This window comes from Miscanthus floridulus, chromosome 7 (assembly GCF_019320115.1).
Source record: "Miscanthus floridulus cultivar M001 chromosome 7, ASM1932011v1, whole genome shotgun sequence".
Taxonomy (NCBI): Eukaryota; Viridiplantae; Streptophyta; class Magnoliopsida; order Poales; family Poaceae; genus Miscanthus; species Miscanthus floridulus.
In genome coordinates this window covers 91,411,029-91,471,225 of record NC_089586.1, presented here as the reverse complement: position 1 = coordinate 91,471,225, position 60,197 = coordinate 91,411,029, and the positions used below count along the sequence as shown (strand labels likewise).

Here is a 60,197-nt window from a genome sequence, read left to right as displayed (position 1 = left end):
ATTCCAATCTGACGAAGCAAACCACGGAAGGATTCCAAACGTGTTAAGAAAATAAATTGGTTAGCGTAAAATAGAAAATCAAGATTTGTAATGAATCCGTGTCTTGTTTGTTGGATTGGATATAACTTTGTTGACCAAACCACAAACATGGAACTTTACAAGAACTTAAAAGAAAAGGATAATTAAATTAACTTCAAATCAATTTTTGTTGGGTTAAAAACAAATAAAAATAAATAGAAAATGTAAATTCGAAGAGTTCCCTTTTTCAGGGGCCCTCAGGTCATGGAATGCTTTTCTTCTCATCTTATTCCATATGAAATATAATAATGAGTTAAAATAAAAAGAAGTAATGAGTTAAAAGAAAATAGGAGAATATTCGATCGCTTGCTCAAAAAGAGGATGAAATCCATCATAAGAGAAATAATCTAGAATAGAAAAAAACCCTTTCCAAAATAAATTCTTTGTTTAGCTTTTATTCTAAAGTTCTCCCAAAAATCCAATTTCATTTTTCAATGGGGCTTGATGAACAAAATGGATAGAGGGGCTAAAGGAGTGACGTCTTCCATTTCAAATTTCCGTTGAACTGACATGCTCTTTTTGAATAAATAATACATTCCTTTTAGGTTTTCTCTTTGTTTTTGACATTAGCTACTCCCTTCGCAATCGATACCGTAATTAGCTACTCCGTATGTTTAAAGTACATCGAGAACCTCCAAGATCAAGGTAAATCTCGAACTTTGTCCGTGCAAAGAGAGTTGCTTCCATAGCTTTTTGACTGAAGATTTTTACCCTAAACACGTGAGACTTTGTTCTAAGAAATTCACAGAGATAGAGCTCGACAGTACTACTATCTCCACAGTAAAAAGCTACATATTCTCTGCACAGTTGAACGCTTTGCTTTCCTTGGCAGTTTCTGGCGACCAAAACCACTTTTTACTAGACCCAAAGGCCTGGTCTCGCTCCTCAATTCCTCATCCTGTGCTCTGGTATGGCAGAGATATTCCAACATCCACGCCGGCGTGACTCACACTGAGCTGGTATTAAAGTCGGCTGAAGTTATTTTGTTGTGAGAGAAAAATACTTTAGATTTTAGCTAATAAGTTCAAGCGAACAGGCCCAATTATGCGACTGAAGCTCAAGTCGGCTGAGAGAAAATACTGTAGATTCTAGCTGATAAGTTAACTGAAGCTGTTTTGTTGTGATGATCATCTGCATGCATATGCGACTATGCGAGATGTCATATGGCTCTGTTCGGCTTACCCTATATCCGACTTGTTCGGCTTCTTTTTTCAGCTGAAACAATATTTTTCTCTCACAATATTTTCAGCCACAACAATGTTTTTAGTCAATTTCAACCAAGATTCAACCAGCCGAACCGGGCCATAACAAGTGAAAAGCGCAAGTCGTAAAATATGAGAGAAATCTGTCGTTCAGGGCGGAACAACCATGATGCTTTCTTGTCGAGAAACATGTCATGGAAGAAACACGTAACAAAATCCACTTGTATTCTCCCAAGAAGATACCACGCCGTATCACTTGAATTTCCGTGCTAGGGATTTTATTCTTGGTGGCGGACCGGCCGCCGTGCTTCAAGAACCCTAAACAAAATATTCTCAACAACTTCCATGCTCTTGAACTCCGTGATGGTTCCACCAGATTTGCTGCTTGTAGTAGCATGTAATGTACGTACCGCTCTCTCTCTCCATACGACAGTGAAGTAGTATGAACCAGCCACGCGAATCCCTCGCTCACGCCTGCACACATCTTGGCTGCATCTCACGCAAGCAAAGGACAACGGCTACTACGCGGCCAAAAAATTCCGATTTGACCGCTCGTCATTTAATCCCGAAAGGCACCGATCGTGCCGGAAAGCGCCTGCCTCCTGCCGCTGCTGGCTGCTGCTGTTGCCGCTCAGCGAGCAACACAGGGACGCTTACGATGCAATAGCGCATCAGCACGTGACTGGCCTGACTGGTCGGGCCGGCAAAGCGGCGTGCACCGGGGGCCGGCGGGCGGGGGAGCAGCAGCACGTCGCCCTGCTTGTGCTTTCGTCCCGTCCGTCCTCGCGCCCCGGGCGCGTCGCGTAGCGCGGGCGTAACTGTGGACACTCGCGTGCCGGACCTGCGCGCCTGGTTACTGGTGAGGGCGGGCCGGTGGGTCGCAGCCTCGCAGGCGTTGCTGTGCGCTACTGCACTTGCTCGTGCCTGTCGAATTGCCGAGCGATCGGGGTGTGGGGTGCCCCGTGGCTGTTGCCTGCCGTGCGCCACCGTCGTTACTGATCACTGCGCGGCGGTGCTGCTGGTGTGCTGGCCTGCTGTGACGGCGGGCGGGACCGCCCGCGGCCCGCGCGTCGGGGCGCGCGGATCGGAGGCGTCTGCGCACGGAACAGTGGCGTCCCTCGGGCAGAACTGCCAGCGAACGGGTACATGGATCCGGTGGAGCGAGCTGGACCTGGGCAGATGGAGATGGGGGGTACCACCACACCACTCCACCGCCGTGCAGTTCGTACTGCTGCTCAACGAGTGGACTGGTTCGTCGCATCTTTCTTTCATCCTTTCCACACAAGAGGAGGTAATCCTGGTTGTGTGACATGGAAATGCGGAGGTGAGAAATGAATAATATATGAAAAAAGTCTACGTAACCCCAAACTATTTAGGGTGGACTATGGCTCCGTTCGACTTGCTGAATCTTAGCTGAAACTGACTGAAAAACACTGTTCTGGCTGAATTATTGTGAGAGAAAAACATTGTTCTGACTAAAAAAACAAGCCGAACAAGCTGGGTTTTGGGTAAGCCGAACAGGGCCTATTTCACCCCTAAACTATAAAACCGAATTTTATACTATCTGAAACCGCTTCGGGGTTATTTGACCGGTTTTAAAAAGTTCAGATAGTAGAAAATCCGATTTTATAGTTTAGAGGTGAAGTAATTCACTCTAAATAGTTTAGGGGTTACGTAGACTTTTCAATAATATATTGACAGTCTGTTTTTACAGCCCAGGCCTTGTTTAGATGCCACCAAAATTCCAAATTTTTTCACTCTCTCTCCATCACATCAATTTTTAGCCGCTTGCATGGAGTATTAAATGTAGGTAAAAAAAATAACTAATTACACAGTTTAGTTGGAAATCACGAGATGAATCTTTTGAGCCTAGTTGGTCCACGATTGGACAATATTTATCAAATAAGACGAAAGTGGTACTATTCATTGGGCTGAAATTTTTTCAGCATCTAAACGAGGCCCCAGTAAAAATGTAAAAGATGCGAACCCAATGCCGTTGCATCCCATCACTTTTTGCAGGTTGGATGCTAGCTCTACCGCATCACCTCCTCGTCTTTGTCTCTCACCTCCACATTCCATTTCAGGCTGTCCAGGTTAAAAGGCGACCTCTAAAAAGCGGTACTCGTACCGTGCCCAAATTAAGACGCTATTAATTATTCTGCAGTCAGTTAAACAAGCAATGATGCAATCTGAATTTGAAACCCGAGACTCAAAATATTCATGTCCTACTTCATGCTCGTAGCAGCTAGAAGCTCTCAGCATTTCTGGTACCGTTAGAAACTCTGTTACTTGCACTTTTGTGCTTTTGAAATCAAATTCGCGTCCAAAACTTTAACAGAGGAAAGCGCTAGAACTCTACCCCGGGACAGAGTAGGTACTGGGTGGGGGACTGTACGGCCAGGGCCCAGGGCCCAGGCATTCCTTAATGAGGAAGGAGAATAATAGTATGCCTATGTTCATGATTTGGTTGATGATTATTAATGAATAGTAACCCCTCTAGTTAAAAGTAAGTGATAAATTGATGTTTTATGATATCGAATGTACTAACTTTGACTATTAATTAAATTTAGGAAAAATGGTGTTCTCGCCCCTTACACAGATGTGCAATTGTGATTTTGTCCTCGTTTTTCTAACTTTATGATTTTGCCCTTAACTGTTCACAAGTCAATGCGATTTTGCCCCTGGTCAACGCGAATTTGCCCCTGTTTTTACCGTTAACCAGGGGCAAAATCGCGTTGACTTGTGAATAGTTAAGGACAAAATCATAAAGTTAGAAAAACGAGGACAAAATCACAATTGCACATCAAAATAGGGGCAAAAACACAAGAGCCCCTTAATTTATTACAGTATAAAGACAAATCCACTCATATCACTTCAAACATTCAAAAATAATAACACGTTTTTAGTCAAAGATACATGAATTGACTCGATGGAAGACCTTCAATTATTTATTAATGGAAGATGTACAATTAAGGTCTATTTGGATCACTGAGAACTAAAATTTAGGTGGACTAAAGTCTAGTTAAGTAAAGTTCAAGTGACTGAAATTTAGTCTAGTGTTGCTTGAATATATAGACTAAAAGCACATAGCTTCCTGAACAAAGACTCATCTGCGTCTTTTAAGTCTATGTTAGTTCACATTTGCCAATCAATAAACTAATTGCTAGCTAGGTTGGAAACTATAAATTATTCTATTTTTAGTCCATTTGTTTAAATACATAGGAGTAAAGCTTAAGTAACTAAAGCTTAGTCCATGATATCCAAACAAACCCATTAGAAGAGGAAGCACAGCCAGGACTAAGGAGTCTCCACGTTCCACATTTATGTCCCTCTTGAATGCGAGAATTTTTTTCTATAAAAATGAATTCATTCCTCAAAAATTCATGTGTTCTAAGGAACTTAAGTCAAATTTGTAAATCTTTTTCTAGGGAACTCACGCCACTTGCGCTAGCTTGACTAAACCCAACTTTTCTTTGACCGGCAGCTCCCCGTCGGTCTTGGTCAGTCGTCACCACCGGTCCCGTACCTGGCCTTCGCGCGTGCACGCGTGCAGCCCACGACGCGTCGCGGGCAAGGGCAACGGCAAAAGCAAACGAAACGCACGCACCCGCGGCTAAGGATGGCAACGGGATGTAACCGTCAGGTATGGTCGGAACGTTTTTTTCCTCGCTACATAGAATTCATCCCATTTCTGTCTCCGTTAACTGTCTCGGGTATAGATTCTTGTCCATCCTCATACCCATTGGGCATCAGTTGGGTAACAGATACCCGACAGGTACTGCATACCCAATAAACAAGGACACTTAGGGTCGCAGCTTTACAATCGAAGATATTTCTTCTTCATCCAAGTATAAGTGTCGGAGTCTCGGAGATGCCGAGGAGAAGGAGCGAGGTTACGAGGAGGACGAACAAATGTGGCAGAAAGACCGAACTGAGAAAGCGAGGGGCACGAGTGCTCGTGAGGCAGACGTGCTTGTGCTGCTGGCAGAGATGGTGAAGAAAATTAAACTAGGGTTCCTAGAACACACAAACTATATATATGATTGTTCAGATTTGGGTCAAAATACCTATGTTGAGCTTCTTTGAGTCTAATACTCGCATGACAGCTCAAAGTCGGGTTCTCCAACGGGTAACGGAGACGGATAAACAAAGAACGTTCCTATACCCGCTATATCCATTGAAGATAGATTCTTATCTATTTAGATACTCACGAATAAAGATATAATTTCATCACATATATCAGATATCAGGGCCTGTTGCCATCTTTACCCGCGGCCGCGGAGGAAACGAAAGGAAACAACAAGAAGCCAAACCAAACGGCTCGCAAAGCACTCGCTACCTAACTGTGCTCCAGCACTCTCCCACTCCCTCGGCCCCTCCCACATAAACCTGCCGCCGCCGCCGCTCCCTCTCCCGGCCGCAACTGGGCTGCGAATGCTCGGCGTCCGCGTCTCGTGAGGTTAGTATCCTGCTCTTATCATCCATAGACTCTCTCCCTCTCTCCCCCGCCCCGCCATCTCTCGCTCTCTCGCTGCGACGTGCCGACGGTGCTTGGTTGCCTGCGGGTGGTTGTGTTCGCTCTCTAGCTGTGGCTTCCGCGGGGTACGACAATCGAGTTTTATGTCGAAATGCCACCTCCCGATTCAATTCGAGTTGTCTCTTGTAGAGTCCGAGCATTTTTGTTTTGTTGCGTATTCGTGGTAGGGATACATGTAGTAATTTCAGGCGAGGTTATGAGTCGGTGCTTTGGTTCTGGGAAGATTAATTAATAAAACATTTCTATGATTTAGTGCTTGGTTGGAAAGATAAATTTTATGATTCAGTAGAAATAAGATAAACCGAGTTAGGATTCAGTGACTGAAATGCAGTACCCATCGATTTGCATATGGCACCTGTTGTGTCATTATTATATCACCTCTCTATGCACTCCTTAATTTTCCAAAAAAGGATAAATAAAAATTCAGACCTGCATATGCTGTTTTTGACACATCTGTGGCTATAATTTCGCATATGGCTATAATTTCGGCCTCTGTAGACTGTAGTTCTTCAGTTTCGTGTATGCTTCAATACGTGTGTTTGAACAGCTTCTCCGATAGAGTTGAATTTGTTTGGAAAAAACGTTTGGCAGAACCGCTCCCCCAAACGGGGGATAGGAGATGAGCCGGTAGAAGCTAGTTTTTTTTTTCCTTCAGAAGTCTAGCACAAAAACAGCTTCAGCTTCGTGCCGGAGGTAATAAGCTGGTTTTGAAGCCCTAACAAAGGGGCCTAATGTGGTACTATAATTTACTAAGGCCTGTTTAGCACAGATTCAAATGGCTCTGGCTTCATACCACAGTGCACGGAGGAGGTAGAGCCGGTGAAGCAAAAAATAATGGCTTCACTATACTAGCCTAGTTTATTTTGAGAGAGATAAAAACTGTTTCTTGCTACAGTGCACGAAGGAGCTAAGAGTCAGGACTCAGGAGTGAGCAAACCAAGACAAAGTTTATGGTTCATGGTGTATTTTAATATGTAGACACTACAGCATTGCTGCATGGGGGAATTGTCTCGGTTTCAGGGTACATGTGGAGACGTACATACCTGTACATCTCGTTATTCTCATTCTTGATTGCATATTTTATTCAACGTAGAGTGCATGCCCTCTACTTTATCACAACATCATTGCCCTTTTCTTTTCCTGGTTTACACTGTCAAAATTCAAGGTGCTGACGAGATTTCCAGAGAAAATCTGGAGCCTTTAGACTGTCTCCAATGGATGTCCCATATGGGCACCCATACATAAAATGGGTCTCGAATGGTACTGTATCAGCCTCCAACAGAGCACCTATATGCGAGACCCATTTTGGGCTACAGCAAAGGCACAATTCAAATATGAGTATCCTCTCTCCTGGAGACTCATTTGTAGAAAGAGTTCTCTTTTGGGTCCTGTTGTTGGAGAAGACTAAAAATAGGTACGGAACCCTTTACCTGTAGCACTACCTAAACGTGAAATGTGTCTTGTATTTTGGGTAATTGTGTTGGAGATAGCCTTAAGGATGGTGTTGTTGCAGACTGCAGAGATTCCTCTGTCACCTGTAAATCTTGGCATTATTTTGGTTGTCCATGGCTCCATAGTTATTTTGTGCCAATTCATTTTTTTAGTTTTCACACTTGTCTGATCTGAGTAAGTGTAAAACATTAGAAATCTGTGCTCTTGATTGGTATTTTTCAGGTCACTCTTATTGCAATTCTGCCTTCTATTACCTGACAAAAATGCAGTTTTTCAGAGACTGTTGTCTTTTCTGCAAGATTCCTTTTGGGAGTACGTACGAACTCGTTAATGTCATGTCCTTATGCGTCCATATCGTTGTTACTTGTGTTCATTGGCTCTGTGGACTTGCTTTTATTTTGTCCTTTTATCCGCCACTCTGCTAGACTGTCACTATTCCATATTGCCAAGTGCTGCTCTGTCCACCTCGAATATTTTAGTTCTCTGTGCTGATTTTCTTTTCATGTAAGTAAAGTTGAACAAGAAGAGGCCATAAACTCTGCTTCCCTTTTGCACCAATCTGGCCTACAAGTGCCTGCAAAATGTTCATGTGTCTCTTGAAGTTTTCCCAACGAGCATCTTTCTGCAGTAATGGCAACAGACTTTTTGTATCTGGTGTCCCTTACATTTAAATCCTAAGGACTTTAGACGCTAAGAGCCTCCTGAAATATATTCATGCAGTTATCCATTCCTCTCGAGTGTTACCATGTTAGTGCTAGCTGGCCATTATTCTACTGAAATTTTCCTGCTCTTAGAGTTTACCTAGTCACCTGACAAGGGCTGTGGTCTGATCGTATGGTTAATTTACCTGGTTTCAGTCATACAACTCATAAGGTTCATGGAGTTTCATATCTTTTTGTTTGCTTTTCAGGATTCCATGTTCCAAATGAATTGTTTTAAGCTGGGTGAGCTACCTTTTATCAGGAGAAATTGATCAATTGGTTTGAATTTTGAACTATGTACAAGAATGTCAGAAGTAAAGCCAGTAATTGATCACACTCGTGGAGATGGTATGTATCACTTACAATCTCTTTTGGGTGCTTCTTGAGTAGGTCCTATATTTATTGTGTTACTTTTGTATTTTTGTGACATTTGGATGTAATAGTGGGGTGTTCATTTTACGAAATAATCATGGGATTAATTGGGAAAAAGACCTGGCAGGATTGCTGTATAAAAATTGTCATCATTCTGCTTTATGTTGGGATAAATCATAGATGATATTGTATTATATTCAACAAGTAGTGGATTGTATTATTATACTTTCTTGTGTTTTTTAGATAATGACAAAACAATTATTTGTTCTGCCATTCCTGTTTTTTTATTGCTTGGGTTATATTTATAAGTCAAGTTTATCCAGGCACTAACCTTTTACTTTGTATCATTTACATCAAAATACCTTATTCAATGTTTCTCCTCTCAGGACTATCAGTTCAAAGAATCATCTCAGAATTGAAGAAAGTTACCAATCCTGTTGAGGGAAAACTTGTGAGTGTCATATACAAAATTTATTTTAGTATTTTCTTTCAAAAAAATATTTTAGAAATTTGTTCCCTCACACTTATACTGGTGATTGTCATTTGACAAGGACTGTAGGGATCTTTCGACATGGTAAAATTTGAAAATAAAAAGAAAGGGAAATATATATCCCTACATGTAAAGATTAGCTATCAGTTAATGCTAATAGAAATATTTATGGTATTATATTTTCCTGAAGGGCCTGAGGAAAAATAATATATACAATTGGTGTTTGTCTTGATTATTGTTTGTGATATTGTGGGTTTATCTACAGGGTGCTGATGACAATTCTTCGAGCAGAAAATCTAATGCAACGTCATTAAAAATGTTATTAGAGAAGGAGATGTCTAAAGAAGCGGAGTCAAAGAGAAGACCTCCAAGTGTCATTGCCAGATTAATGGGTCTTGAGGAGGATTTACCTACTAAAGAACCAATTGTACACCATACCGTAAGTGACTTGAGTAGAGATTTAAATGCCACAAACAGCACCTTACATGGAAAAGAACGCCATCAGTTCATAATGTCGAAGACACAAAATGACCAATCCTATCATGAGAAAATTGAATACAATGATGTTTATGAAGTATCTGAAGGGCAATCAGGAACAGGCTATTTTCATGATCAAACATCACAGAAAGGATGGTCTTCAGAGAACAAGAGTAAGCAATTCGATATTGCACAAGGCAAAATCATGGAACCAGAACACTTTGCTATTGAAGAGAAGCTCCTTTGTACAAAGGAGTTGCCTGAAGCTCTTGTTTTTCCATGTTCAAATAGAGATTTATTTCTTGAATTTCCTGAAGAACATAACCTGACATTCTCAAGACAGTCGAGTGGGCTTCATGCAAACCGAGCACCACCTCAGACAAAACGCATTACAGTACTGAAACCAATTAGATCTGTTGAAATTAATGGCATAAGACGATCCAGAGCAGAAATTGGTAAGCAAAATGTATTGAAGATGAGAAGGTTCCATCAGATTCCTAGTCCAAAGGAAGAGATGCCTTCCCAGCCAAGTAGAATAGTACTTTTGAGGCCTACCCCAGGGAAGCCTGGTATATCAAAGGCAAAGCTGACCTCCAGGGCAACTTCATTTCAGTTGACTAACCGTAACAGTCTCAGTGGATCATTAGATGATAACCAGGCATCCATAGGATCTGCAGGACTGGCGCATGGTATCATGCAGCGCCGGCAAGATGGATGTCACCAAAGAGATGATTCTTTGTTATCTTCTGCATACTCAAATGGATATGGGGGAGATGAAAGCTCATTCAGTGATTCAGAAGTTGATTATACCAGTGGTTCTGAAATCAACTATATTGAAGATGGTGATACCCTCAGTGACTCCGAGGGAGGTAGCCCTCTGTTAAAACATTCATGGAATTACATAAGAAGATATGAAGGTCAATGCTCAAGCTCATCCTTTAGCAAAATCTCCCACTTTTCTGAGTCATCAGTAATCACGGAGGCCAAAAAACAGCTTTCAGAGCGATGGTCAATGGTTACCTGCAATGAGACAAGTCAAGTGCAACTGTCGAGGAGAAAATGCACGTTAGGTGAGATGCTATCCATTAAGGAAGCAAAGAAAGATGAGGCCACCACTGGGATGTTTTCTGTTTCCAGTAACCAGTCATGTGGCCTGGAAAATGAACTGACTACACGTTCTGCAAATGTAACTACTTCTAGAAAGAATGATGACAATGGGGATAGATCTTCTAGGAAATTGCCAAGATCAAAATCTGTTCCAGTGATTTCATCCACGTCTGATAACATGATGGTGAATGTGCAAGCTTCAAATCCTGAGAGCTGCAAACTGAAAGTGGCTGTTGTGTCAAATAAAGAAAAATCAGCTTTGAAGGGAAGAGTTTCGGATTTTTTCTTGTCTAAAAGTAAAAAGCCAAGAAGGCAGATGTCCACTCATCATCCATCTGATTGCTTTGCTGAGAGGCTTGAAGGTTGTATTATTCATAGTAGACAGGATTGCAATCACGAAATGGATGCCATTGAGAAAGCGAGGCATTGTGAGGACAGATTTGATGGTTTTTCGACACGAATATCAACTAGCATATCAGATGTAAGCATTTCTCGAATATCATGAAAGTTTAATACTCCCTCCGTTCCAAATTATAAGACGTTTTGACTTTTATAGATACATTGCTTTTACTATATATCTAGACAATGTATATCTAAGTGTATAGCAAAAGCTACATATCTAGAAAAGTCAAAACATCTTATTATTTGGAACAGATGGAGTACAATGTTATATTCTTCTGTTCTTGCATAAGAAACATACCACATTGTTCGAGTGCCCTTTCTGTTGAGTTTCTTGACTTATCGCTACCTGTTTATTCTTGCATAAGAACTATATCACTGCATTCCAAACTTCTTGGCCTCAAAACAACTGATAAGAAATTGCATTACAGAGAACAACTTCTGGTGCATCTGTATCATTGGACAGTTCAACCAGAAACCTGGATAAACTAGGAGTAAATAAATGCCTAAATAGTAACCGTGATCAACCAAGCCCTACCTCAGTTCTTGATGCACCCTCTGAAGATAGCAGTTGCAATGAACCTGAAACACCTGGAAGAACTACTTCCAAGAATGCGAGTAAGTCTTGTTTTTCTGTATCAAAGCTCTCCATTACTCAATCTGATTTATATATTGATTTCTTCTGCTTTATTATCTGAAGCAGTATCAAGATCTTCAGCAACTGAAACAGTCGCCCGTTTCTTATCATGGGATGACACCGCTTCAGAGTCACAGTCACTTTGTAACCCAAGGCCAAGTTCTCTTCTCCCTGATGTAGATGATGATGAGTCAGAATGCCATGTCCTTGTGCAAAATATAATGTCATCAGCTGGATTAGGCACTTCACAATCATGTATGGTTTTCACCGGTTGGCATTTACCTGATCACCCTCTTGACCCGGTACTGTACAACAAAGTATCAGAGCTGCAGGAGAAAAGTTCATACAGAAGGCTTCTTTTTGACTGCGTGAATGTTGCTCTTATCGAGATCGGCGAGAACACCTTACTGAGTGCATTCCCATGGAGTAAAAGACACTCCAGGACATGGAGAGGCACCTCATCTCCTGATCTGGGTGTAGAAGTCTGGAGTATCCTGAAGGACTGGATATACGGGGCACGGATGTTTGTGGTGAGCAAGAGAGATAATGCTGGGATCATATTGGACAGAATTGTGAAGCAGGAGGTGGAAGCAAGAGGGTGGGTGAAACTGATGATGGCGCAGGTGGTTGACATCACTGAGGAACTCGAAGGGGGAGTAATGGACGAGCTGGTTGAAGAAGCCGTGCTGGACTTTACAGTTTGTTTTCAATGATGAGACATCGATTGTAACTGGTAAAACTTTCCAGGGAGCAGCTGGTTTGTGTATGCTCTTGTTTTGCAGCTACTCCGTATCCCCCTGATTCTCTATGTAGCTGGTTCTGCTTGTTGTGTTACTACGAGGTTCTATAAACTTACATGGTCATTGTGCAGTTCATGAGAAGTTTTGTAGGCAAAATGAAGTGAGCCAAACTTTCCATGGTGGGATCTGCTGTTTCTGCATTTCACATTGTTCGTTCGTTGTTAATGAGCAAGAACAGCAAAAGCTTTGCCAGCTTAAGTGCTGTGGAGCATATATTATCTCATTGAGCATATATTTAGGTGCATTGTAAAAACTAAAAACTACCTATCTAAAAGGACAAAATGACTTACCATTTGGAATGAAGGGAGTACGCATGATGAAGAATATCTGAAGACAATTATTACCAATAATTAGCCAATATCAAGTATTTACAAATCTTTTTTAGCAATGTTTACGAATTATGTATGCATTTATATTTTGCTATATATAACAGATTTGGCATTTGCATGCCCCTGTATCATTGTTTTTGAAAAAAATGGCGTATCAGTATTGGCACATCGCGTAACAGCAGGGATCGAGGGAGGCTTGTCAGTTCTCAATTGTCGCGGTCATCAGCGCTGTACGTGCTGACTGCTGAGCGGGGTGAATCTGTGATCACTGGGCGGTCAGGATTCAGGAATGGGCTGGTTTGCTTCCGGATGCGAGGGCCAATAGTATATAGAATGCTGAGCTATTAGATCAATGAATAATAAATTGGGACGTCTCTGGAATGTAACAACTAGGTGATTCCCGGCGTGTTGCTGCGATATTTTTTTAAGAATTATTTGCTAGCTGGTTTATACATGGGAATAAAAATACAATAAAGACTACTGCTTAATTGCCGATCATAGTTTAGATGACAAACACACTTCTAGCATGAAAAACTATCCAAACCAGCAAGTGCTCCATAGAATATCAATCCAAATGCACAAGAGCAAGCTAAGAGTAATCAGAAGAAAAAGAGAGGCGGCCAGGAAATCAGAGTCAGTACATGCAACCATCTTGAACTCTGCTAGCCTCTAGGTGCTCCCCTGCACAGCTTCATTATTATCAACATGTACATTAATAAAAATCTACCACATGTTGCATGGAGGAGCAAGAGCACCAGTGATCTTCGACAAAGCTCGTCAATTTAACCTGCAGAATGTGGCCATATATAGATGCCGAGATGTGCTGCTGTCACAGGAATAGGAGCAGAGAGTGCACGGAGAACATATCATCTGGCGCCTCACTGTGTACTACTCATGGCTCGTCCATTGCGTCGTCTATATATAGCTTGATTATTAGCAGTCAGCTTTAGAAGAGGAAGAGAGGAAGTCACCTAAAATAAAATACAGAGTGGAACACTGGTGTTTGAAGAGGAAGGGAGAAAGTCACATGATAGAATGCTAGGAGTATGTACGTAGCATAACTGCATACACATATGGAGTAAGTGCATAGTGGAAGGGTAGTGTGATCAAAACGGGGTCTATTATGAACAGTAGAGATTTAGCTAGTCGATGGAATGGAACGAACAATACTAATTAGATGGTGGATGTGTGGGCTAGGAGGGAATGAGAGAAATTGGCTAGTGGGGTTTTGCTTTATAAGAGTATATGATATGATTAGGTAACTACGTTTTTGAGGTAGCTGCCTTTTTTTGGCTTTCACGTTTACTTGATCGGAAACGCTCTAACCCGAGCGTCCGACATCCTGACGCTGCACCCACTCTCTGCGCCACCCGTGCTGTGCCCACCCGCCCTCTGCGCCACCATCGCCCGTGCGACCCCACCCGACCCTCTATGCGTCGCCGCCCAGCTCCGCATTGTCGGCGAGTTCCGTGCTGCCGGCGAGCTCACCAGTGACCTCCACGCGCCACCCACCCGCCCTTTGTGCGCACCGCTGCCCGTGCTGCCCTCACACCCGCCCACTATGCACCGCTGTACAGCTCCACGTTGCCGACGAGCACACCGGTGACCTCCACGCGCCGACGAGCCTCCATTTGCGAAGCAACAAGGAGATGTTTGCGCTGAAAGAGCATATTGCAAACGTATGTTTTAAGTGTTTCAGAGGTATATTGTAAGTGTTTTATATCGATGTTGCAAAAGTAGATCGGGATGTTGCACATGTTGCAATAGCAAATACGCATGTTGCAAGGCTATGTTTCAAGTGTTTCATCTGTTTTAGACATATATTGCAAATATTTCATCTAGATGTTTCAAAAGTACATCCGGTGTTGCACATGTTGCTATGGCTATACACGCATGTTTTAAGCGTTTCATCTGTTTCAGACGTATGTTGCAAATGTTTCATTTGGTTATTTCAAAAGTTGATATTAGGGAAGCACATGCTGCTGCTGCTGCTAATGCGCCGCCGTGGGTCACCGTGCGTGCCTCCTGGTGTTGCTGCGTGCATGCAGGTGTGTGAAACAGAGAGGGCTCGGGGTGGGCCCGTGCATGCATGGGCCCGTGCGGCCTCCGGAGCAGGATTGGTGTGGGGCGAGGGAGCTAGATGCGTCAAGCGCGGGCAGGTGAGCACCGCCGGTAGGCGCTAGCAAGTCCGTTACTTGATCAATATTTGGGATGAAATTAAGTTTCCTTTCTGAAGGTGCTATAGCCCTCATTCCAAACAGTATTGCGACTCACCCAAATGTTAGTGACACACATCTCTTGCTAAACGTCCACACTTTATAGCCCACACAACACCACCATTTTCCCGGTAAACAAAAAAGTCATTATGCGCTCTGATCAGCAGCCGAAACTTGGGTCCAGTTTAGTTCTCTCCCAAAATGCCAAATTTTTCAAGATTCCCCGTCACATCGAATCTTTGGACGCATGCATGAAGTATTAAATATAAATAAAAAATAAAACTAATTACACAGTTTAGACGAAATCCACGAGACGAATCTTTTAAGCCTAATTAGACTATGATTGGACACTAATTGCCAAATAACAACGAAACTGCTACAGTGTCATTTTGCCAAAAATTTCGGCATCTAAACATGCCCTTGGGCGAAATTCATGTCAACCTGAGCGTATTCCTCCATGAAGGTCCTTGGGTCAGGGCAGGTTTAGATCATGTATCCTATGTCATCAACATTGGTACTTCTATTCCAAAATCTACTCTTTTTAGCTTTGAAAATTATTTGGTGAGTTTTGATGACTTCTGGAATTGCAAAGCCGCACTAGAATATTGCTCTGGCTACTATGCTAATGTAGCCTAGGACACATGGACAAATGCAGCCAATATTCACTTTGCAAGGCAACTGAACTTGTAATTGATCAATAATGGGTGCACAAATAGGCTTCCAGTTGACCACTTGGAATGTGTATAACCTAGGTCATTTGAAGAAATGCAGTCCCTTTCAATTTGCATAGATGTACGTAGAGCCCATAATCGTCCAACGAAGAGTCGAAACAGTGCCACTTTGCATGTTCGAGAAAAAGAAACAGTGTCACTTTTTCATACTTACATTACATGAAGGAAATATAAAGCAACCGAAGTCGGAGGTTTCCATGCCGATGGAAGAAATCGTCCCAGATGGCAGGGGCAACAGAAGGCGGCAGCGGCGTTCGGGCCTCTGGGGAGGCTGCAGAAGAGGAGATGAGAAGAACGGCCGCTGGAGAAGAGAAGGAAACGAGGACTAGAGGAGACATCACCCTTTTCTGGATCCCTGCAGGCTTTTGGACCACAACCTGCTGGAGACCTGTGATCTTTGTTTGGGCTGAGCTGAACTGGACTGGTGTTGATACAGGTGTAATGTATTATCTATATACGTTTGGCCAATATTGGCCTATCCCTATCTTAATTAAAAAGAGTCTCCACGTTAATTTTTATGGTCTAAAAATTACTAGATTAATTAGAGAAAATAAAATGAAAGTGTTCCTAAATCTATTGATAAATTGCCTACCACTGGGATTATGCAAAAAGTTAGCTGAAAATACCCTTATACCTATTATGTTATTATTACTCTCTAGTGCCATTAATAAGAAAAATATGAATTCGACCAAATAAAGGAAAAATATAAATCCAACCACATATGTACATCATGCTCTACAACTTTGAAAATAAAATGAATAATATATGATAAAAATGCAAAAAGAGATAAAAATCCAACACAACAGAATAACTCAATGTAAGGTCAAAATGTGTTGACACTTAGGGTACTACACGTTGTGGTGTTAAGTGGTAAATGGCATCAGATTGTGTATCCTAGCAGATGACAAGATGAATACAACAAAACAAAGGCATCCCCATTTGCATTTATTACAATTGATATTGACGAAACCACAATCGAACCGAAGGAGACATGCATTTTGTTTCTGTTCTAGGCTAGCTTGGGCCTATAGCCTAAGGCAAAAAAAAGTAAACCATGCAGCGAGAAGTAGCACACAATATCTAGCGTGATAAGAAATGACAATGAAGGCATCAAGCACCGAGCATAAGATAAGATTGAATAGTAAAGGAGGATATAGGTTGTGGCTCCATATATCGAGGCGTATGCTAATATAAGATCAAGGGATAGCTTGCAAAACGCTAATGATGGAACACCTATACTTCAATTAAAAACATTGATGAAGTCTTGATAGTGAGAGTATATGTTAAGTTGCATTAGGATTGAACACCATGATAGTTGCACAATTTGCACAGGCCACTTTGCTAATTTTAACAAAAGACAATCTTGTAAAGCATAATTGGAGAGACGAGAGTTGTTGTATTTGCAAGAAAGAGAGAGAAACTATTCAGCATTTTTTTTTTCATTTGCCACATAGCAGACTTTGTTTGAAGGGTATTTAAAACTGCTTTTGGTTTACGTCATCTGTCAAGGAACCTTGCTGTTTGTTTTTTGTCCTTGGCTTCAATAAGTAACTCACAATTTGCATTCTCAAGTTTGTGTGAGAGCAAGAATAATCATTAGGTCTACGTCCGGTTGATCCTGACTTGGTTTTTGACAAAAAAAAGATACTATATTCTTATTTATGGTTTTTTAGGGCCACTATATATATATATATATATTACACCTGGGTGCATTCTATATAGAGAATGCACCCAGGCCAAACCGACCGACGCGCGCGCCCATCTGGTCCAGCCCGCACGCGCCCAAGGCCGCCTCGCCCGCACCACCTGGTCCGCACGCCCGCACGCTCCAGCAAACCGCCTCCACTCCCTCTGTTCAGTTTCCGTTGCTCTTTTCCTCGCGAGGAACCGCCGTCGCTCACGCTGCGCCGCCGCTCCGCCGAGAGAAAACCGCCCCCATTGCTCCGCCGAGAAAACCGCCCCCACTCGCCCTTCATTTTTGTCGCTGCTCCCCCACCCCGTACTCCCCCACACCCCCGCGCTCTCCATTTGCCGCTTCGCGTGCTGCGGTTTTCCGCTCTCCATTTGCCGCTCTTCGGATTTCTGGACCTAGGGTTCGAGCGTCGCCGTGTTGAGGCGCTCAAATTCGAATCCGCCGCTTTTTATCCCGATGTAAGTCATCCCCCATTCCCTATCCCTACTTAATTTTGAATTGAATTCGTTTTAACTGGCTATTACGCTCGTTTGTAATCGGCTTTTTTATGGTTTGTTTGCAATTTAGAGGATCCATGGGGCAATTGCAATTGTAACCATATTAGTACTTAATTTTTTAATTTTTGCGATGACTTGTGTAACTAGCCTATTTGTCCTTATGTTTGCAACTGGTAGGGTGTTGTAGTTGTAAATGGTCGACAATTCATCTGAAATTCAACTAATTTTGTAACTGTTGCTGCAACTCACTTAATCTGAAGGTGCATCTCTAGTGTTTTATCGGTTACAATTGGTTGACAATGCTGGTTTGTTCATTTCTGGGTTCTAATATGTAGAGGATACTGTTCGATTTTTGTTTTGTTTTGATCTATGGCTCATGGGCTCAAAACGACACCATTTTTTCATGGGTTCTAATATATGCATGAATTGAGACTTTTTTGTTTTCGATAACCTTATAAGTGTTGATGGACATAGTACATATGTCGGACTCAAAACCTTTCATGTTTTGCTCTTGATGACTTGTGTAACTAGCTTCTAACCTTAGTTGTAACTGGGAGGGTGTTCTAGTTGTAATTTGTTGACAATTCATCTAAAACTAAACTAAAATTGTAACTGTTGCTACATCTGGCTTTTTCAATCTTTTTTGAAGGTGCAAGTGTAGTGTTTTATTGGTTGCAAATGGTTAACAGTGCAATTTTATGTTTTATTCTCTTTTTTTTGTGCAACTGGCTTTTTTTCTGATGTGTATTTTTTTTTCAATGGCAGTGGTTATAATGAATTCGGAAGGGAATGTATCAGGTTCCTAGGGCAGTGACCCTCCCCGGCGTTCCTCCCGTGTTGCTTCGCATGAGCAGAATGTATCAGGTGCTCAGGGCAGTGACCCCCCCGGCGTTCCCCCCGTTTTGCTCCGCTAGAGCCAAAAAGGCTGAATGTATACAAGTCGAAGGGCAGGAAGAAGAGATTAAGGCTCCCCAGTCCACCCCGACCTAATGTTGAGAGTGAAGTGCATGAACGACAGGAAAGAGAGCAAGATCCAGATTTTGATCTTGACACTGATGGTGACGCAGGGAGTGAACAACATGGAGAGGATGATGCCGAGGCTGGCGGCGATGGTGACACTGGTGCTGATGGTGATGGGGATGCAGTGAATGTAGCCAATAAGAAGAAGCCCCACAAGCAGCCTCTTGCAATTCGTTGCTCTCCTTCAAAATTTCATGAACTTCTCAAAGCTCTCCCTGCTGACCTCGAAGATATAGTAAAGGCAAGGGGTTTTGGTGGATTGTTGGGATTCAAACCAACCTGCCTGGATAGGAAGTTGCTCACCTGGCTTATGTTGAGGCTTAACCTAGAAACAATGAAATTAGAGCTTGGTGGTGGTAAAGTGATTGATGTTAATGAGCACACTGTTTGGTGTCTGTTCCAGATACCCAAAGTTGGCGGTGACCCACCTTATATGTCTGACGCTGAAGCTCGTGTTAGGCGAAATGAGTTGGGAGAACAAATCTGTCCCAGTACATACAAAAGGCTAGGTATCAGGATTGCGGATATTGTGGATGGACTGAAGAGCAAGAAGCTCACGGGGGATTTGGGTCTCAGGGCATTTTTTATGGCTGTATTCCAGTCTCTACTTTTCTCAAACACTGATAGTTGCATCAGGCTTGAGGATGTTACATATACTGAGGATCTGGACAACATTGGCAAGAATAATTGGTGCAAAGCAGTAGTGGACAACCTTAGCAAAGCTGCACGTTTGTATAAAAAGGATTTCGCGGTGAAGGGCGTCCATGCACCTCTCAAAGGATGCGGTATTTTTCTTATGGTAAGTTTTTGTTGCATTTACTGGCTGTTGTGACACTAGTAGTTTTCCCCTGGTTGTGTAGTAGTTTCTCCAAAAGCACACATTTTGTTCATGGCAAGAGTTGCAAATGGGGTCATGGCACAGTAGTAATTGTGTTGTAGTTTTGTTGCAATTGGGTCATTTTTCCAGTAGCAATTGGTCTCCTGTTGATATTTTCTTATCTAGCATTCTTTATATTTTTGACTTGTAATTTTCTGCAGTAGTTTTTGTTGCATTTACTGGCTTGTTACACTAGTAGTATTTTTTCTGGCTGTGCATTTAGTTTCTCAAGAGTTGCTAGTGGGGGTCATGACACCATAGCAACTGTGTAGTAGTTTTTGTTGCAATTGGGTCATGTCTCCAGTAGCATTTGGTCTACTGTTGTTTTTTTTTGTCTATCATCCCTTGTATTTTTTACTAGTATTTTTCTGTAGTAGTTTCCGTTGCATTTTTACTGGCTTGTTACACTAGTAGTAATTCTCTGGCTGTGTAGTAGTTTCTCCAAAACACATATTTGTTCACGGGGCAAGAATTTGGAACTGGGGTCATGGCACCAGTATCAACTGTTTAGTAGTTTTCTGTTGCAATTGGTTCATGTCTCTAGTAGTAATTGAATTGTTTATGTCATCAGTAGCAATTGTGTAGTTGTTTTCTGTTGCAATTGGGTCATGTCTTCAGTAGTAATTGGTGTCCTGTGTGTGTTTTTGTTTTGTCTTTTTTTATACATGCAGATGCTATACGTCGATCACTTGCAGCATGGGCTACAGGTAGACTCGTTCGTGCTCCCCCGATGTGCTATTTTGGATAGCAAAATTATCGACAGAATTACAACATTGGATCACAGGGGAGATGTTCCAGAAGATGCTATTGAATATGGCAACCTCAGGGTAAGATGCTGATAATCTGTTTTTTCTTTTTTTTTTTGATTTTTTTTCTTTTTTGCATGTTTTTTTATCCAGTATGTGATTTTACGTTTCGGATAACCAGTTTTATTTTTTTTGTTTTTTAAAAACCTGCAGTTGAGAAGCATCGCCGCCACATGTTATACACCCCCCGCTTTTGTCCCAGCTGCTCCTACTATTGCTGCCCCTCGCCCTGTTCTTGCTCTTGAGGGAGCTTCTTATGCTACTGGTACCTCAGCAGACGTGGCTGGCACACATCATCCCCCTGGCGGGCATGCTGCCATGGAGCTTCAGCCTCCTGTTCTACACCAATACCCGAGCTTCCGTACTGCTTTTGGCCAGAGCATTGCTGATGTAGTTGGAAGAAGTAGGAAGTCAGAGGCGCTTAAGATATTGAAGGCTTTTGATGACAGTACTGCCTAGGCCCAGACCTACGCGACCAAGGCTGCTCATTACATTACTATGGCCAACGATCTAATGGCAAAAAGTCATCACGAGTGCTTCAGTGCTATTCAGAAGCTTCTTGCTGATTCCCATGCTGGTAGGGAAGCTGCTAATGAGCGTAGGAGGGGAAAGAGGAGGAAGAAGAGTAAATCTGGAGCATCAGGTAGTTTGTTGCAGTTTTCAACGTATTCACATTGCAATTACTAACATATATATATGTGTTGCAATTGTGTGTCATACTAGTTTTGAAATTTTTATTATCAATTTGTTTGCAAGACTAACAAATTTTTGGGTATGCAGCAGCAGCTAAATCAGCTGTTGATGAAGATCAACGCAAAGCAGTAGGTGACGAAGATGTTCTAGAAGAAGAAAATGTTGGAGCAAATTCTGGAGGAGGTACTTTTGTTGCATTTTGTCTTTGTTTCATTTTTCAATTACGACATTATCTGTGTTGCAATTGGGGGGCAGGGGGCCAACAAGCTTACGTGGGGTGTCTATTTGTTTGGTATACAGGAGGAGAGACTAGCGGAGGACATATTCCAGATGTTGAACCACCACTAGGTTCTCTTTTTTTTTGTTGCAGTTTTGTCTTTTTGTTTTCATGTTGCAATTACAACCATTATCTGTGTTGCAATTGGGGTGCAGGTGGGCCAACAAGCTTACGTTGGGTGTCTATTTTTTTTGGTATGCAGGAGGAGAAACTAGTGGAGCTGGATTTGGCCAAGATGATTTTCATGAAGAAGAATTCGATGGAGATGGATTTGGCCAAGGACGTGATTCAGACCATGATATTGGCCAAGGACCTGAAGGCGGAGATGGAGATGGCCAAGAAGGTGCTGGAAAAGGACCTGAAGGCGGAGACCGAGATGGCCAAGAAGGTGCTGAAAAAGAATCTGAGAAAGGACCTGAAGGCGGAGACCGAGATGGCCAAGAAGGTGCTGACAAAGAATCTGGTGCAGGAGGAGAGGGCAAAAAAGATGCTGGAGAAGGTGGAAATATTGGAGGTAATCCTCGAATACTTATGTTGGAATGGACGAAATCACCATGTAATTTTTTTGTTATTCTTTTTCATATTTTTTTGTAATCACCACTAGTATTTTTCTTCCTATGTAGTACTGGGTCATGGCACCAGTAGCAACTGTGCCGTAGTTTCTGTTGCAATTGGGTCATGTCTCCAGTAGCAATTTTTGGTCTCCTGTGTTTTGTCTTTTTGTTTTTTATACATGCAGATGCTATACGTCGATCTCTAGCAGCATGGGTACAGTTATAAGTGTTTTTATCTAACATCCTTTGTATTTTTGACTAGTATTTTTTCTGTAGTAGTTTTTTGTTGCATTTTTTTATTGGCTTTTTTTGTTACACTAGTAGTATTTCTTCAAACACACATTTGTTCATGGCAAGAGTTGCAAATATGGGTCATGGCACCAGTAGCAACTTTTGTAGTAGTTTCTGTTACAATTGGGGTCATGGCACCAGTAGCAACTGTGCAGTAGTTTCTGTTGCAATTGGGGTCATGTCTCTAGTAGAATATGCATTTGCAATGTGGTAGGGTCCTACAACCTTAATTATTCCAGCTTATATTTTCCTTTTTTTCAAAGTTACAGATCCTCATTCTCGAATTCGTGAACCAGTTAACACTGAGTCAAGCAGCGATAATGTTGATGCCCAGTCATCTCAGATTAGCCCCCACACACGCCGCCAACACCTAGCAGCAATGTTGATGACCAGGAGAAAGGCATATCAAGTAATTCTTTTATATGAATCTCCCTCTTTTTTTTGGCTATATTCATTATGAGTTTTTTTTCTTCCGTTTTGCCATGTTAATTCTTATATACTTTTCTTTTTCATTTACCCCTAGCACCGCTTCCATTGCGTGGTCCTTCGAAGGGGTTGGAGTCCATAATTAATCAGCTGGAAACATCTATGCTTGGTGATCCCTCCACTGACCAGGTGACATGATGATCACTTCATAGTGTAGTAATTCTTGTAGCATAAATATTGTAATTGGATTGTCTTATTGGTTGCAATTTGTATTCCACATAACATAACCAGTGAGATTGGAGGTGCATCCAGGCAACCACAACCACAGCCTACCAATCCTGAAGTTGAGACACCGAGAAAGGAGGCATCTGATCACATGGAGGATCCCTTGACAACCTCAAGCACCGTCCACAAAGTTAGCAAATTTGCTGTAAGCTATTTATGACAAACACACACACAATTATTTTTTTTATGCAGGCAGCTTTTTTTCTCGTGTCTGTTTGCATATATATAGCTTTTTTTTTCTAATAGTTTGCAGCTCACTATAATTTTCCATTTTTTTCCAAGCCTCTTCGTGGTGGTCATAAGAAAGCGAAAGCTGTTCGGGCACCTGCCGGGAACAAGAGGTCTCTTGCTCGTATGAAGAAAGAGCAGGAAGCGCGCCACGCTCAACATGAGAAATATCTGTGTCAGATGCGCGATGAAGCCAATGTAGAGATTGCCATGTTGAAGAGCAGTGTCGTTGGTGAGGAAGGGCCCAGCGGAGCTGCATCTGATGCATCTTTTCTAGATGATCCAATTGAAGACATAAATTGCTTAACCCCACCTATCCGGTTGTCTCAAGAGGAACGTGAACAAGGATCACAAGACTTCAATCAGTTCCAAAAGATGATCTTCAAACATGTGGGAGAGCGGTTGAAGAAGAAGCCAAGGAAGTACATATCGCCTTTCCTAATTCCCAACAACCGCCCGAAAGTACCATTGGCAAAGGCTCTAGCTCTGAGGATCAAGATCGCGTCTGATGAGAAGCTAAGAGAGTAATCACCCACATATCATTGTTGCAAACGACATACATCAGTGTTGCAATTAGCTTCCTATCTTCTGATTTTTTGATTTTTTTGTAACATATTCTGTTTCTGCCCACTACACAGGATGGCTCTGATTGATTTCAGCATCTTTTGCTCTTTTGACGGCAATGATCTACTTACCAGTTTTGCGGATGACAAAGATGGTGACTCTTCTGTTCTAGATTTCACTGTTCATTGTCTCCGTTATGATGATATTGTCCACAAGGAAAATTCAATCGGATATAGGCTGTTCCTCACCACCGGCTTCTATGTGAGTTTTTACTGAACCCCCATACACACTTTTCTTTTTTGCACATTAGCTGCTGTTTTAATCTTCGCATATTTTGTTTTCTCCAACACCTGGTAAATGGCATTAACAGCGTCTACACAGATGATGGAAAAACTGAGACTCAAGAATTCACTATATTAAGATAGCACCTTGAGAATAAAGTCGAGCATTATCCTGATTTAACCAGAGCAAAGCTGGTTAGTATCTGATTATTTGATTGGTTTTGCTTTTCTCTCTCTTTTTAATGATTTTTGGAACTGGCCACAACTGATGCATCATACTCAACTGATGTGTAATTAACCAGCAAAGTAGTCCCACTGCAAATGTTGATTAACCAGGTTGCAATTGTGTCACATCCCATGTTGCAAACGGTGTACAGTAGGTGTAGAGAACAACTATTTTTTGTTTACTCAACTGATGCATCATACTCAACATACGCATGCAGATATTTATTCCAGTATGTGTTGGGAAGCATTATTTTGTTTACTGCATCAATCAAATTCACAATCGGATCGATATCCTGGACTCAATTGACTATTTTTGGGCGGACACTAGCCCTGCATCACGCCACGAGCCCATTTTTGAGAAGATCCCCATCATAAGTGCTGTATTCCAGAAGGTCAGCAAGAAAAAATTCCCTCAAATTGAGAAATGGAGCAGGCCATTCGTTGAGGTCCCAAAACAAGGCGGGCCCAGTGATTGCATGTTTTTCCTTTGGAAATATATGGAATTTTGGGATGGCGAGAAGCTGAACATTGACATCAATCCAGTGAGCATTTCCTTCTTTTTTGCCCCCACATTTTCTTTGTGTTCAAATGTATATATGATCTGCATGTTCTACTATCATTTTCAGCAGTCTCAAATGTTCTTTTTTTTCTTTCTTCTTCACTGTGTTTTTAGTTCAAGGGCATGATATACAGGGTAGAGCTCATGCACTACTTGGTGTTTCATCCACTGAACCAGGCTGACCTACCTGACGAACTGGATGTTTATAGGATTGGTGGAAGGAAGATACTTTGGGATACCGAGCAATGATGAACTTTCACGACATGTTGTTTTTGTTTTGTGTGTCATTGATGTTTATCAGCATCATGCACATTGTGTTTTTTCAGTACGATGATATCTGTGTATGTTTACACTGTTTGAAAACTATGTGTCATAACTTGCAACTCCTCGAGCACTCGTGTTGTAACTGGTTCAAAGACTTGTTGTAAATTGCAACTCCTCCCTGATGACATCTAAATGATGCAGCAAATTTGTTATTAATAACAAGGTTGCATATGTGTCATAACTTGCAATGCTTTTGTGCATATGTTGTACATAATCGTTATATTTCTTCTTATTTATTTAAGCTGTACTATACCGTGTCCCATCGTTTTGCTTACGAATACATACAACTCGATCAATTAACCAGAAAACTTAGTGGAGGCTGGAATTGGTTGTCATACTAAGATAATTAACCAGGTTGCAATTAACCATGTTGCAATTCGTAATTAACCAGGTTGCAATTGCGTCACATATCATGTTGCAAATGGTGTACAATAGGTGTGAAATTTTGTATTAACCTGAGACTTTTTGCCATCATTCTCATTCTATTTTTTGCTTTTCCCAGAATTGGTTCTTAAACTAAGAATTAACCAGGTTTGTAGTTAATCAGGTTGCAAATGGTAATTACCTAGATTGCAACTGCGTCACACCCATGTTGCAAACGGTGTACAATAGGTGTAGAGAGCAACTATTTTTTGCCAGCATTCTCATTATATTTGATGTTTTCCAGAAACAGCAACTAGCAAGTATTCAAAAACAAACAAGCATGTGTTTCAAAGATGTAATCATATAGTTTTTAATTTATACACATGTAATCTATAATTTGTAGAGGTTATAATCTACACATGCCACACTATGTGTTTTACAGCAAGAAAACACAAAGGACTTTTTTGTTTTTTTTGGTCCAGCACTTTTACTCGTTGTAGTTCACACGCGGAGCTCTCCCCCATGGCCTCTGGTTGCTGAACCTCTTCCTCTTCCAGCCCCTCTGCGCGCAGAGCTGGTTGGTTGTGTTTTAGCAACTTTAGCAACATCTACATCACTTTCTTCATGCAGATCCCTCACTATCTTTGGCTGCCCTCTTTTCCTGGAGGCCCAGCATTTGCTTTAGCACTCTTTTCGTGGAGATGCATTTCTGCTGCCTTGCTTTGATCGGGGTTTATCGGACATGTCGTGACGTAATGTGAACCCCGGACCCCACACCCGCTGCATTCCTTGTTACCATAGTTTTCTTTGTCATATGTGCTGAACGGGATACCATCACGTGGAGGCTCAACTTCATTTTTCCTTTTCTTCCCTTTGCCTTTTGTGCGTGCTACAGGGGGCTCAATCAGCAACAATCCATCATGCAACAGCGCTGATGATGGCTGCGATCCAGCGCTACCATTATCAGGTTGTGTTGTTGTCACCACTGATCCAGTGCCGACGGCCCACTGCCAAGCGACCCATTAGCTGTGGTGTCATCATTAGCAGGGTGTGCTGTTGTCGCCACTGATTCAGTTGCTGACAGCCCACTACCTGGCGACCCATTCTCCATTCTTCTTGGAAACATTTCAATTCCTGGGATGATCTTGTCCAGCTGCCTATTTGTCTCTTGAGAAGCACGATCTGACCTACTTCCTGCCCTTCCGAGCTTCATTAACTTAGGTAGCAAGCTGGACATCCGGGTCTGTTCTTGGCTTGCTGCTGGACCAATTAGCACGCCGTCATGCCTATCCCACGTAACTTCTTGCCTCGCACTACGAGTGTACCTTTTCCGGATGTACTTCTCTGGGATTTTCCTGACCTGCGGGTGGGTGAAGGCTCTTATAATATGCATGCAGAATAGCCCTGTAATTTTTTTAAAAACAACAGATGCACATGTCAGAAGTTGCAATCATTTGTATGATACATGTTGCAACTGTGTGCCCACGAAGTTGCAATTGGAGCTTTTAACAATATTTTTTCAGATCCGCGCATACCTGTGTGTTCCCATTGTTTGCATTCGCATCTATATTCACCATTGTCCTTATCAGCAACCACCTTGAATTCATGTTGTGCCTAGCAGAAGCTCCCTCCCCCTTGTTCAGGCTTCACCAACCACCCATTACTCATCTGTGGGTCTGGATCAGGGCGAATGACAAATGCTGTGCTGTTATTGTACTGCTTTTTGTACTCTTGTATATGGTCTAGTGTACACTCTGCATAGCTGCTCATCAAATTTTGCTTTGCAAGCCCGCACCACCTCAGCCTGCATTTAGCAATCTTTATTTTTTAGTATGTTTGTCTTTTTTTGCAATTAGAATATGGACTGTGTTGTAACTGGGGAACAGTAACCATTGCAAATGCCATGTGATTTTTTTTGTTTTTCTTTTACCTGTGCATAATGTGTCTCTCCTGCGTCCATGTGGTCAGCGTGCTGGAGTGAGTCTAGCATCCTTCTAGCGAACATGTGCAGGCTAGTGCTCTCACTAACATAGCCATCTTTGAGCACCCTGTTCTGGCTCTCCGATCGTTGCGTCGACGTCATCCTACCACAATACATCCCCTTGAAATAAGCAGCTATCCACCTCTCCCTCTTATCCCACAGGGCTCTAATGGCAGGATGATCAGCAATGCCACACTCATCAACTAGCTTCTCCCATTCAACCTCAAATTGTGTCGGGCCCAATGGATAGTTTATCAACGATTCAAGCCTTTCCTTCAAGTTTTTATCCTTGTGCTCGGTGTACAGCTGGTCCAACTCAAACTCCCAAGGCCTTATTATGTGCCAGCGACAGTTTCTGTGTTGAGACTTGAAAAACACCAACTCAATTGCAACTTTCATTGCTGGATCTTCGTCTGATAAAAGACAGAAAACAGGGGGGAAACAGGATCAGCAACACACACAGCGGCATTTTGCTGCAGCAACTATACAATTTTTTTAGGTTGCAATCAGTCTTTTTAGAAAAGAAGATAAGGCTCACCCGTCAGGATAACATGAGGTTCCTGTCCACCCATGCAACTCTTGAACGTCTCAAACAACCATTTGAATGATCCAATCGATTCATCACCAATCAGAGCTTGTCCGAAGGTCACGTTCTTGAGGTTATTGTTGGCTCCAACAAACATCGCCAGCGGCATCTTCTTGCTGTTGGTTTTATGTGTCGTATCAAAGGTGATGGTGTCTCCAAAATCTTTGTATTCAGCTCTCTGGCTTGCATGACTCCAGAATATGTTTTTGATCACTCCAGTCTTTGGATCTGCATCCACATCCCAGTAGAAATATTCGTTGTTCTCCTTGCATTCTCTAAAGAACTGCAACGGCTTGTTAAGATCATCTTCTCTTTCCTCCCTAGCCTTCGCCGCCTTCCTGTGAACATTTAAAAAATATAGGGCAGTTTTGTTAGAAAAAGTTCAGTCACATGTTTTTTTGCAATTCAGATATGTGACATCTTACAATTCAGATATGTGACATGTTGCAATTCAGTGAAAAAAAAATCAGCACGTACATATTCTTTATGTCCTTCTCTGTAAAACCCCACATATGGCGACCATCATACAGATCCACCATCACATTCAATGATGCCTGATGTGGAACTCCGTTCCTTGTCATTATGTTAAATAAGTCACTCATGCCTTCTGCCATGTTCTTGTGCGCGTGCATGTATCTTGTCATCCTGGGAGACGGCTCAAGTTTGTGGTTGTGGGCTTCCTGCACATGGTCAAAGAACCAGAAATTGTGCTTCCCATCCTTCTTAACTTTCACATAAGCCGGGCAGCCGCATCTTCTCGATCCCTTTTCTGTTTTTGCTTCTTCTTCTTTATTTTTGCTCTCATGTTTCCCTTCCCTGTTGCAGACCCAATGATTTGTCTCCTTGCTTGTTCTCGCTGTCCTCAAACTGAACCCAGCCAGCTTTGCATAATCTTTGTAAAATATGTAAGCATCATTTTCTGTAGAGAATTGCTTGCCTCACTCTTGGCACTAACACAGCTGGTATAGTTGATTCCTGACAAAAGAAAACATACAAAACATGTGTGATTTTTTTTTTCAAAATAAAATGATGCAAACTCACTGGAAAATTCTCTGTTGCAATTACTACCATGTCTCTGTTGCAATTTATACCACATCCTAGTTGCAATCAGTTGCATTTTCTTTTTATCAGATCCATGGAAAAGCCAAACACAGGTGATTCAGTTTAAAACTCAAAGCCATGTGTAGCAATTACTACCACATCTCTGTTGCAATTACTACCAAATCTCTGTTGCAATTAGTTGCATTTTTTCCAGATCCATGGGAAAAGTCAGTGACAGGTTATTCAGTTTAATCCCAAAGCTGTGTCGCAATTACTACGAAAGCCGTGTCGCAATTAGTTGCACCCAGCACACAAATCACAGGTGATTCAAGCATTCAACTCACAGGCACAACATAAGGGAGGTCAAGTGCTTTTTTTACCGGGTAGAACAGCTGGTTGGCATCTGGAGTCACCATGTCCCCTGGAGCCAATGTCGCCGGCGGCGTGAGTGTCGTCGTATGGTGGAGGGGATCGCTTGTAGTTGCTGTTATCGGGGGAAGCATGGGTGTCGACGACAGCGGAGGCTCTCTCCGATGTGCTCGAATCAACGCAGCGACCCTCTCCGATGCCGTCGGTGGATCACGCAGGGCGAGCGGCCCAGCCTCGACGAGCGACGGCGGCGTTGGCCCCATCTCGATGCTGAAGGCGGGACGCGGGGAGGCGGCTCGCGCAGCGGCGCAGGGCGAGGAGCGCGGTGGTGCAGGGCGAGGAGCGCGCTCCCCTCAAGGCGCTCCGCCGATGGCGGCGGCGCCTCTACTGCGAGAGAGGGGGGCGTGGGGTGGGATGCGTTTTTTCCTCCTCAGGCGATCCCTTTTTCTGTTTCTGTTGTATTTCTTACTTGCCGTTCAAGACATCTCGTGCACACGCATATATGTTGCAACCAGAATAGAATCGAGGTTGCAATCACAAGACACACGGCGTTGCAATTGGCGCTCGATTCGGACGAATCGGATGCGCGCGGCCCATTTTTTGCGGGGAGGCGAGCGACCCACGTGCCGGCGGCTGCGCGCGGCCCACGCGCGGGTGGATGCGGGACCGCCCAGAATGGGCGTGGTCTGTTTTTGTCGGGCGCGGGGGCGGGAGGTGTTTTTGTGGTCTGTGCAATTGCTATATTAATTGCACCTTGTTGCATTTTAGCCTCGCGCGCGTGTGTGTATATATATATATATATATATATATATATATATATATATATATATATATATATATGGTCCAAGGAATATATGACCGACCCAAGTTAAACTGAGCAAGTCGTACCCTGGAGACCGTAACAATGGAATCTTTGCCAACCATGGGTGGTCGTGGTCTTCTCTAATAAACTTATGTTTAGATTGATGTGTCTTTTTTTTTTTGTATGTTGGAAGCTTTTTGAGAACTTGCTATTATTACTGAAGGCTGAAATTGTAATAAACATTAGTTGAATCCATGACACATGTAGAAACCGGCCAGAATATAACTTACATTTTCTAATAAAAAAGCCAACAAAGGTATTGAGCACGCTGAGCACTTTTATATTAGGGTGAAATGACCATGAGATATTAAATTTTTTCCGCATTACCATCTGGATATATATGAACTCTCAAAATTATCATCTACTAGTCCCTTTAACTTTTCAAGTAGTTCCCAAATCCAGACTTCGAATGAACCACTTGAGAAGTAAAAAAAAAATCTAGATGTTCAATTTGAGAGTTCGTGGATCATATAATAAGAATACGGGAAAAGTTTCACAAGCGAAGATGCATTATTTCAACAAACGTAAAAGCATCCAAACACACCTTATTTGGACCACTGCCACCGGTGAGCCTCGGCAGAACGTCACGACGCGGAGGGATGAACACTAGTGGCAGAACCAGGGGGCCAGCAGGGCGTGCCCCCTCCCAACCCAAACGGTGAAAACGTTTTTAATACCTCTATGAATCTTTTAATTTATAGCACAATATTGTATCTACTCATCCAATTTTTCATAATATTGTGATTTTTTGCTATAAATACTAACTGCATATGTAAGAATATTGAAAAAGTAATTGAGACATACACTAATGTATATATTTATCACACTCAGGGCTTGTTTGGCACAGCTCAACTTCACTGGTGAAACTGTTTTTGTTTTTTTGGGAAAACAGCTTCACAAGCAGTTTTTTTGTGAAGTTGAGCTGTTTTGGAAAAAAGTGTTTGACAAAATAGCTTCACCAACAACTCTTGAGGGAGAGAGCTGGGATAAGCTACTATTTTTAACTTTATCCCAACTCATGTCTTTGTGAGAGGAGAAAAACAGCTTCATGGAAATGAGTGTTTGAAAAAAAAACAGCTAAGCTATTGCGAGCTGTGCCAAATAGACCTTTAGATCATGTGTCATCATATTTGTCCGACCCCTCTTAATTACTGCTGGTTCCGCCACTGATGAGCACCCTGGCCGGAACACACACATACTAGATCTACCAAAGCAAGGTAAAGAGACACCACCATTGTCATTTGTCATGCATGGTACGGTTGTTGCCGGCGGGATCAACCGCAGAACGAACAAAACAACCAGGCCGGACATGCAACGGACACGAGCGCATATGTATGCACCTACTTACCTAACGACACGCAAATCTACACTCCATGAACACATGCAAATTATTGCACATACGACCGACGCAACCGACCCGATCTCCAGCTTTTTTGTGTGTGGCGTCTCATGCGAAGTGGCATATGCCACGTACGTAGTAGCTAGAGTGCGGCCGCCGAGCCCTACCTACCTTCGCATGCAACACCACGTCCGTGACACATGCGACGACGATGCTTTTTGCATGCATGCATGTTCGTCGGCGCCGGTGCTCGCAGGGCACGTACGTCTCCAGCGAGCGTGTGTAGTAGCACGGGATATTGCTATTGGTTCGACACGTCCAAACGACAGCGCCTCCAGCTTGCAAATGTCCCAGAGCGCGCGGCGTGACAGCGACAGGCTGACAAGTCGCGCGTCGTACCGTATGTGTGGCCCCCGGCGGGAGCCCGTAGCACAGCGCGTCATCAGCTGGCATTGACAACACGTCGTATAGAGGTGTGGGCCGGGTTCGATCCCGGCCAATTGAGCTGCATGGCCTGATGTTGTGGAGGCACACATACGAGTGAACCTTGGGTGGGGGTTGTTTGCATTGGGGTCTGATCTCGTTCAATCGTTTACTCCGGCGTTGATCATAGACATAAAAATACATTGAGGCTGTTTGGTTCACAACCATACTCTGCCACGCCACAACCGAGGTGATGCCACAAAAATCGGAGCAGATGTTTAGTTGTTGACGCAAACGAGGCAGCCACAGAAACTTTACTGAAGAAAAGGCGTGGAGTCTCGCCGCAAAGTGCCGTGTCAACAAAGTTCGCCAAACCTGCGGGGAGCCACACTTTGTTGCATCTTGGGCATGGCGAGCAGTGGCTGGCATCCAAACATCTTCATTATTCTGAGCTTAGCAAAGGCCAAATGATCAGTAAGGTATCGAATAATGTACCAGAAATCTGTGTAGTAGTCCTCCCTCCCATCGGAAATGTTGGGACATGGCTGCGTATCATTTGCTAAGCTCACTGCAACTCTAAACCATCAGGACTCTCAGGATCTCTATCGACACTCTTAGGCCTAATTTGGAAGCAAGGGGGAGCCAAACTCAGAGAGAGAAAACCTTCCATAGATAACTAAATGTCTTATTCAAATGACATCCCCATAGTTTGCTCACCCTGGAAAAAGTGAGGGATTCTAAGGGGATTTGAGTTTCCAAACTAGTCCTTATAGAACACTGGTGTCATGCAATAATTCTAATGTAGTAAGCCAGTAATGTTGTCCAAAGTCACTACCATATCCGAAATTTACACAGTTTAAGCAACATGGAAGTATGGAATATGCTTTTACTAAAACCACCAACACAACATTTTTCATAGAATAATGGACGTGGCAGTACAAATGATGGGATGATCTAGATGTGACAGCAACACACGTGCAATGCAAATAGACAACAATCACAACCACAACAACACACGCTAGTGTACACGCATGATGAATAAAAGAGACTAATAGCCAAATGACAGCAAGGGACTCTTGTTTCCTACTGCATGCCGATGTGGATCATCAGTCATGCAGAGTAGCGTACGTCACGTAGCTGGAGTAGTCCCTGACCTTCCTCTCCCCTGGCGCCGCCGCATCCATGGCAGCTGCGGCGGCGCATGTCACCTGGGTGCTCACCGCCGGGCACGTCTTTGGCTGGCTCTGAAACGCCGCGCACTCCGCTGGTCTCCTCTGGTTGGCGAGCCCCGGAATGCAGTTGTTCTTCACGTCCAGCACGCCGTCATTGATGAGCTCCGCGCATGCCGGCCCGACGGAGGTGAAGTAGTTGCCGGACAGTGTGAGATTGGCGAGGCGGCCGGCAGGACCGGCAAGCTTGCACACCGCGTCGGGCACCTGACCGTAGAGATGGTTCTCGGCAAGGTTGAGCTGCTCGACGCTGCTGAGGCACGAGAAGGATGCAGGGATCGGGCCGGTGAGCTGGTTCATGCCGGCATCGATAACGGCAGCCTTGTGGAACATGCCGAGCTCTTGGGGGAGGCAGCCGGATAGCTGGTTGTTGAGGAGGAGCACCTCGAGGAGGGAGTCTTGAAGGTGGCCGAACGATGGTGGGATTGGCCCGGTGAGCTTGTTGTTGGCCAGGGCGAGGTAGCTCAACTTGGAGAAGCCAATGTCTTCCGGCAGTGGTCCTGCTAGGTCGTTGTAGTTGAGAAGTACAGCTCTAGCATTTGTGCCACCAGATGGACTTATGTGCCCCCATCCCTTCTTGAATGGCTTCATAGTGACGTTTATTATGAGAGTAATGGCGCCCTTGATGCATGGTGCATTAAAACGTGTATTCGTATATGCATCGGCCATAGGATGAGCTGGAAGATCGTCAGTGACATTGAGATTGTACATGTATGGCAGAGTATTGAGGCGTGGGATGTCGCTGCCGAAGTAGTTGGAGGCAGCGTGGAAAAATGCGAGATCTGGCAGCTGGTCGATGAAACCCCGCAGCCTAGGTGCACGCAGGCCATAGCCATTCCAAATGATCCCCGTGACTGCGAGATCTTCAGGTTGCCCAGTTGGTGTGGCGCAATAGAAGCCAAGGTACCTTGTTTTGCCGCAGATGTCATGATCAGTCCAAGTGGCTGTGATGTTCTTCGGGTCGGAAGTAATGGTGCTCTTGAACCGCTGGATGACGAGGTAGGCATGGTAGAGACGCTCATTTGGGATGTATGAATATTGGCTTATCTTTTGTGGTTGTACTGGGTGAGCCGCGGGACCTGAAACTATCGCTGGAACATAGGAAAAGAGCACCAAGAGGAGGCATTGGGTTGGCAAACGGAGATTCAGCATTGTCTATGCTGAGATCATTTCTGGAACAGCTGCTTGGTTGGGGAGTTGGCCGCCTCGTTTGAGATAACAAATGGGGAGGCCTATATATATAGACAATACAGAACGTAGCATCTCTAATCAATACTGAGAAACGACCTCCACACTACGGGAAACACGTGATTTGCCGAGTGCAAAAATCTTTGCCGAGTGCCAAATTTCGGGCACTCGGCAAAGACCTGCTTTGCCGAGCGCCGCACTCGGCAAAATATGACACTCGGCAACTCGGCGTGGCACTCGGCAAAGACCTGCACTCGGCAAAGGTAGACACTCGGCAAAGATTGGTAGGGGCTTAACGGCATCCAGCGGCGTCCTCTTTGCCGAGTGCCCCCCGTTTGACACTCGGCAAATATTTTTTTTGCCGAGTGCCAAAACTTGGCACTCGGCAAAATAATTTTTTTTGGTTTTTTGCCACCAATTTTTTTGAAGCTTTAGTACACTACCACAAACAACATGTTTAAATTTGGGACATTTTCATTGCCTTTTGGCATATTTCTATAGTTTATTTTGTTTTGTTGATTTTTCCAGAAAATGTAAGTTTGAACTGCAGGTGCATCGAATAATGGATTACATTCGTTCAAACAATGTTATCCTTGTTTCTTAGTGTAAATTTAGGCTAAATCCAAGAACTGTCTCGAAATTTCGATCAACGTGCTCACGGGGCAACGCCGCCAACTTGCGTGGGAGTGGTTTTTTAATTGTATAAAATGCGAACGAATTCCGAAAATCATGAAACTTGTCGAGTTGTCGCCGTATCGTATGCGTATGCCGTGGAAAAAATTTGAAAAAGTTTCGAGCACGTTGTCACGTACGATGCTCACAAACCAGGACATCTCCACTTGCGGCGGCCCCTTGCCGGCCGGTGCCCCCGGGCCGCCTCCCCGCGCGGGCCCCTGCGCTGCTGCGGCGCGCCCCTCCGGTGGCCACCGCCCCCGCCCGGCCTCCACCGCCCGCGCCGGCCCCCTCGGCGACCACCTCCCCCGCCTGCGCGCCCCCTCGGTGGTCACCTCCCCCGCCGGCGGCCACCGCCCCCGCCGGCGGCCACTGCAGAAGAGAGGAGGAGGAGGCGTGCCATGGCCACCGCCCCCACCCGGCCTCCACCGTCCGCGCCGGCCCCCTTTGGCGGCCACCTCCCCCGCCTGCGCGCCCCCCTCGGCGGCCACCTCCCCCGTTCTTTGGCCACTGCCCCCGCCGGCGACCACTGCAGAAGAGAGGAGGAGGTGGCAGGGGAGAAGAGAGGAGGAGGGGAGAAGAGATGAGGAGAAGGAGAAGGAGAGGAGAAGGAAGGTGTCGGCCTAGGCCCGTCGACCCTCACGCCGCTGCGGTCGTCCCCGCCGTCGTCGCCGACCCTCGTTGTTGCCATTCTCGTCGCGAAGGTATACCCTACACCTGTAGTAGTTAGTAGTAGTACTTAGTAGTGTTAGTAGTAGTTAGTAAGTAGTAGTAGTTAGTAGTTAGTAGTGTTAGTAGTATTGTTAGTAGTAAGTAGTGATAGTAGTAGTGTTAGTAGTAGTAGTGTTAGTGTTAGTAGTAGTTGTAGTGGTAGTAGTACTTGTTGTTGTACTACTTCGATACTTTCATCTGCATGGAATGAGAACTAAAGTACATGGCTCGTCTTGGTATATATATGTTTGTTGGCCTTCGTGCCTATGTTTGGTATATATGTGGTTGTTGGCCATCGCACCTACGTTTCTTGCAGGTTTTGGAAACCTCCCTGTGCAGGGGAGGTGCTGCCAAAATTTTCAATGGATTCTAACCTATTGCCTTTTTATGTAGGAGAAGGACCCGTGGGAGGGACTTGCGACCCCGATCGTCTTCGTCGGCGCTGCTGGTCTACCTGCACCGCATCGCCTCGCCACTGCACCGACACGCCACTGCCCCGCTAGCCTGACTCCACCGCCACCCTAGGTATAACCCCCTCCTCCTTTGCATGCATGTTTTATATGGTCACATAGCCCAGTTAGGCGTCTCCCGTTCGAAAGAGATACGGTCGGAGGTATGCAGATCTTTGCATATCTGCGACCGTATCTCTTTTGGATTGTCCACGTATTTTGGACAGCCCGTGGATGCATAGATGAGGTTAGTTTCCATGGTTCGCTCTGGTCCAAGACAGACTTTCGGCATCACCTCCCTGTTGTTCTCCGGATACACACTCTCCCTTGTAGGACGTGTATCGGGAGAACAGCGGGGAGGTGCTGCCGAAATTCTATCTCGGATAGGAGCGGAGCATTGAAACTGACCTCATATACGCATCCGTGGGTGGGATTAGGACCTATCCTCACCTATTAGATGGTAGGAACGCCGTGTAGATGCAATTGCTGGTTATATTACTTGCTTACATATGTATATGCCAAAGGATGGAGAACCGTGATTGGATGTACACGGGCCACGCAAGTATGACCCCAGAATGGATGACTAAGACTAATGCTTTCTTGGAGCATTCATTTGGCGAGGCTATTAGAGGGTCGAGTCGGATGCCATGTCCCTGCAGCAAATGTGACAACTGTGTAAGAAAGAATAGGAAGAACATGGGGGAAGATCTTTGCAAGTATGGATTCACGCCAAACTATACCTGCTGGATCCACCATGGTGAAGCCGATCGTATTAGAGAGGAGGTGGTGAGACCACGCCTCGAGGCTTTTGATGGAGATGCCGGGGTAGCAGACTGGATGGATGACTTTCAGGAGGCACGGTTCGGTGAAGGATTAGAGGACGAGCCAGAGGAATCTGCAAAGGCATACTATGATATGCTGTCTTTGGCACAGAAGCCCCTTCACGAAAAGACAATGGTTTCGCAACTAGATGCCATTGGACGCCTAATGGCATTCAAGTCACAGTGTAGCATGAGTCGAGACAACTTCGATGGTATGTTGGCAGTTGTTGGATCCCTGCTTCCGAAGGGTCACATTCTACCGAAGAACTTGTACGAGTCACAGAAACTTCTTCGTGCCCTTAAGATGCCATATGAGCACATCCATGCTTGTCCGAATGGTTGCGTCCTATTTAGGAAAGATCACGAGAAAGCAACGCACTGTCCAAAGTGCAAATCCTCTAGGTATCTAGAGGTCGACACTAGTGATGGCAAGAAGGAATAGCTTGGTATCCCCGCGAAGGTCCTACGGTATCTTCCTGTCATACCGAGGATCCAACGGCTGTACATGATAGAGGAGTCCACGAAACAGATGACATGGCATAAACATGGCAAAAGATATAATGCTGACAAGATGGTACACCCATCGGATGGCGATGCATGGACCCATTTCGATGGCATACATCATGGTAAAGCTGAGGAGGCTCGGAATGTACGTGTAGCGCTGGCAACAGATGGGTTCAACCCCTATGGATTGCTGGCGGCCCCGTACACTTGTTGACCCGTGTTCGTGATCCCCCTCAATCTCCCCCCCGGCGTCATGTTTCAACCCAAGAACGTATTCTTGTCACTGATAATTCCTGGACACCTAGGGAACAAGATAGGTTTGTTCATGGAGCCTCTCATTGATGAATTGATCATTGCTTGGGAAAAGGGGGTACTGACATACGACCGAGCTACAAAGAAGAACTTCACAATGCATGTGTGGTACCACTACTCCCTGCATGACTTCCTGGCGTATGGCATATTCTGCGCGTGGTGTGTTCATGGGAAGTTCCCATGCCCAATATGCAAGACAGCTGTGAGGTTCACTTGGCTGAAGAGGGGTGGCAAGTTTTCTTCATTTGGCCAACATCGTCAATTCCTCCCTCTTGACCATCCATTCAGATGAGATGTCAAGAACTTCAGGAAAGGGGTTCAAGTCACCGACCCTGCACCTCAGATGATGACTGGTGCCGAGGTCCGTGCTGAGATAGAGGCTCTCAAAGATGATAAAGAGAAAGGTGGTTTTATTAGATATGGTGAGGAACACCAGTGGACTCATAAATCGGGCTTGACTAGGCTCCCCTATTTCAATGACCTTCTTCTTCCACACAACATTGATGTAATGCACACAGAAAAGAATATCGCCGAGGCGCTTTTTGCAACACTCATGGACATTCCTAATAAGTCAAAGGACAACGTTAAGGCTAGACTAGACCTGGCAACGATGTGCGATAGGCCAAAGCAAGTGATGAAGCCTCCCGCGCCCGGCAAGAAATGGAGAAGGACTCCGGTCGATTTCGTCTTGAAAAAGGACCAAAGGAAGGAAGTACTACAGTGGATCCGGACGTTAATGTTCCCTAATGGGCATGCGGCGAATTTGAGTAGGGGAGTGAACTTGTCCACTATGCGAGTCTTAGGGATGAAGAGTCATGACTACCACATATGGATTGAGCGGCTCCTTCCTGCGATGACCCGGGGATACGTCCCCGAGCATGTGTGGCGCGTGCTGGCAGAGTTGAGCTATTTCTTCCGCCAGCTTTGTGCCAAGGAGTTATCTCGGGACGTGATTGATGACTTGGAGAAAGTGGCACCTGTGTTGCTCTACAAGTTGGAGAAGATCTTCCCACCCGGCTTCTTCCTGGCGATGCAGCATCTGATTTTGCACCTACCGTACGAGGCACGAATGGGGGGGCCCGTGCAGGCCTGTTGGTGCTATACAATTGAGAGATGTCTAAAGATTCTTCGGAAAAAGTGTAGAAATAAAGCCAAAATTGAGGCTTCTATGGCAGAGGCATTCATTCTGGAGGAGGTGTCAAACTTCACAACAGCATACTATAAGGATGGTCTTCCCAGCGTGCACAATCGTCCCCCTCGTTACAACGCGGACGAGAGTTCATCGAACCTCAGCCTTTTCAAAGGGCAACTCGGAAAGGCAAGTGCATCGGGCACCAAGACCTTGCGGCATGATGAGTGGCACACTATCATGCTGTATGTATTGTTGAACCTTGACGAAGTGAAGCCTTATGTGCAGTAAGTTCTCAATGAGCTTGTTACATACGCCCTTGTCACTATCCTCCATCTATCGAACCCCCTTATCTCTTGTTTTTTCAGGGAATTTCTGAATAAATACTGGAGAGGGAATAGGGCTCCTTCCACTCAAGAAGAAGATAGTCTTCTCAAAGATGGTGTGCCCAATTTCATATCCTGGTTTGATACAAAGGTACCGTCCAATTTACCTCGATCAATCTTTGACATCCCACTTTGCTCCTATGAGCGAGTAATGTAACGATCTATTCGGCCTCACCTTGCAGGCCCGCAAGGATGCGGAAATGGATGCTGAGTTGAAAGGGCTCGCCAAATGCTTCGCCTACAAGGTCAAGTCATTCACCGTTTATGATGTGAATGGCTATCGCTTTCACACAAGAAACTACGAGCGGAGTCAGCCCAATCAGAAAACCACGAATACCGGAGTTCGTACGCCCGGCACCGATGAGCGCGACTACTACGGCATAGTAGAAGAAATATACGAGCTCAATTTTGAGTGTCGCAAAGCTCCTAATCAAGTTGTATTCAAATGCCATTGGTTCGATCCTAATGTCACGAGAACAGCCCCTGAGATTGGACAAGTCGAAATTCGACAGGATTCTGTCTATCAAGGAGAGGATGTCTATATTGTGGCTCAACAGGCCACGCAAGTTTATTATCTCCCATGGGCATGCCAAAAAGACCCCAATCTTATCGGTTGGTACCTTGTGCAGTTGGTATCACCGCACGGTAAACTGCCTGTCCCAAACGATGAGGATTACAACTTTGACCCAAACACACGGGAGTTCTATCAACCAGAGGGGCTAGAAGGGAGGTTTCACATAGACATGTTTTCGCTGATGGGCATGGAAGTAGACAATGACATTGATCAGGATGATGGAGATGAGGACGATGGAGAAGAGGTGCAAAATGCTAAGGACTTACAAATGCTTGAGCGATTACAGTTAGGCGATGACAATGATGACAACGATGGAGATGGGCCTGATTTACTCGACAATATTGATAGTGATGACGACACCTATGATCCAGTCGCTGTCGATCGTGAAGAATATTTCTAATTCATGTAATACTATATTATTATTATTATTATTATTATTATTATTATTATTATTATTATTGCAATTATGTTTTGTTCATTTTGCATCTCTTTATAAGTACTTGTAATTTAATTGTGCTAATTGGTTTACTCTTGAAATTGTAGGCACTCGACAAAATGCCAGGCGGAAGGCAGGCCCGTCGGGGGGGGGGGGGGGGGGGGGGTCAACTCCCTCTACATGAGGGAGCACTCACCACCCCACACTGAGGAGGACCCCTTGCCGGAGCCGCCGACGAGGAGGACGAGGAGCGGCCGCCCCCGCGGCTGTCCGAGGACGAGGGTGCAGCCGGCTGCCACCTCGTCGATGGACGAGGATGACCAGGCGGTGGGCCTGCACATAGGAGGGGGTGGCACTTCCTCTGACTCGTCGGACCACGGGGAGGCGGCGATAGCGACAGCAAGGGGTTCCACTTGCACTGCCTCTGGCTCTACCTCGTCGGGAGTCTACTTGCGCGGGCCCTCGCAGCTCCCGGTGCGACCGATCCCACTTCACCGGTGCCCGGTGATTCGACCCAGCGGCGACAAGTAAGTATTATTTCACTACTATTTCATATGACATGTTGAAAATCGAACTGGAGACTAACAATTCTTCTTAATGACTCTTGCAGCAACTGGGAAGTTGTGTCCGGAATGGACCGGCACATCAATGGCACCCTGGGCCTTCTGATTCGGCAGCACTACCCTGGCATGGTCACCTATGCCTTGGTGACTTCGCCGCCCTGGACGTGGGACCACTTCTACACCACCGAGGACAGCGAGTTCGGCACCGTTGCGGCGCGGATCAAGGCCGAGTTCTGGGTGTCTTCATCGCACTAAATTGGTCAATACTACACAATCATTGGTCGTTCTTGAAATAATGAAACGATACATGATGTCTGTATGCAGGACTTCTTCAGGTGCAATGAAGGGTTTGAGGACCGGGCGGCGCGAGTGTAGGACAAGGTCTGTAGGTCCCGACTCTCGGACCTCTACCACGAGACGTGGCTCCAGTGCATCATCAACTACAACGCCGACGTCCTTGGTCAGGTGGTGAGGAAGGCCGATGCTAGGACTAGGATGCTCACCAAGGAGCAGTACCTCTCGGTAAGTACGAAACATTAATACTGACTCCTTCCATGAAGAATAGGTAGGCTTCATTTCATCTTCTGACATATCAATAACTTGATGGCATGTAGCAATGTCCTGATTGGTGTGCCAGGCACCGCCTCTGCTAGGAGGCCATTGTGGACAGGTGGCTCTCGGAGGAGTGGACGGAGGAGCACAACATCTGTCGGGACTGCCGCCTACAGATGGGTGGGGCGCCACACCACCAAGGCAACCGGAGCCTCAGCGCGTACGCCCAGACATGGGTAATCTTCTTTGTGTTTTCATCTTTATTTATTTATTCTAACGCTCAATTCTCATTACTTGTAATCATCTTTGTGTTTTCCTCGCAGTCCCAGGCGCACCAAGGCCAGGAATGCAACAAGTTCATGGCGTACGCCCTGGCACACAAGGGCAAGGCGACGGCCCCGGAAGTCACCTACAACCCGGCGGATGGGCTCGAGGCGTACACCAACGCGAGCGTCCACAGCAAGCTTAGCGAGTACACCTCGGCGGCCCGCGAGTGCCATGGGGAGGACTTCGATCTGGCCACCTAGCCCCTGGACACAGACCTCCTGATGAGGATGGGAGGAGGGAAGCAGCACGGCCGGTACTGGATGGCAGACAGCATAGTCGACTCCGCCTCTATTCCCAACCTCGTCGAGATTCGAGCAAGGAGCACGAGCTCCTCCCTCCCCATACGCTCTCGGTAGCAGAGCTCATAGCAGCAGATGGTGGAACTCTAGGTTAGTACTGTTTTATTCGTCGTTCATTGCTTTTACACATCTACCTTGCCTTTGCATTGTTTAAACATTGCGGGTGGAATGTTGCAGGCCGACTTGCGGAGGTTGGAGGCCCAGCAGGCGGCCTAGGCAGAGGCCCATCGGCTAGAGATGGAGGCTGTACAAGCCCAGAGGGCAGCCGAGGCGCAGAGGCTGCATGACATGTTCAGCTTCATGGCCAGCCTTCAGGCCTTGCCAGGTGTGGTTGTGCCCCAGTCGCTGCTCGCTCCAGTTGTGGCTCCTCCTCCTCCTGTAGGGACTCCGGTGAGTATATATGGTTGTTTATTCCTTTAGTTTGTGCGGCCCTCCTATAGATACTCATGAATTCGCTTCTCCTTTGTGCAGCAACAGTCGGCAGGTTCGAACCCAACTCCTCAAGGTGGCCCTTCTCCACAGGTCGGGTGGACAACTGGCCCTCCTCAAGGTGGCAGTTCACACTCCGAGTGGGGAGGCTGGCAGTAGGTGCCGTTTATTTGTTTCTTTTCATTTTGCATGGACTTGTGTTAGACTTAGCCTTATGTTAGACTACTACTAGAGACATATATATATTGTGATGGATATTGTCATGGATGATGCGAATGTATGTGATGGATTATGGACAATGGATTTGTATGTGATGTATTATGGATGGTGGATGTGTATGTGATGGGTTATGGATGTGTATGTGATGGAATATGGATGTGTATGTGATATATCCTGTGCTATGTGTTGATATATATGTGATTTCTTTGTTTGTGCTGATGGAAAGCAAAAAACCAAAAAATAGCATTTTTTCCCTCTTTGCCGAGTGCCACACTCGGCAAAGAGGGCTTTGTCGAGTGCCGTGACCATGGCACTCAGCAAAGTTGGGAAGCAGAGACCCAATTTCCCAGCTTTGCCGAGTGCCAGAGCCATGGCACTCGGCAAAGATTTTTTTTTTTAAAAAGAAAAAATTTCTTTGCCGAGTGCAAGAGTATGGCACTCGGCAAAGAATTTTCAAAAAAAAGAAAAAATTCTTTGCCGAGTGCCGCTGAGGTGGCACTCGGCAAAGAGGCCGTCAGAGTTGACGTCAGATTTTTTTTTGCCGAGTGCTGACGTGACACTCGGTAAAGGCTTTACCGAGTGCCCGATATGTGGCACTCGGCAAAGAAACCTTTGCCGACGGGTTCTTTGCCGACTGCTCTTTGCCGAGTGCGGCACTCGGCAAAGCGCCTAAATCCAGTAGTGCCAGGTCGTGTGCATGGCCGGATCGGATGTAGCATCCACGACTACCTAAATGATTTATAGAGGTGGCTAACTGCTCCGCCGCCTCTCCTACGTATCTATCTCTAAAAATCATCTATTTCTTAGCCGTTCCTAAACTTGAAATCGATTTCTAGAGACGGTTGAGATTCTTAATTGTCTCTATAAATCAATTTACCTCTTGGAATACCAACGTCCTTTAGAAGTGGATCTCCAGAGGTGGCTCTATTTTTTATTAGCCACCTCTAGAATCAATTTTTAAAATTTAAAAATTTTCACCAAATTTGGAATTTTATGTTCTAAATAGCATATATATATATACTGTAGCTGGCTACAAAATAACTTATTCTGTAGCCACTTTGAGTTACGATAATTACTATATTAATTTACAAGATTATAGCAACTCCATACTAAGTGGTTTACTATAACGTTATGGTAAATATCTCCATGTGTTATATATTACATCTAGATGGGAGTAGCTACTCCCTAGGAGTAGAAAGGATTATGCTTGAAGTTACACAACACACATACGTGAAATGATTGATAATGTATATATTATAAATAAATCACTTCTAATTAGTCTATCTATACCTAGTAATAAAGAGACAAAATTTCCCCCGTGATTTTGGTCCACCGTGATTTTAGTCTGGCTCTCCTGTATCCTTTATGCGTTATTATCAAGCGTACAAAGCTGCTTTGGTTTCCAAAAGTCCATTATTGTGTCGTCGTCATGGGCAAGCAAGAGTCCATATCACCTTTCACCTGGGCACCGCCTTCTGACGGTACCCATCAGGAGACCGAGCACTCCTTGGTGTAGTCACGCCCACACCCCCTATAAAGTTAGAGGTCTACTATGGGAAGCATCCATCAGCTATTGATCCAACCACGTCGCCGACCTGTCTGCACATCCAATTGCCTCTTCTCTCATCGATCTGTGCGTGGAGTTGCAGATTAATGCAGCAGCAAAAGAAAACCATGGCACCTAGGAAGCACACATAAATCACAGAATTTTTAGAGGAAAGGGGAAGCACCAAGAACGCAAACTATAAATCTGCAATTCACGAATGAGCAATTTCTGAAAGAGGAAAAGGGAAAACCCCATGGGACAAGACGCCGGGGACCGCCGCAGCTGCCTGTGCGACCACCGCGACCTTGAGTGTAACCGGATTGAGCATGCCTTAGGGAAGCAGAGGATGTAACCGTAACCACGACGCCTTTGGTTAAGCCTCCTCACAAGAGCCTTGATGCAGCCGGAGTGATGCTGTGGTCGCGCGTTGTGACTGTGCGGTGGCTACCCGCATCGACGGCGAGCTCACTGCAGCTATGCGGTAGTGGCGGCAGCATCTGGACCGAGGTCAGGCCCCATCATGGCAATGGCGGTGGTCGGCTCCACCAATGCCTGGCGCTTCGGTGGCGGCTGCAAACCCGAGGCCAGGCCCCATTGCTGCGACGACGTGGCCCCTCCATCCGCGGCGACGGGTGGCTCGACCAACGATAAGAAGGGGTACCTTTGGTCAAACTTGTTAGGACCATCGATCCACTGAAAGAAGTAGCACCTCTCCTCACCCTAAACAGGTAATGCCACCAACTTATCAGTAATTTCATAACAAGTAACAAGGAAGACACATTGAACTATTTACAAACAATTACTTACCTGTTGATCGCTACAAGTGTAAAAGGCCCAGGCAGCTGTATCCGGATGCCTAGACTAATACACGTGGGTTGGCTTACCACCGTCATAGTTATACACTAGTAGTTCAGGATGCACAAGTGCATCCTTGCAGGACGCGTTCGGGTACAAAGCTTTGGGACGACCTCGCTTTCGCCACTTCTCTATACGCCACATGTCGTTCATCTATCAAAATGGAGGATACTAAGAACATTTATGTAGTATAGTTGTGCCTTCCAACACTTAAACTAAACCTAAACCTAAACATAATAACTATCATCATAACCTAATCATGAAACACATGCGCCTACATGTACATGTATAAATCAAGGGCAGAACCTAAACATGAGTTTGTAAACGTAACTGATCGACCTAAACAACTTTGCATATACACCTAAATTAAAATTGCTTCAAACACTAACTAAGTAGATAACTAGGGTTGCAAAATACAAATAACATAGATCAAATCAATGCATACAAATTTAGGAGGGAAGAGAGGATGCCTTGCTCTCGAAGATCTATGGATCAAATCCAAGTTTCCATGGTCGAATGTGTGGATTGGAGAAGGTTGGAAGGATTGGAGAGAGGGAGAAAGGGAGAGAGAGGTGAAATAAATGAGGTGAGCCTTGGCCAGGAAACTGGCTGCATGGATTTGAATCGAAGCTTGGCGCCGTAGTCGGTGGCACCGACCTCGGCGCCTAGATCTGTGGCACCGAGCTCGGCACTGTAGACTATGACGCTGAGGTTGTTGGTGGTGCTTAACTCATATTTCTAACCACCAACTATCATATAAAAACTGCTAAAATAAACACCAAGCTTAGACATAGGAGTTATAACTAATCAATTCCACGAGTTTTGGTGATTATTCATTTGTAGGAGGGCATGTCGGGATTGTATAAAAATTGGCCTAAAGTATACCAGAAATAAAACATTATAGACACCCGACACGAGCCCAAGGGGGGAGGAGGTCCACAACTAGGCAAAACAGGATCTAGAAGAGAGGAGAATATGGGCAAACCCAAATCAAATCACATTATCTCCGCGAAAGCACCACATAGGCCCGCTCTAGAAGCCCAAAGGGGGTCACTCAATGAAGATGGGCCAATTTGGCCTTAGTTGGGGGGTGACCGACCCCAGGGGTTAGTCGACCCCTCACTGGCTCCGTTCGGCTCGAACTTTGGTTAGCTGGCTTATGCCGTCTCTCCAAACGTCGGCTGCATGTGCTTCATAGAAGACTCTGCACAGAGGATGACGATTTGCTCAAGATAGAAAGGCATGCAAGGAAACACAACTCCACTCCATCTCCACCATCCATCCTATGATGGTTTGATCCAAGGGCTGTGGTGAACAAGCACACGGATCGTTGACATGGCGCATTGAGTGGCCTCCACTTCTCCTCTCAACCTATAAATACCACCTCACTCCCTCTCATTCAAGAGAACACCTCAAGGCAAAGAGCTACACCACAAGAGCATCACTGCAAAGGGCTTAGGCCCTAGCTAGCTAGTAGACTTGAATAGGGAGAGATGCGAGGGAGAGTACGGAGAAGAGTCGAGCTTGTCGATGTCTCCTCGAACTTGTACCTCGATGAACACCTGTGCCTCAACAGAGCTTTCTGCTAAGTGAGTGTTCGTGGTTCTTATGGTTACATGTCTTTTGATTAGTTAATCTTTACTCTTACCTGTTTGTGGGTTCATCATTTGTCCTTGTGGTGGATGCTCTAGTAGAGGGCCCTGATAAAGACAGATAACCCTGCACACGCTAGAGTAGTAGTCGACAGCATAGACGTGGTGTCTAGGCTAGAGGCTATCTTCGTTTGCCTCGTACTCCACGGTTGAAGGGTAGGCGGCAGGTGGTGATAGCCCTATCATAATCCCCCACGTCCGTGTATGATGTAGAGCTATAGGCTGACATTGCTTGGCAGACCAGATGATAACCAGGGCCTGAAGTAAGTGTAACACCCTAAAAATTGGTTTTTTATATAGGGTGAAAAAGATTTAATTATTGCATTTTGTGCCATGAAAATATAGGAAAATAAATTTTTTCATTAAATTAAAATTTATCATAAGATAGCAACATGTTTGTGCATATATGCTGCTGCATATTATTTTGTATTGTGTGGTTTGAAACCAAGCTCCAAAATGATTCAAATGGATTTGCAAAAACATTTGAAATAAAAAGAAAAAGGCATTTCTTTTTCCCTCCCTCTCCCTACCTGGCATTTGCCCCACTAGGCCTTGTTTCCCCACGCGGCCCACCTGCTCCCTTCCCTGTTTCCCCATGGCCCAGCTAGCAGTCGGCCCAACCAAGTCGCGCCTACCCTCTCTTCTGTCGGCCCGCTCCCCGCCCCGCCTCCTCTCTGCTCTCTTTCACTGACCATGGGGCCCAGTCGTTAGCGGAGCCCTCCCCTTCTCCTACCTCTGGTCGGAGTCGAACAGGACTCTGCAACCACCACCGGGGAGTCCACACTGCCATGCCACCATGCCTTGCCATGTGGACCAAGCCTCCTGCCCCCCCATAAATAGTAGGCCGTGTCTGCTGCATCCACCCGAGCACCCGTAGCCTCTCGTATAACCCTAGCGCAACCGCCACCTCGAGCTCGCATCGCTGCCACTGAGCCGAACCCTAACGTCGTCGTAAGCCCTTCACCGAGCTTCACTAGGAGGTAAGCAAGCAGATGGTACCTCGCTAGCTCTCTCTCTCGCCTTCTGTTACCGTAGTGCCGTCGCCGTTGTTTAAAGGAAATCTTGTTTAATTCATAACTTCTTCGTTATAGCTCCGATTAGAGTGCTTTTCGCGTCTGTGTGTTCATAGCGAGACGTAGATTCATTTTTACAAACTTTTCATCTTGATTTTATGTTTGGTGTACTGTTCTAATTTAGTTCTATTGTTTGCTTTGTGTATGATTGCATGGATGCTTGTGTGGTGCTTTATGATCATGTCCAGTCGGTGAGCTGTACGTGGTGAATCGGGAAGCAATTCATTGAAGCTTTGGACTATAAGACGGATCCGAGTTTAAGGCAAGTATAGCATGGGATCTTCCTTGTTGTCCTATTCACTTTAATAATTTAATCATACGCATGTGTCTACCTTGGCAACCGTAGTAAGTTTCCTAGCTATTTAATATCCTGGATTCCTTGTTACCTATGGGATATTCATTAGGTAGTATGATGCTAGTGCTCAACCAAAGCCATGATCTTGTAACTTGACTAATGGTATATGCAATAAACTCTAAAAGATGCTTTTTAGCAACATGGAACAAGGGGGCTAGAGCATTGGGCTATTTTTATGGTGCTCTAGATTCCTCTCCCTAATGACTTATCTGTAAGTGACCATCCGAGAGTTACAGTACAACTGTGAGGGCCATATGGCTCTGACTTTAGCTCAGTATGAGAACCTTTTCTAGCTTGTTAGTGGTTACCTTTATGGCATAAGAATGGCTTGACGAATCAGGTATAGGACAACCTCTACTCTTATGTGTATAGCCGTGATGGAATTGTGCCATTCGACAGGGGGGTTCCTATATCTATTTGCCGAGTGAATCTAATGGCCCTAACTTGTTAGAAGAACCTTTGAAAGGTTTCATAGTGAACCCTACCGACCTTCCTTGGTAGTGGGTCAAGAGGTTGGCCGCCTCAGGCGAAAGGGTAAATCATGACACACAGTGAAAGTGTACAACCTCTGCAGAGTGTAAAACTTATATATCAGCTGTGCTCACGGTCACGAGCGGCCTTGTAACCCTTACAGAATTGATGATGAACACTGATGATAAAGATGCTCATTAATGATTACTGTTTATGCTATTCCTTATTCATGTTTACTTGATCATGTGTTTATATGGGCTTGTGAATAAACTTGTTGCCACCCAATTGCTAAAAGATGACTCATTAAAAGCTAATCGCAGTTAAACCAGTGTCAGCCTTTTGAGCCTCATGAACCCCATGATATATTTGTTGAGTACGACATGTACTTATGCTTGCTTTATTTTTCAATTATTTGGATAAAAATCCCGGATGGGTACCAGATTGCTAGAGATTGGAGGAGTTAGGCTTGTGATCAACCAGTCAGTTGTCCCTATGGATTGGACTCTTCACCTGAAGATCAAAGTTGTCTTTCCACTGTTTGTTGTCTAAGGTTATATCCTTTATACTAAGTACATTTTATATCGAGCGTTGTCTTTTGATATTACCCTTATTTGTAGCTATATGTGAGATTTGACTTCCTGGGCTCACATATGGTGTGTATCTGGTTTTGTTCTTAAAACCGGGTGCTACAAAGTGGTATTAGAGCAATATTGACTGTAGGACACAGGCCTAGTAGAAACTGGTTGTTTTAAGGTTTAGAAGTTGCTACAAAAATCCTTGCTCTATGCACCTTGATATTTTCTTCTCTACTGTATCTCTACCCTTGCTACTCATCTCTACCTTGGTGCTTATTTTAAAGTCTTTGTTCTCATCTCCACTCCTTGATTTGATATGCTTTTAGAACCTTCTCTTACTATCTTCTTGCGTCATCGGAAGAGGAGCTTTAGGATCTTTGCCCTTAATATGGAGGACGATAGTATCGCAAGTTGAGTCAATGATTGAATTGTGCACCTTTAGTGCTTTGTTGAATTGTCATTATACTTATGCTTATTTTGGATCTTTGTAATGATTGCAATGATCTTGTTGGGTGTTTCCACAATTTAATTTAGTTCATAGGCCTAAGGTATAAGGATTAATGAAATAAATAGTTGGGTTTTGGTTATCTTCTGTTTTGTCTATCCTGTCTTTCGGAGCAACCTATCTTTATTGGTTTATATCTCTGTTTTTGGACTACCAAAAATCATAGAGAAATTATGTACAATAGTAGACTTCAATATCTTTCATTGACCACAAGAATCACCTTGATAGCTATGTTGGTTATGGAGTTATGAAAATCACAAGACGATGTACCTATGCTGTCTGAAACCCGAAGCAGTTTCTGTTGTGCCCTGTTTTTGACTACCTAAACTGCAGAATTTGGAAAAGTGTTCTATAAGGAAGTTGTGGAGGATTTGATAGGATTTCCAACGGTATAAGCTATAACTTCATTGGATTAATAGAATGAGAGTTACAGCTGTTTTACTGTGCTGTTGTTTTTCTTCTCGCGAGAAATTCTAGATTTCTTGTTCTTGCCCCTACACAAGAGTATCATTGGGATGTCAGAACATCTTGATACTAGTTAGCTCATCTGGAAGAAGGTACAAGCTACCCTTTTTTGTGTCCCCTACTTTATCTTTTCTTAATGGGGGTAGCCAAGTTGAAGGATTTGTAAGATAAAGTATCATACGTTCTAGTTTACGCAGTGGAAGCGTGGTGGGCCCACAACCCACAGGTCCCAGGATCGAAACCTTTGGAGGAGATCAATAAGATAGATGATCACATCTATGCAAGCTATCCAACTAAGAAGGGTCTGAATGCTCAAGGTGCGATATGAAGTTCAGTTATGCTCTCTAGCTCTCACTTGGAAGAATCGGTTAATCTGACAAGAAAGGTGGTACTCAGAGGATGTATATCACTTAAGGGTTTCATCATTCAGATTCAAGCTATCCTCAGTTGGGAGTCTAATCTTCAACATACCCAAGACAAGTTGGCATTGATGACAAATGAATGAGATATCTGATAACCATAGATGGTTCTATGGAGTCTCAGGAAATCCCAATGATATACTAAGCATGACAAGAAGGGTCGGGATTGAAGAAAGTTAATGATGTGATAGGAACCCACTCGAAGATGTGAGCGGAATTTAGAGTTTTAATAATGAGGTTTGGTTAGAGGTTCAAGGGAAGTTTATCCACGGCCATCAAGATATTGATAGTGTTACTAGAGAAGGTTTAAGTTTGGATCAAGAGACCTCAGCTAAGTATTTGAAGGAGTAAAAAAAAGAGGTTGAAGTAAAACCTAAGTATTAGCTTTGCCAGATCCAGACAAGAGCTTTATATCCACTAGGATGCACCCTGTCAAGGTGTGAGATGTGTCCTTATGCAGGAAGAAAAAGTAGAGGCTTATTCAAGAAAACATGAGAAGGAACATCTGACGTATGATCTGGAGTTATCCATTGTGAAGCATGGAGGTACTATCTACTTGGGCATAACAAGTGACATCTAGGTGGATCACAAGAATCTAAAGCATATTTTCACTAAGTTGATTATGAGCTTGTGACATCATTGTTGGATTGAAGCAATCAAGGTTTTATGACTTGGAAAAGTGCTATCACTTCGAGAAGCAGAGTCATGGTCGATGCCCTTAGCAACGGAGAATTGTGCTAAGAAGGTTCAGGTGGCACCAAGAACTAAGAATTGTATTCTAAGTTTGAGCAACTTAACCAGAATCATTAATGTTTTGAAGATTAGTGGTAGATTCTCTTTCTGACCAAGAAAGTGAAAAGGCTTCGTTGGAAGGTGAGCATATGAAGAAAGAGGTGGCGCTCGATCTCCCGATCGAGCTCCGCGCGTTCTTGCTCGAGCTAGAGTCGTGCTTCCTCGAGCTCATGGTGCCAGGCCTTCAGCTGCTCCACCCGCAGGCGGGGTGGGGCCCCTGTCTCCTCCTTGACCTTGTCGTTAAGGTCGTTCGTCGGGGTAGCCTCCTCTTCATGGATGATTTCGACGTGTCCCTCAGGGGTACCTGCCATGAAACACTCACGAGAGGGGTGATGACTCTGCCTGCTGGAGTCAGAGCTAGAGGGTGACTCCGATTCTCCCGCAAGGAGGTCGTGGAAAGACTCCGTGACATATTCGGTCATCCCCACGAACCTGTTGTTCGTGGAGGATGAAGGCGTGCGTTGCGCCACAGGGTGGCTGTCGGTCTCTGCAGTGTTACGAAGACTGAACGAGAGCGCTGTCGGGGCGCTCCGGATGAGGTATTCCAGAGAGAGCGGCTCCCCTCCGGCAAGCTGCGCCATGACGTTGGCGAATGAGAAGGTGAGGTGGCGTAGGTCCTCCCGAGACGGTCGGGGTCCTAGGAAGGCGCCGAGCTGGCGCTCTAACCTCCGGTAGTCGAAGTCGAGGAGCTGGTTGCTTCCAAGGGCGCAACCCCTGGTGTGTGCAGTTGCAGCTCCTCAAACGTCTCGGTGATTGCGTCGAAGCCGGCGGAGTGGAGAGGTCGGACGGTGGCGGAAGCCATTGCCAACTCTTCCTCCACCGTGACGATGAATTCTAGGTCCCCGAAGCGGACGTGCATGATCGGGACCTAGCTAAGGTTGTGACTAGCCATCCGAGGCCTGGTGTGGATGTCGAGATGCGCAAAAAGCGCCTACCTGACGCGCCAACTGTTGGTGTTTTGAGTTGCTACCAAAAAGTAAATTTCTAATATTGCGCGTCTGGCTAGGATGGCGTGGTAAGAGGACACGGGGTTTATACTGGTTCGGGCACAATGTCCCTACGTCTAGTTCGTTGCTGCTACTCGTGTTACTAGCACTAAAACACTATAACACAACATACCTTTGCCGACACTTTTTATAGTGGGCAAAGGGCACCTTTGCCGATAGATAACCTCCCGCGAAAAGTTTTGCCGACTGTTTAGAAACAGTCGCGCTAGAAGCCGTCGGCGAAACTTTTGCCGACAGTTAACAGAATCCCCAACACTTTATGTGTAGGCAAAAGGTCTACCTACGCCGACAGTTGAACCTTTGCCGACAGTTAACCCTTTGCCGACAGTTAAGACCTACGCCGACAGTTAAGACCTTTCCCGACAGTTTGTATGTTGGCCAAACTATTTCCAAGGTGTTTTACAAACCATACCCTGCCAAAAAAACTATTGGCAAAACTATACTGTAGATATAGATATAAATACAATTTGAATAATTTGATAAATCCACTGTTGTTCATATAGCTAGAAGGCATCAAATTGAGCAAATTCACTTGATTTTATAGAAATAATATATTAGATCTTTCATACATACACCAACTGGATATTATATATATATAGTAGGTCAAGTGATGATCATAGTACATAGAGCCATACATATACATAGATTAGTCACTAGCAGACATATATAGACATATACTACAAATCTTGTACTAACTGGTTATGGCTAAAGCTAAGAGATCAATAGATCATGACTTGGGTACAAAAGTGGCATTCAACGCTTCCATGTCTATAGTAGGTGCAACCAAAAGAACATAAATGCAATTCATGTCTTCCTACAACAATTCTTGGACACTTATTGCCACTCCAAAATACTTAAACACCAACTTGGTGCACATATGGTTGCTGCCACTCCAGCTCTCTGATCGAACCTCAAAAGGTTGCCAATCCAAAATACTTGCAACACCACATAGCTTAAGTACCTAACATGAAAAAAGGCAAAATGTCAGTGAAATGTGCTCTATATCATTAACTCTTGCTTTGTTATTGGGTGCAAATAGTGAATCAATATTACTGTACAATGGGCAGATATGCTATCAACTATTTGGTGACATAGGCCCATTATATAATTCCATTCAATCTAGTTAGCAATGACGTGCCAACTACAAGCAGCGAGCTAGGTACCAACAGCTTAATAATGGTATATATTTGTCATCTTGGATTCAACAAGGTCAACATTATTATCAACAACAAAGGAAGTAAGAATTCAATGGAGTAACAGCAGCTGCAACAACCTGATACTATCTCTATATAAAGTAGTTACTAAACTTAATGAATCAGCACCTCAGTGTATATAGAAGATCAAAAGGAACACAAATACATATGGCAGATCAAGGGAGTACACATAATTAAGTTAATCATATATAGGACCACAGCCTCATTGTTTTTCCAGAAATTCTTCAACCTATATATTATAGTTAAATTTTAAATTCATATAGCTGCTAGCCAACACAGCCTCATTGCTTTCCCACAATTCAAACAGTTTGTGTTGGAACTCGGTGGTTTCCAGCAGGTGGAACTAAGAGAAAGTGGGCCAGGTGCCTTCACCCGGTTGAGTGACTCGGGCGAAAGCGTAACAGGTGGAAGGTGGGTTCAGAACACCATACAAAACTGTTTCTAAAAATCTATTGCTGCTGACTCTAAATATATTTCTGCCACCGTGTTGCACCACCATTTTTTGCGGCAGTCTGTTGCTTTTTCAAAGTGAATGAATTATTTATGGACGTAGATGCCTTTCGTGAATAAAGTATGGATACATACTTCAAAAAACAAAGTGAGTATATTTACATACTTACACGTACAAGAAGAGAGGAAGCAGTATGTGCACGTACTTAATTAAATATGCATACTTTTACTTGGACAGTTGAATTTATCAAGTATGTCCATATACCTAAATTCATAGTAGTATGCGTGCATACCTGTACTATTGTTTTTATTAGGAAGTATGTCCACATACCGATAGGAAATTTATTAGGAAGTATGTCCACATACCGATAGGAAATTTATTAGGAAGTACGTCTGCATACCTGTACAAATGTTTCTATATACGTACTAGTAGGCAATCTTCTGAATGGAGTATACAATCTTAAATTATCTATACTTTAGAGAGTATGAGTACATACACGTTTTTGGAAGTACAGACAGGAGTATTACAGACAAGAGGAGGTGGCAGCGGCAGCTGCTGCTAGAATCAGGAGGGGCTCAGGACGAGGACAAGGAAATTACCTCATTACGTTGCTCCTCTCGAAGGCCCACTCGTCTACTCAGAAAGTCGTCATCATCATGTTGTAGTCAATATGGTTTTAAGTATTGCATTAACCAGTTAGTTTAAATAATTCTTGAAACTGACAGTAAGGTGATCAATCTTGTTGTAATCATTATTTTCATTACTACATTAATGGACTTGTTGTCCCGGGCGGTAACAGCCTTTAGTCCCGGTTACCGCGCCGGGACAACGATCCCGGGACTAAAGGTGGAACCTTCAGTCCCGGGTCATCGAGCCGGGACTAAAGAGGGACCTTTAGTCCCGGTTGGTAACACTAACCGGGACTAAAGGCCCTCCAGCCGAGCAAACCTGGCGCACCCTTTAGTCCCGGTTGATAACCCCAACCGGGACTAAAGGTTCCTTTTCTTTTTCTTTTTTTTGTTTAATTTGTTTTCAGTTCAGTTACACGTATTTGTTTAATATATAATATTTTTTTATGTACGTATTCTACGCTGCTAATATAAATACACGCATGCGTATAATTACATCTAATTCTCATCTTGAGCATTATTATATTCGAATAAAGTATGAAACTATATATATTATAGATATATATATATATATATATGTATATATACAACACTTTCATAATCTTGTTCTCGAAAATAACGATATCAATAAACATTTAATTTACATCATTTATTCCTTAGGATCAAAGTAGAACTCGCCGTTGGGATTTAGCACTTTTTCTAGAAGATATCCTGCTATTGACTCTTGAACTGCTTTCAGATAGTCTTTTTGCATGACCCTTCGTTTCAACCATTCAGTCTTGCATTTGAAATAAAAGGAAAAGTATTAATACACATATATGTATATATATTCATTTAAAAATAAATAAAAATTGATATATACGTACTCTGAGGACATCTTCAGGAGTTCTTCTTATGTGCGCAGTGATAAATTCATAAACGTAGTATCCACACAAGTTATTACCTGGTTCCTGCCGCAAACACCACTGTACGAGAAGAAGATTATTCTCATCATCTCACACGTAAATTGAAGTACGATATAGTAATTAAACACGTGGGGAAGTGTATATAGTACAACTTACTGGTATTTCAACTACATTAAGTGGTGCCTTGCAATCCTTGCGATGTTGCCGAATAAACTCTTTCCAAACCCTGTGCGACCAATAATGTACGATCGTTAATAAATTATGGCAAAGTCTATTCAATAATAGTTGTGCGCGAGAGATCGAAATTACCCCTGGATAATGTCTATCATATCTTGGTATAGTGCCCGTTCTTTTCTCAACGAGTCAAAGATTAGTAACCGACTTGAGTTTAACTCAATAACAATGAGTATCCAGTGAAAACTGCATTGGTTTATACACACACGTACATGCATATAAGTTGTATTGATATTACATAAAATGTGTAGACTACATTATTATTAACACTTACTCAAAGTTGTATGGGAAAAGTATTGTTGTCTTGTCGTGCTGCTTCACGAAGAACATCATGATATTCTCCTGTGCTTCAGATACCCATCGCTCCTTGACAATAATACCGGTTTTGAATACGATATAAGGATCAATGAAGCCAACACTGGTGTCTTGTATTCTTTGGAGCTCTGACATCTGGAATCTGTATATAAATATAAGTTACATGTGAGGATAATTATATACACGTACGAATGGAAGTGGGTTTATTAAATAAAAGTAAGAATCACTTACAAACAAAAGGAGCTAATGATTAATTTATCCAGAGCGTCCATGTGGTATAGTTGATGCAATTCTTCGAAACTAATATGTAAGATGTCATCGCCATGGAAGTAATGATGGTCTCTAAATCTGACAAAGATCCACTGCTCACCCCTGCCACACGCCTGCATGTACCACTTGTTGAGCAAGTACATTTGCGTACCCAATTCATTCAGAGCCGCAGGGTTGTACAGACTTTTGCCATATTTATAAGTCTTCCAGGTATCAACTTCCAGGTTCTGGATTGTAGCTTTGCCCGTCAATTGATCCAAGGTTAAACCAGTATCTTGAAAAAAAGCATTACGGGCTTGAACCGACACTTCTCCAGAGTTGTCTGGTCGATAGACTTCTATGTTGGAACCATATTGATTAGCAACAACAAGATTTTGCATTGGTTGCTTCTGTTATCCGAGCTGTGGGACATCCTTCCCTGATGCTCTTTTCCTTTTCTTATCTGCATCATGTGACTTCACGAGGGAGCGGTCATAGTCTGATAGTGGCGAAGGCTTACGAAGTTCAATCATCTTTTTCTTGTGAGCATCGACCTTCTGCCTCAGCACCTCTCATGGTAGGTAAAAGTACGGCTTCTCCTTAAGCTTCGCTTGACTCTTCTTTTTGGTATCTATAAAAAAATCTTTCACTTTTTTGTCTTCTTCAGCTGCTATTTGCTCATCAGTCTTTTCAGAAAGTATTTCTTGAGAAATAACTCTTTTTCTCGGGGTCTTCTTTGCCGCCGGGACCTTAGACGCCTTTGTAGTGCGTCGCTGTGGAGGGGGTGGGGGCGGTGTTGGAGACCGGCGTGGAGGCGATGTGGCCGGTGTTGGTGGAGACCGGCGTGGAGGCGTTGGAGATCGTTGTGGAGGCGGTGGGGCCGGTGTAGGAGTTGGAGATCGTTGTGGAGGCGATGGGGCCGGTGTAGGTGTTGGCGATCGCCGTGGGGATGAAGTCGTCTCACCCCCCGCGACGCTGTGATGAGATGGGGAATGAATGATTAGGCTAGGCTGGGGGGAGACCCTGCTACAAAAACAAGTTGTGTGTCAATTATTTTTTAAGCCAATAGAAAATTAATGGAAAATAATATTTCATTCACTTTCATTCATACCTAGGGTGAGGTAGGGGAAGCGGTGGCGCCCCAGGAATGATGATGAAGCGTTTGCGCCATTGAATAAATGTCTTCTCTGCTTCTCCTAGTGTCTTCTCCCCATCACCGCCTTCAATGTCAAGAGGAACATTGCTGTAACCTTTGAGCACTCTATCGACCGAGACGCTAGCATATCCAGGTTGAATAACTGACCCATGGATTCTTGGTGTCTTCGTTCGGTCTATTGGAGATACAACCCCGACAGCCACCATGATTGATGCATTATTACCATCTGGAATGTGCAGCTCACATGTTGTTAGAGGCTCGGTAATGTCATCAACAGGGAAGCGCAACCCAGCGTCGTCTTGAATAACTGGTAGCTCCGTAGAAGCACAACTGCTTTTCATCTGACCAACGGGGCTAATGGTGACTCCCGGCGTTGATTGTGATTGCATTTGACTCATTGCTAGCTGCACTTGCCTCTTGATCTCCTCCTGCATTCTTGCCTCAAGAGATTTTTCTCGTTCACGTGATTCAAGCAATGCTTGTCGTGACTCATCAACAAATTGCTCCAATGCACGGATTCGTTCTGCCTCCTCATCCTTCTTTCTCTGGCGGCTTCTGTAGGTATCCTTGTCTGCTGGGAATGCGTGTAGCCATGGAACCGCCCCATAGCCTCTTGTTCGACCACCGTGTTCGGGATTCTCTAGGGCATATGTCAATTCATCCTTCTCTCTGTTGGGCTTGAAAACACCACTATCAGCTTCTTCCCTAGCACGAGCTAGTCTCTGTGTTGCTCTCTCAATTTTTTGGCCGAAAATTAGCTTGCCAGTGTCTGGGTCTAGGCTTCCCCCATGAGCGTAGAACCAATTCTTCGCACGTTGAGGCCAGTTCTTCTCTATTGTTTCAGGTATGATTCCCTTGGCAGTAATCTCTGCTTCTAGGTTCTGCCACTTGGGAATAGCACTCTTATAACCACCTGATCCCATGCGATGATGGTATTGCTTCTGTCGGGCATTCTGCCGATTCCTCATCACACGTTCCTCACTGTCTTGGGATGTCTTGTATTCTACGAAGGCATCCCAATGGGACTCCAACTTGACAAACACCTTAGCATTGAAATTCGGCGTAGCATTCTTCAAGATAAACTTTTTATACAATGTCTTCTTCCAACTCTAGAACAATGTTGCCATCTTCTTCATTGTCCAATCCCTCACTAGCTCCTTCAAAGCATCATCTGCTTGTAATGTGAAATGCTGAGTGATATCTCTCCAAGCTAGGTTCTTGTCACGATCAGATACAAAACTAACATTAGGAGCGGATATCTTCTGCTTCCATTCACGAGCACTAACTGGGATCCTATCCCTTACAACGAACCCATATTGATTGACATATGTCTGAGCATGTGGTCCCAATGGTTTGCCGGTGTCGGTGTCGAATTCTGATATTATGAAACGGCCCTCTAATGGCTTTTTTGGCCCTCAGACTTTCCTACTTTTGTCGGTGGTTGATGTAGATCCAGAGACCGGCTACATGAGTAGAAACACAACGATTAACAACAAATATACGTACGCATGCATCTATAAGAGATGATAGATAATCGAATATACCTCGCCAGTATTTTCTTGCGCGACAATTTGTTGATCTTCAACCACCGGCATATTCAGGATATCCTCATAATCAGCAAAGTACTGACTCGTGTCATCTACATCCACATTGGTGCCGGCGTTGATAATATCCGCCATTATGTCATCACTCAAGTTATCATCCGGAGCAGCCATTTGTATCTTCAAGATAACACATAGATAGAATTACTATGGTACATAACATAAGTACATGTGATAACACATATAGAATTACTAAATCCAATTAAATATAATAACACATAATATTTCATCAACATGGAAATAAGTACATGTATATATATACACATAGAATGATACAATATATTTTCTCTCTCTCTCAACACATAGAAATAAGTGCATATGTCTATATCTCTAGATATGCATGTGATACACATAGAATGTCTCTCTAGATACAATTTAAGTACATATGTATACATATAGAATCTCTCTCTAGATATAATATATATAGAGAGATAGAATATATAATTACTAAATCCAATTAAATAAATCTAACATGAAATTAGATAAACTAGTAATAGATAATACATTTTAATCTAACATATATCAAAAACTATAATAAAAAACTATCTAAATAAAATACTAATTAAATTTTAATACATTTAAATCTAATATATCAAAAACTATCTAAAAATAACTAAAAAACTAACAATAAACTACTAATTAAAATTTAATACATTTTAATCTAACATACAGCCGAGATGTAAAAAAAATCTAAAAAACATGGTCGATCGAGAGCAGCAGATCAAGATCGAGTTCGACGGAGACCGTACGGCGTGGGCGCGCGGGAAGCGTCGGCGACGGAGGGTGGGGTCGGGTGTGGCGGCGGAGACGGGATGCGGCGATGCGTGCCTGGAGAA

At 44.1% G+C, this 60,197-nt stretch overlaps 4 protein-coding genes across 7 annotated transcripts; 2 read left to right on the top strand and 2 right to left on the bottom strand.

Moving 5' to 3' along the window:
• Nucleotides 1–5,591: 5,591 nt before the first annotated feature.
• Nucleotides 5,592–12,435, top strand: LOC136463803 (uncharacterized). 4 transcript variants are annotated; one of them, XM_066462788.1, is made up of 6 exons: nucleotides 5,592–5,739; nucleotides 8,180–8,318; nucleotides 8,738–8,793; nucleotides 9,098–10,897; nucleotides 11,247–11,433; nucleotides 11,516–12,435. In XM_066462788.1, exons 2-6 carry the CDS (start codon nucleotides 8,276–8,278, stop codon nucleotides 12,163–12,165), a joined length of 2,736 nt encoding a protein of 911 aa, XP_066318885.1. In that variant the 5' UTR covers nucleotides 5,592–5,739; nucleotides 8,180–8,275; the 3' UTR covers nucleotides 12,166–12,435. The 4 variants fall into 4 exon arrangements, with proteins under 4 accessions (XP_066318885.1, XP_066318882.1, XP_066318884.1 ...); XM_066462785.1 differs by having other exon boundaries at nucleotides 8,729–8,793; XM_066462787.1 differs by having other exon boundaries at nucleotides 5,593–5,739; nucleotides 8,729–8,793; nucleotides 11,519–12,435.
• Nucleotides 12,436–26,470: 14,035 nt separating this feature from the next.
• On the bottom strand, nucleotides 26,471–29,731 carry LOC136465845 (protein FAR1-RELATED SEQUENCE 5-like). Its single transcript, XM_066464423.1, has 6 exons — nucleotides 29,444–29,731; nucleotides 28,536–28,738; nucleotides 28,011–28,396; nucleotides 27,422–27,885; nucleotides 27,156–27,309; nucleotides 26,471–26,895 (listed from the first exon to the last, which is right to left on the bottom strand). Exons 1-6 carry the CDS (start codon nucleotides 29,729–29,731, stop codon nucleotides 26,471–26,473), a joined length of 1,920 nt encoding a protein of 639 aa, XP_066320520.1.
• Nucleotides 29,732–32,976: 3,245 nt separating this feature from the next.
• On the bottom strand, nucleotides 32,977–34,530 carry LOC136463802 (uncharacterized protein At4g06744-like). Its single transcript, XM_066462784.1, has one exon. It carries the CDS (start codon nucleotides 34,471–34,473, stop codon nucleotides 33,199–33,201), a length of 1,275 nt encoding a protein of 424 aa, XP_066318881.1. The 5' UTR covers nucleotides 34,474–34,530; the 3' UTR covers nucleotides 32,977–33,198.
• Nucleotides 34,531–35,322: 792 nt separating this feature from the next.
• Nucleotides 35,323–37,311, top strand: LOC136465844 (uncharacterized). The gene is made up of 2 exons (XM_066464422.1): nucleotides 35,323–35,729; nucleotides 37,275–37,311. Exons 1-2 carry the CDS (start codon nucleotides 35,323–35,325, stop codon nucleotides 37,309–37,311), a joined length of 444 nt encoding a protein of 147 aa, XP_066320519.1.
• Nucleotides 37,312–60,197: the final 22,886 nt, after the last annotated feature.

Excerpts from the sequence above, each read along its gene's own strand:
- LOC136463803 (XM_066462785.1), top strand. The coding sequence starts at position 8,276 with ATGTCAGAAGTAAAGCCAGTAATTGATCACACTCGTGGAGATG. Across the intron at positions 8,319-8,728 it reads TGATCACACTCGTGGAGATG|GACTATCAGTTCAAAGAATC; the intron begins GTATGTATCACT and ends TTCTCCTCTCAG. Across the intron at positions 11,434-11,515 it reads AACTACTTCCAAGAATGCGA|CAGTATCAAGATCTTCAGCA; the intron begins GTAAGTCTTGTT and ends TATTATCTGAAG.
- LOC136463802 (XM_066462784.1), bottom strand. The coding sequence starts at position 34,473 with ATGCTGAATCTCCGTTTGCCAACCCAATGCCTCCTCTTGGTGCTCTTT.
- LOC136465845 (XM_066464423.1), bottom strand. The coding sequence starts at position 29,731 with ATGGGGCCAACGCCGCCGTCGCTCGTCGAGGCTGGGCCGCTCGCCCTG. Across the intron at positions 28,739-29,443 it reads ACCTCCCTTATGTTGTGCCT|GAAGCCCACAACCACAAACT; the intron begins GTGAGTTGAATG and ends GACCATGTGCAG. Across the intron at positions 26,896-27,155 it reads TGATCCAGACCCACAGATGA|GGCTATTCTGCATGCATATT; the intron begins GTAATGGGTGGT and ends AAAAAATTACAG.
- LOC136465844 (XM_066464422.1), top strand. The coding sequence starts at position 35,323 with ATGCTCACAAACCAGGACATCTCCACTTGCGGCGGCCCCTTGCCGGCC. Across the intron at positions 35,730-37,274 it reads ACTGCAGAAGAGAGGAGGAG|AAGCCCCTTCACGAAAAGAC; the intron begins GTGGCAGGGGAG and ends TCTTTGGCACAG.